This window comes from Mastacembelus armatus, chromosome 3 (assembly GCF_900324485.2).
Source record: "Mastacembelus armatus chromosome 3, fMasArm1.2, whole genome shotgun sequence".
NCBI classification, from domain to species: domain Eukaryota; kingdom Metazoa; phylum Chordata; class Actinopteri; order Synbranchiformes; family Mastacembelidae; genus Mastacembelus; species Mastacembelus armatus.
In genome coordinates this window covers 5,431,296-5,492,243 of record NC_046635.1, presented here as the reverse complement: position 1 = coordinate 5,492,243, position 60,948 = coordinate 5,431,296, and the positions used below count along the sequence as shown (strand labels likewise).

At 39.3% G+C, this 60,948-nt stretch overlaps 2 protein-coding genes across 8 annotated transcripts in view; one reads left to right on the top strand and one right to left on the bottom strand.

Moving 5' to 3' along the window:
- Positions 1-228: 228 nt before the first annotated feature.
- nhsb (Nance-Horan syndrome b (congenital cataracts and dental anomalies)) lies at positions 229-45,332 on the top strand. Its single transcript, XM_026320197.1, has 13 exons — positions 229-508; positions 37,780-37,932; positions 38,023-38,159; positions 38,511-38,558; positions 38,714-38,758; positions 38,900-38,944; positions 39,243-39,305; positions 39,562-39,754; positions 39,933-40,064; positions 40,400-40,552; positions 40,909-44,073; positions 44,330-44,453; positions 44,645-45,332. Exons 1-13 carry the CDS (start codon positions 229-231, stop codon positions 45,276-45,278), a joined length of 5,172 nt encoding a protein of 1,723 aa, XP_026175982.1. The 3' UTR covers positions 45,279-45,332.
- Positions 45,333-52,424: 7,092 nt separating this feature from the next.
- The window catches only part of scml2 (Scm polycomb group protein like 2), a 22,270-nt gene continuing 13,746 nt past the window's right edge, over positions 52,425-60,948 (bottom strand). For 3 of the 7 annotated variants that reach the window (XM_026320071.2, XM_026320070.1, XM_026320072.1), the window contains exons 8-14: positions 57,266-57,582; positions 56,831-56,978; positions 56,434-56,640; positions 55,038-55,211; positions 54,525-54,740; positions 53,710-53,864; positions 52,425-53,480 (exon numbers count right to left, since the gene is read on the bottom strand). In XM_026320071.2, the coding sequence (XP_026175856.1) occupies positions 53,355-53,480; positions 53,710-53,864; positions 54,525-54,740; positions 55,038-55,211; positions 56,434-56,640; positions 56,831-56,978; positions 57,266-57,582 (1,343 nt within the window). In that variant the 3' untranslated portion in view covers positions 52,425-53,354. The remainder of the gene's footprint in view (positions 53,481-53,709; positions 53,865-54,524; positions 54,741-55,037; positions 55,212-56,433; positions 56,641-56,830; positions 56,979-57,265; positions 57,583-60,948) is intronic. The other 4 variants (XM_026320073.1, XM_026320078.1, XM_026320074.1 and 1 more) reach the window with 4 other exon arrangements.

The following is a 60,948-nucleotide window of genomic DNA, read 5'->3' as shown; positions in this document are numbered from 1 at the left end:
GAGCGGGAGTGTGAGTGATCCCCAGAAACCAGCAGCAGGATGGAGGATCTCAAGGAGAATCTGGGAACTTTGGATTGACGCCCGGGGATAACGCGCGGTCGGCCTGAACCTTATCGGGTTTCTCGTGGATTTATATATTTGGATGTTTGTTTCCCCGTTTATCCTTTTTCTTCTAGGCAGTGGGAATTTACACTTGGCTTACAACTCCTATTATTTCTGGCGTACAAAATGCCATTCGCTAAAAGGATTGTGGAGCCGCAGCTTCTGTGCAGGCACCAGATCCCCAACGATGAAGGTCTGCTTTTCGAGGACCTGTGTGCCATCAGTAACGTGGTTCTGTCCCGGACCTTGCGACAGCTGTCCGACCTGGCCCGGCACGCCTGCTCCTTATTTCAGGAGCTGGAAAACGACATCCTTAGCACCAACCAGCGGGTCTGGGTTCTCCAGAACAAAATAGGCCAGATACAGCAGACTGCCAGTGCCCTAGACCCTAAAAAAGAGGCAGTGCGTAAGTAGACCAGAACATGTGCATATAGCCCCTCTCAAAAGAGAAATCACCGTCTGATTTACACCTGTGTATTTATTCATTCATATTCTACATGTGTGCCATCATGCTTCGAAGGGCGCCCACCTCAAAATTATTTTTACCCAGCTGCACGCACGCACGCCCGCCGTAGACGCGGTCGCGCTCTCATCCCCCATTGAAATGTGTCACACGGTTGCATTTGCGCATTCGGCCAGTGACTAACACAGAGATGCATTTTCAGAACACAGGATGTGTTTACTGCTCATTTGTTTGGCGGTCTGGACTCGGGTGTTTGTGTACATAAGTGTGTGTGTCCGGCAGTCCGGAGGTGGGAGGTGTGGGGGGGGGACGCGCGTGTGTGTGTGTGTGTGTGTGCGCTCACTGGCAGGCAGCGCGGAGCGGAGCGGAGGGGCGTGTGTTGCCGCTGCATTGGCTCAGCATCGCAGTGTCGTTACTGCGGGTAGCGCACACCTGAAGCATGTTCAGGCGGTGTTTTTGGTGGCATGACTCCTTGCTCATTTGAATATATGAAGTTCAGTTTGGAGAAAACCTTACAAGGGTTTTGGGATGTGTGTCTGTGTATGTTTGTGTTGGGGTTTTCACAGACGACTCCCCGTGCGCCAAACCCACCCTTTCCACATGCAGCGGTACCAACCCAGCATCAGTAATGAATCCAGATGTCCATGTAGCCTATCAGGGCAAACATGAATTGATCATGACTAGACACTCGGGTGTCTTTGTAATTGCAGTTCATGCTGCTGTGGACGGATCCCATCAAAAATAAACCTGGCTGGCATCAATGAGAGACTGCGATTCAATGTAACAGCGCCTTCTGTACAGCGGCAACATATTATTTATATCCTCTGCAGTCCCTTCAGTATGATGCTTTTGATGTGAGACGATCTGTTAAGTGATTTTAGCACAATTTTGTTCAGTGGCAGTCATCACCACTGTAGGTTATCATAATCTGGGACAATCAAAGAGCATTTTGTGGCCTTAAGCTACTGTAGGCTCATGAATTTCATCTTTAGATTTACCCTCCAACCACACACACACACACACACACACACACACACACACACACACACACACACACACATCACAGCATATGTGTCAGAGAGGCAGGCTGTGTCTTTATTGGATAGAAAAAAATCCTACTATATTGCTCTTTTATTCTGAAGGCTACACATAACAATTGTGTGACAAAGACTTTGAATTTTCTCTAACTGAAAGAAACAGACCTCTGGTATTCTATGATGAAGCTCTTGCACAGTATTGCTCTTTACACTGTGACATAAACATACAACTCTCACATCTCATTATTAAAACCTTAACCCTGCTGGCAACACAAAACCAAGAAACCTGTCTGATACACCTGCTGTGCTCAGAAAACCATGAAATACTGATTTACTTCAATGGAATGTGCATATATATCCCAGTAGCCAGTCTTATCACTTAGCACATGCTCTTCCAAAGATGCAGCACTGTCAGAGGTTTGTGAATCTCAAATCCAACAATGCTTGTGTGAGCATGCAATCAATTAAGACTAGTTATATGCACCTTATATGCATGATTTTGGACAGAAATCTGACACCTTTCAATCTAAATGGGCTGGCCAGTTTAGAATTAATTTTAACTCATAAAGTGGCTGCTGTATGGCCCTACAAACACAGCACTCAACATCATGGGGGGCCAACTGATGGTCTAGCATGATGCTACTGATAAAAAAATAACCATGAACACTCTTTCAAAAATGGGAATTTTATGTTGCTCTGTTTTCCTTTGCTGCACCTGGATCCACTTTCACCTAAGAGTTTTTGATGCAGCATTATATGGCAAAAGCCTGGCAAAGCAGATGGATGACTCAACGATGTCTCTGCTTACAAATGTAACAGCACGCTTTTCCAATCACACAATCTGACATGAGTCTTTGCACTTCACATTTGTTCTTGTCAGTTACCAGCATAATCATTTGGCAAGTCAACATTTTGGATCATTATCCAGCCTTTCTTTCTATTTTGGATTGTTGGGCCTTGGATTGTTGACATTTCAGGATAAATTTATTCAACATGACTCCGACTGAAAAAATAGTTTTTGATTGTGTGCTTAGTTGTAGGGTGAGTCTGAGTCCTCTGTAGGCCGGTGCTCATATTTGGATGTTCACCAAAGTTTTGCTGTTTTTATTCAGCTTTAGAAAAGGCTATTATCTTCCTATTTTTCTCAAGTGGCAGCAATAACCCAGAGGAGCTGAATAGCTGTTTATACACAAACAGATATTCACTGTTAGTGATAACAGAGTTTCCTCATGTGACTGTGGGCTGTATCAAGATTCAAGATAATCAATATGGTTCTAAGCTGGATTGATCGTGAACATAGCAGGGTTCAGACAGTTTGTGTCTGTCACATTCACGGAAAACAATATATTATGTGAGGCATTTATCAGAACTGCTGAAACAGTCAGATAGTAACTATCCATTAAAACAACATTTTAACTGTCCAAAAGTCAACTATAGTAACAGTGTCAGTGTGTTTGATGATCTAATGTCTGTATTGAATGATAGAAATGCTGAAGTAGCCTAAGTCCCAAACTGAATTGCAGACATAATGAAGATAAATCAAAATTGTATTGTTAAAGAAAATTTTATATCCTGCAACAGGTCTTAATGTATTTACTAAATTTTTGACCTGATGCCTGAGTCGTACAGGAAGCATTTCACTCATGCTCTTCAGTCATCTGTTTCTAGTGTCTGAGCCAACATCACTGAATCAACCTACACAGACTGTGTTATTACTTGTACTATATGTGTATAAAAACAAACCAAAACATATTTTACTCTTTATGTGAGTGACCTACTCTCAGTACTGAACCTCAATGCCTCCGGTGTTAATACAGATGAAGGAGTGAAGCTGCTACTCTACTAACATACTGGCCATGTTACAACTCTTGTGTAGACAGTCAAATAAAATGTAATGATACCTTGATTTGAACCTGTATAAGTTTCATTAGGGCTGCAACTGATGATTATTCTCATTGTCGATGGATTGTTAACAATCCATATACGGATGATCCATATACTACAGAGCAGTGAGGAATGCCTAGAATGCCATCTTCAAGCGCTAGTCCAGCCAAAGATACTTATTATTTTTGAACCATCGAGAACTTTGGGGATTTTTGCTTAAGTGAAAGTGAAAGTGACTAGCCAAGTATGGTGACCCATACTCGGAATTTGTGTTCTGCATTTAACCCATCCCAAAGTGCACACACACACAGCAGTGAACACAGACTGTGAACACACACCCGGAGCAGTGGGCAGCCATCGCTGCGGTGCCCGGGAAGCAACTGGGGGTCCGGTGCCTTGCTCAAGGGTCTCACCTCAATCGTGGTATTGAAGGTGGACAGAGCGCTGGCTATTCACTCGGCCCCACTGACAATTCCTGCCGGTCCTGAGACTCAAGTCCGAGTGCCTATCCATTAGGCCACGACTGCCCCATGCTTTTAAAGATGACTATAACAATTTAATTAATGATCAAAATAGTTGCAGAGTTGTGTCCTGAAAAGTGACCTAATTGACAACTTAATGTTTCAGCTCCATTTTTTTGGTTGATGTATATTGTTGCTGGGCAACTGTGTTACTATATTGATACTTAATTTTATTTTACTTTGTTGCTAATGCTATGTGCAGGGCCGTGACACTGATAGTGCTATACTGTAAGTTGTTAAAATGCTGACATACATGCCACTACACAACACAATCAAACACCAAGAAATCAATTGATACTGTAGCTCGCTGGCTACTTTCCATTACTAAGACACTCCCATTTTGATAGAATAGGTTTAAGAATAAAAGGTTAGATCCTGATGTGACTGCCACACTGAGGATTCAGATACCAGGTAGCATTAAAAAAACTGACCGCTGTTGCACTTCACAACACTGAAGAGAGTACCGTACAGCAGACAGCCGTCTGACCACTGGGACACACATACATTGAATTATCAACTAGCACTGCAGCGCTTTACAGCTTTTTAGCCCCTTTTAGATCTTTGTTTTTATTTTGCTCTCTGAAAACTCACTCCATGGTAAGTTTTACAGGTCTCATTAACCATATTTCCAGCAGCAACAGCAGCAAAATTCTCTGACAGACCCCCTCACCTGCCCAGCTCCAAACTGCAAAGAGAAACTCGTCCTAGAAACTGGGATGGTAAAAGTACTCAGATTCTTTACTCAAGTAAAAGTAGCAACGTCACGATGTAAAAATCTTCTGTTACAAGTAAAAGTCCTACATTCAAAATGTTTTTTTCAAAAGTATTAACACTAAAATATACTTGAAACAACAAAAGTATAAGTACTCATTAAGAATGGCACATTTAACAATAATGTATACATTACTGGATTATAATTACTTATGCATTGTTGTATGCATCACATTTAATGTTGCAGCTAAGTTTAACTAACAAGATGCCCACCAGTATTGTTAATTTCCTAAGGATCAATAAAGTGTTTTTGTATACTTGTTTTTATTATATATTCTGAAAAGTAGCTAATGACTAAAGTTAATAAATGTGGTGGTGTAGAAGGTACAGTAATGCCTCTTAAATGTAGTGAAGCAGAAGTAAAAGCAGCAAAAAGTGAAAATACTCAAAATTGTACTTAAAGGTGCAATGTGTAAAATGTGAAAGATTTAGGGCATCTAGTGGTGAGATCACAGAATCCAACCTTATGAGCACCACTCACACACCACCCCCTTGTTACTAGGTGCGAGGGAGGGTACGTTGGCCATCACGGTTAAAACAAACTTGATTCCCTGTCTACAGCCAGTGGTTGGTTTGTCCTTCTGACCATGGTGGCTCAAGATAATCACTGGTGTTATTTTCTAGTGATTACACACTAATGAAATCATATAGATGAATATATTACATTTCTGCTAATAAATGACTCTTGTAATGTTATCATATATACTGAACCTTTAAGTAAAGAGCTTAGTAAATGTACTTAGTTATTTTCCACCACCTGCTACAATTGCTAATAATAGTATTCAGTTATATCACAGTTTGTTGTGTATATTATGCTTCAATTAATTACTTGGGTGTAAAACTGTGCTAAAACTATGTAACTATGGGGTGACAGGTTTGAGGTTCAGGAGCAGTTACAATCCACACACTTGTGCACACACTCACACACAAGGTGGAAGGTTTTTTAATCTGAAAATATTCATCTATAGCAAATATATTGTACTGCTCTGGCAACACTGGTTTCTTCCTGGTATGGTGTTAAAGCAAATTTGACTTTGAATTTAAATTTGAGAGAGCATGGCCTGTGGCAGCGGGGGACTGGTCTATCTCACTAGTCTGCATAGTAACAAGAGAGAGAGGGAGGTCTGATTTAACCTTTCAGCTGAGTCAATCTCTTTCTCTCTCTCTAGATTTTTACTCACTATTTGCTATTTGTACTACAAATAGCATTATTTCTGGAGCACAAGTCACATTGTTGAAACAGTTTGTTATGGACAAAATGAGAAGAGAAAAACAGTACACAGTACAGTGTGTCATTCTCAGTGGTCTGGAAGGAAATGCGGGGGTTTCTTCTGGTTCTCACTTGCAAATACACACAAAACTCTTAAAGTCAAAAGAGAAATAGAGACATATTTACCAATTTCATATGGTGCTACTGGCCAACAGGCATAATGTGTTCAGTGTGTTTGGTTCAGGGATCTGATTTCAACCACACAAGGGAGATTAAGATACACTCTGTTCAGGCGCATCTTGTATGTCTCACACTTAACCACAGAAACTCACACACACTGCACACAAAGAGCATCAATTCAGATGTTTTCAGAATCTAATATCTGCTCTTGTTCCTCCCTCACAGCTTCTTCAGTGTCTCTGTCACCATCTGTCCCTTCCTTCATTTCGCATATCTGTGTCCATTCTCCTCCTCCTCGTCTCAACCATACCTCTTCCCTCACTGCCCTACTTTCCCCATCATCATCAGCATAGAGAGACTTCTGCCTCTTGACAGCATATTTAATGTTTAATGCACTTTGATTTCCACCCAGACACTTACAAGCCTGAGAGGAGAGAAGAACATTTCATAACGTAGTGAAAGGGAGAGAGAGAGAGAAGGATAAGGGAAGGCCACAGGGCAGGGCTTCTCATGTCGAATAGCATGCACACATGTATTAATGTTTACAATAAACAACTGACAGATGTAAACTCACGTTTTTTGCAGATAAATATGAAACTTGTGTGGAAAAACATAGTACACCATTAGTATTAGTAGTAGTATGATTTATATAGAGAATATTTGAATCTGCAACAAGTTCTAATGTTGGCCATTCACTCAAAACTAAAAAGAATTAACACCTTCAGGCTAATTCACACTGAATTTGTGATCATGTTATTAATAATGTGTCATGTCTAAGATATTGTAGATATACTGAAGATGTCCCCCCCCCCCGTCTCTCCTCAAAACCAGCAGCTAAAAAATAGTGCGCCTGTGGCTCTATGGATAACAGCCTCACAGTCACTACTGGATGGAGGGTGTTTTTGATACAGTCTATTTCTTAGTTGGACTATATAAAACAAACAAATATTTGTGTTAATTTCTGTACTACTCACTTTGTATAGCCTATTAGCAGCTCCTCTAAACTTTTAGCTGAAGTGAAGGCCTGTTTATCCTTCAAACTGCCCATATTTTTCATACTTTAACCAAAAGAGAATAATGCCTTCATATGCACTTGAACAGAAACAGTTTAAAAAGTCACAATGGTATTTCCACTTCACTATGCAGCCCCTAGAGCACCCCCACTTCCCATGCTAATGGTGAAAGAACAGGATAAAGACGGCGATACGAACTACGGACAAGAATACTAAAAAGCTACTTAACACTACATTTTAGTGTGAACATGCCCACTTCACATACAGCTAAAGAAAAGAAAAAGAAATTTAATTATTTATGGTTTATTCATTTGGGAAAAATAGGTTTTCACAATTAGAATGACAATATATCAAATACTTTTAAAAGAGCCCACTTATTCATGTGGGCAATGAGCCAGTCAGTGCCACTGAATGAGACTGATCTGTGTGTCCAGGGTGAGCAGCTTTGACTGAAATCAACAGGCATCTCATTTAATGTCTAATACATGTCTAATACATGCATGTGAAGTGAAAAAGGCTCACCCCGGCTGAGAACCAATGTGCTGATTTAAAGTGATTAAATGACTGCATGATAATATTGTTTAGAAAGAGAAATCTTAAAACTAAAATACCACACTGACATTTCCATCATCAGCATGAAGATAGAAAGTCAAAATAAAGATAAAGGCAGTAGTGGTAAGGCTCAAGAACAGGAGCACTTGGATATTTTTCTACCTTCATTGTGTTTTGATCTCCTGCGTCTTACACAACTAAATCAAAGCATATGGTCAGCATATGTTTGTTACCATAGAAACATGTATGGGGGGTCACAAGAGCTTGATGTTGCATTTATTATTATCATGTGCACAAGACGACAGAGCGTGCACGCACACGCACACACACACACACACACTCATCAGACATCAGACCATATGTATCAGTGAGAGGGGCAGTGTGGGGATTATAAAAACAAAAAACACAGCTTATTTTATTCAACTCCTCTGAATCTTGGATAGTAAAAATCATGGCCCAATTACCTCTATATTAATTTTGATGAATTATTCTGTTGCCTGATGTACAATAGCGTGCACACACACACACACACACACACACACACACACACTCATCAAATGCAGACAGAACCTGCTGAACTCTATGTGCCTCTTCTTTAAAAGTGCCCCTGTCTCTGTTGCAGCCTGTAATAAAACATGCATACAGAACCTCTTTGTCTGTACTATACATCACAGTACTCAGCCGGCTGGATGGCTGGCACGCTGACTTTCTAGAGATAATTCTTCATCTGTGCAAACTGGCCTCTGGCTTTTTAATGTTGCTGTAGTTCTTCTATAGATAGGCACTTATGGACCTGAAACAGACTCTTTGGCTCATAGCATCAAGGAGAGAACCCTGGCTTTATAAAGCACAGATTAAATAAATAGCATTTCACAGCTTAATAGTGTGTGCTTTCATCAATACAATAAGTTGTGTGTATACAAGACAAGATACACAAGTAAACTTAACACTGACACATTTTAGTTTTAGATCATCTAGAGAGATCGAACTACTAATATAGAAACATATGGGCCAAGGTACAATCAAAATTTCAGAAGATGAATATCAAATATGAATATCATCATACTGCTAATTGAGATTGTTATTACTTGTTGTTTCTTTGAAGAAAGTGCTTTCAGGAAAGTAAATCCAGCTCATGATCTTGGGTTAGTGATGACAAATGTTTCTTAAAGTTAAAGAAACAGGTGCAGACTACAGTTTAGCTTTGTTTAAATAAGACCCGGAGAGAGAAAAATTAACAGTGACAGCCTTGTTGCATTGCACTTCTGTTTTCTAGTAAAACTTGACACTGTGTGACCGTGCCCATGTCTGTGTCTGTCCATGCATAAATGTCTCCCGATGTGAGTGTGCGTGTGTTTATGCACATTTGTGTGTGAGCTTCCTGTGACATGCTAAACTGAATTGTCCTCAACTGCTGTCATCTCTGTCTAGAGACCCCATCATCATCATCAACATTCCTCCAAAATCTTTGACAGATGGCTGGGCACAAAAAAAAAAAAAAAAAAAAAAAAGCACAAACTCAGCGATCTCTCTGGGTCAGTTTGTGTGTCTCTGTGTGTGTTAACCTCTGTAATCCATTGACTTCAGCATATACAGTAGCATGGTGCACAGTTCTGTAACCCCATGGGCAACAGTAACTTTTTCTTTTGTGCAGAATTACATAAGATTCATTACACTCTGAAGTCACAGCACCAATAATGATGCAGATGTGGTTGGTTCTAGTCACTGATTGTTCAGCATGGGACAACTATAAATGAAAACATACAGTATCTAGTGTAGACAGTATAAATGGCTGTAAACTTTCTTCTGTGTTAGCATTTGAGTTAACCTGCTTGTGATAATAACTTCTAAATTAAACATTTCTGGAATGTACTATTTTCTGTGAACATTTCATGGCATGTTGCTGACTTTTTTTTTCATGTGTCCTGTTGCAGTGGCGTGATGAGTTAATCATAGACCAAACTGACATCTGTCCAGTGTGTTGTCCTTTTTTCCCTACCAGCTTCATTCTATGAGCAATGGGGTCTTACAAGAACACTAGTATGTTAAAGTAACCTTTTTGGTTATGTCACATGAGACGTTATTTTTGTTGTGTGTGTTTGAAGTGGAGCGATCTCAGGCAAAAACACTTATAAACTGTTTGTGACAAATTTACACTCTCCCTACTTGGGACATCCTTGTTTGACTAAAACTGCTCTAAACCACTGTCTTGATTGTCACTGAAGGTGGAGGCACAATGAGGGAATGAAGTTACTATTACTGATTTAAATTTTTACACGTAATAAAGGTTTGAATGAATGAAATACGAGGTGCTATCAGTCAGTAGAGACATTAAAATTACTGTGACACATATGTACCAGTGGTTCTATGAAGTCTAGGTGTTATATCTAGCTATAAAAGTGGCTGTAATTCTTTTATTTAGGCAGGTAGAGAGAGAGAGAGAGAAATACTGGAGAAATGATTTCACTGAGCTGTGAGTGGTGGGGACCATCAGTAAGGGTGTAAGGCTGGTGTATTTAAGGGGAGGAGGGTGGTTTAGGATGCAGGGCACATGTTGCTTTTAAAATCTTAAATAACACCTAAGGATGTTTTTTCCATACTTAATTAGTCATGGACATTACATATTTCACAAAACTAGTTAGGGTTTCTAACAAAGTTTTTAGGGGCTTTAAAATTAAGATGAAATCCAGTGATGGCAGTGATCCACTGTTGTGTGACTGTTGCAGATGCAACTGCATGTGCACACAGTTTTGCCTTTTCACAGCTGACTTCAACTCAGAGATTACACTTCAGAATTACAGTTTTTGAATTATCTTGAAATGGATAGCCTATCTTTTGGATAAAAATTTTATCATGCTTTAACTGAGATTTATTTACAGTATTTTAGAGGGACAGTTGTAAAAGATACAGTAGATGGCTAGATGTACACACTTTCTCTTTTATTTTTAGCCCTTACTCACTCAGTGATTTCCTCTCAGCATCACAAGAAAGTCCCACGCAGAGGCTCTCACAGACGGATGTTTATACTTCACAGGGTTGCTGCTGGCAAAGAGCAGTCATCTTACAACAGACGGAGTTAAAAAAAGAAATGCAGAAGAGACCGGAGTAAATGATGTTAGTAAATATTGAGTTAAAGATGATAGAGTACAAAAAAAGTGCCATTTTCGGTTCATCTGAACACAAGACACAGTAATTTTACAAAGATACTGTGATGAGAATTTTTAACCAACTTTTTCTTTCAACTTAACTTAAGCCTGATTATCTGATTATAATCAGGCTTATGATTATAATTCATGTATACTGGAACTTGCAGTTTTAGAGACATAGTTGTTTCTCCCCTGGCTCAGCAGAGCTTTTAATTCTACCCTATAGCTGGATGGGCAAAGCTGTCAGTTGTAGTAGCTTGGTATTAGCAGATGACAAAAATAGGATGGGAAGCCAATTATATCAATAAAGTTGTGACCATGTGCTTGAGCAGGGTTCAGAATATGAACAGTAAAGATTAGAACTATCAACTGGGGATTTAAGGGCAAAGCATGGATGGGTGAGATGATTTTCAGCGGAAGAGCTTCAGGATGGACTTGGTAAACTATCAGCATAAGATGAAACAGATGGAGTTAGAAAAGGCTTAGGAGAGGTTGTCTGGTGCTTGTTTTAAGGACTGAGCTGCTCTTCAGGAGTTCCTTAGAAGCAGATTGTGATTTTAAGAACCTTAGCATGGCGTAAAGAAGATCCAACCTAATTGGACTACAAACCCCTACCTTAAATAAGTCAACATGTTCACTGTAGATTTGTGTGTGTGTGGTAGAGAGACACTGAGGTTCAGTTTTTACAACATTCAATTCTGTAAACATGCATCATAGATTAAAATATAAGCTTCTTTCCAAAAATGAATGTGTTCATCTGTGCTCATTAAAAAACTTGCTATTGGTTGAGTTCCACAGCTGATACACTGTATTAAGAAGAGGTAAATTAATCCAATTTCACAGCAGGCTGGTGAGAGGTGAGGACAGCCCAGCCAAGAATGCATTAATTAGCTATATATCTGTCACTGTCGATTGTATCAAAGAGCCTACCAAAGCCTACCACTTACTCCAGCATCACACACAAACACATGCTTAGATAGTATGCACAAGCACACACACACGCCTCACAAGTACAAAATGTTTTATTCACCAAAGAGCCACTGATTTTTTTAAAGGAACCTTTGATATCAGGAAGTACAGAATTTACTGTAGTTCCATACCTGAGTCACATAAATGTTTCAGTGAGCTTTGATACTATAAATCAGCATAATAGAGAGAGTACTGTATGTCCTATATAAGGCTTTGCATGTGTCCTGCTTGATCAGGTCAGAGATGTGTTAGCTAAACGCTGCAGGCAACCCCAGCTGTTACAGATGATACTAAACAGGTATAGCATGAGCACCATCTCACTTTAGTGTGTTAGCATTTGTTAAACAGCAAGTAGAGCTGAGGCAATTCCGTTTGTTTGCATCTAGGAATCACTTATTACAATTCACTTTCAGGGAAACAATGTTTTAACAAAATCTTATGACAATCAATATAATAATAAACATTTCATAAAAAACCTTATTGTCAAATCTATATTTAATTATGACGTAAATATCTCCTGACTATGATTTAGAGGAAAACTAAACATATGCTTAAATATCAATATCAATTATCTGCTTTTTAATATTAGTTTATATTTATATTACATTAAATTTAAAAAGTCCATACTTGTGAACAGAACAGGAAGTCTGAAGGTGCCATAAAGTTAATGATGTGTGGGCTACAACGTTTTTTTTTTTTTTTACACTTTGATGAATTACGTGTGTAAAATCATTTATGCTATATATTTTTGCCAACTGATAGATGACAATCAAGGGATTACTTTTAGACTAAAGTAAACAAGTGTTTAATTTTACACGATTTCTAATGTGTATAAGTGTTTATTTGCAATGTGCATCTAATATGGTGATATGAAAGCTGATATGAAAGTGTCACACAGAATCAAAAAATATCAGATTTGACAGTAAAATTACTTTCCTGTTGTTCTTAGAATACCAGTATGCACCTGTCCATCTCAAATGGTATACCTTGCCCTCACACCTCTCCCATATTTTATGACGAGATATTTCTGTCAGACCCAGAGAGGTGGACAAACCATAACCATGACTGCTGCCGTGGTTAAGAAGTGGTAGAAATGCATCCGAGGTAATTAGAGAAGAGTTGTTTATCCAATATTATACAGTACTAATACCACAGATACAACATGTGTAAAATAATTACAGTATCCTGACTGATTCTGCTCCCATTCTATGATAGTAATTATCACCACACAGTCGAATAATTACAGTAGCAAGAAATTACAATTAAACGACTGTGACTTACTGGGGACTCCCCATTACCATTGTGTGTGTGTGTGTGCGTGTGTGAGTTTTACCCAGCAGATTACTCCACTGAGACCGAGTCCCTACAGATGACATGAGATAGTAGATTAATAGCCTAATATATTAAAGTCACAATCCCTATTATTCTCCCTGTATCAGTGCTTAATCAGTTTATATCTAACCAGTGAGGACTTCTTCACACATCAGAGCTCCTCTGTGTCACCTTCAGCATAAGCTGAAATTAATGGTACACCTCATATGTGGTCTATTCAGTTACTGTATTTTGCAGTTAAGATGTTAATTCTTTCCAAATATCAAATACACACAAACCACTTGTCAGTTATTTTACTTTATTTTTTATTTTCTATTTGCTCAAATCAGAGAAAACGTTAATTTAGACCATGTTTAGGTAATGCGGCAGGTTTCTGTCCAAGAAAAAGACATTGTGTAACGATGCAGGACTTTTGCTGAGGGGGTGGAGCCCGGGCTCAAACCCAGAACCTGATTGCTGTGTGGCTCTTTCTGCAGCATAATTTTTGTCTAAAATACAGCACAACACACTTAACATAACATCAAACAATCATAACATTTGCAATAAAACAAGGATATTTATAATAAAATACTGCACTGCATACGTATCTGTGTCCAGTCGAACTAATGTGTGTTAAAGTGAAGCGGTGCCAAATGGTTTGGACTGGATCAGAAGTAGTGATCCTGAGAATGATACGGCCCCAGCTGAACCTTTGTGCAGCGCATTTACACCATCTGATGTTTATCATTGCAGCAAGATCACAGCCCTGATAGCACTGATCTGACACAATCACTTCACTCATTATCACATATGGTAAATGGCTTATTTGGCAGTTCTGTGCCTGTGTCATGCAGACAACTGAGACGCTAAGATAAATTCAAGAACATTTAAGTGTCCAGAAAATAATTATATCTAGACAAGTGATGTCCTGCTTATTTACGGGATTTATCTGTTTTTATGGCCATTTTGCCTTTTTCTGTTTTCTGGAGTCTCCTGTTAGTCAAGGTGAGATTTCGCACAAGGGGCAAAAGGCTTTTTTCTCAGGACACAGGTGATTTCACACATACAAAAAAAAAAAACAGATGTATAAATCCATGACCAACACTTGGATGTCCCACAGAAACCTGCACTCTCCACATCCTTTGGATTCATGTGGGGATAATGCATAATAGATTTCTTCCCCCTTTAACAGCTCATTATTGTACAGTTAGAGCCTCTGCCTAAAAACAGGTCACTTCTAATGAGATGAAGCTTGCTACATGACCCCATCATTTCTATTCAAGTGTAACTTCTGGGTCCATTGTTTTCTGCTTGTCCCATCTCACATTGGTTCCAGTAATGTTCAGTCTCAATGATCAAATGTTTTATTGCAGTTTAAACTTTTTCCCCCTGCATTTGGCCTCTGTAATTGGAGATGAATATTTATTACTGCAGTGAACAGTGTGCTCATTATTTACACCACGTCACAGTGGATCAAATGTAATGATGAAGCAAATCCAGGTAAAAGCTATTAATTCCCACTGATTCATTACAGTAACAATATTATCACAATGCAGATAATGATGAATTAGTAAACGATTGTTAAACTTTGACTATTAAAATGTAGGTTATGTTAAAAAGGGTACTGTACAAACATAATATTTGGTTTCCCAGTATATCTTGTCCTCCAAAGGTTTTGACAGTACTCAATACTGAGTCAGCTTTGAGTTCAAACCTTTCCGTTGGTGTGATAATAAATTCATTTAGTGTGCAATTTTTTTTTAAAATAACCCCTATCATACCATGTACCTACAGCAAGTATACATGCAAGTTCAATGTACTTTATCATCTTGTGAAGTCAAGGGGGCAGCCATTCGTGGCTGTTAGGGTGGAAACCTGGAGTGCAGAGTGAAATTATCAGTCCATTGAAATCTGGACTGCGTTTGTCCCAGTTGTTAAGCAGAACCTGCATCTGAGTTCTCCTTTGGTTGGTTTTTAAAAGTTATGTCTTTACTTCATAGTTCAAGTTACAATACGTCTCAGTATGTTGTAAGTCTACTGAGAACATGTTCTTAAAGCCACATTGATATGTAATTTGCACTGTGGTTTCAAAGCCTTTCAACAGATTTCGACAGTTCTTTCCTCCACAGTAAACAGATACTGTAGATCAGACAGGCCTGACACTGATCTTGTTATGTTATGTCCTTTTGTAGGAGAAGCAGATTGAGAGCTGGACTGCGATTAGAGGTAGTATAATCACATCAAAGCTTTTTGGGAGTCGTCGTAGATATTTATTTATTTATTACTTTTGATTCATAGTAGACAGAATCAGAATCAGTCTTAGTTTCAAGTAAATTTTGACAAACGAATTTTTTTGTGATGAAGTGGAAAGAGTAGGAAGCATTGCAAGGTAGTATTCGATCTTATATACTGACATTTTATTGAAGTTAGTGGTTATTTCCTTTTTAGTTCTTTCAATAAGAGAAGCTATAGTCCAGTTTATACTTAGCAAATAAGTACTTTTTCAGAAATATAAAAGAAAGAAATGTTCATCCTCCAGGACTATTTGATTTTTTGTTTGAGTAATCTTAAACTTTTAGTTATCTGTGTGTGTGTGTGTGTGTGTGTGTGTGTGTGGTCTTGTATGTTGTATGTGCATGAGTTTGTCTATCCTATCATTAGTGCTTAAATAGTTTTCCACCACAACAGTAGCTAACTAACTAATGGTTAAGCAGCTTTGGCTCTGTGTAATTTGGTAAAACGTGTGTGTACTTTATGCATTGACCTAATTTCTACAAAGAGCAAATTATTTGAAATAACTGCTTTGAATCTTGTTAACTTAATCAAACCATCTGTCCTAAACATTATACAGTATGACATGTAAATGACTTGCTTAAATTTTATTCTTAGCCCCCAGAAACAGTCGTTCACAGCAGTCTCTCCACAAAGTGCATTTACCTGTTCTTTAGCTTTCAGTTGTATAACACAATGTACCTCAGCAGATGGAGTTTGCTAATTGTCATGAATTTGAAGATGTTCAAATTTTGTCTTTGTCCAGCACCTTAAGGACTTCTCAGCCAGGTTAAAAGTTGTGTGTGTGGCTTTTAGACACAGACACTCAAATTTGACTCTGCTAAAGACTAGGTGAGCTGCATTAGGATCAGATGTAAGTGAAATTCTCATGGGCGGGTTTAAAATCTGTCTGTGTCTCTAACACCTTAAAGGTTATTTGAACCATTCAGTGGTCTCAGCCTCCTCTTTCTGGAGTCAGACTGCTCATTTTGTTTTCATCTGAAATCAGAGGGGTTGTGTAGTCATTTTAAGAAAAAACAATCCTTTCAAAGCTTTATTCAATAAGACTGACATGGAGGAGACATTAATGGCACACTTACAAAGCATTCAGTTTTATATTATTCTCCTTTTCAGAGATTTTTGTTCAGTGCACCAGATACTTTATTACAGTTCCACATCCTTCTGCTGCTGCACGTTTGGACATCTGACTTTAAATCGACCAGCTAAATTTACAAAGATAGTTAGCTCTGCAGCTTGGAATAGCGTTGCGAAAGACGTGCTAATCCTAACTCTATGTTTCTGTAACCCACTTAAGTGGGCCTTAATCCTGATTGACAAATTTACATATAAGGTATAATCACATTGGCTGCTTGGAGAATAGCTAAATCAAATCTATACTTTAATATAGTAATCTGTTCCTACTCGGAAGATTTGCAGTAAATTTAAAAAGGTGTAGACTATTCTTGATTTGTTTTATGTTAAAACATAGGTGTTTGTAGATTTCCCAACATTTGTTTTGCGTAGTTGTCACCAAGACAACATGACATGTAGTCGTTTTGTTTGACTGATATTGAAAATTTGAACAGTACTTGAATGACACTAGTATGACATTTATCTTCTGTCTCTCTGTTTCTTTTTAATTGTCATTTATCATCTGTTATAGACGCCGATACCAATTCATCTGCAAATAGCTCGTATCAGCCAATTATCGATCAGGCTCTAAAGTAAATGTCTCAGAATGTCTCTGGTGTGCATTCACTTACATGAAGCAGGGAGAAGTATAAATCCGGCTTAAGAGAGAAAGAAAAGGAGAGAGACGCATTAAACACTTATCTGTGGGAGGGAATGATATGGTATGTGAGGGTGAGCAGACAAAGGATTATGAGACTGAGGTGGGAGGATTCAACTTCCAACTTTCTATACCAGTGCTGAGATTCCAAAGATTTTGTTCCCCCAAAAAGATATGCAGTAGAACATAAGAGAACTTCCTTAAGGTTCTGATCGACCAAACACACCTGAACATGGGTTGCCCACATATGGTTTTGAGGATAAGGATTCACTCTTGACCTTGGAAACACTGTGATAAAATACTCTAACCATCAATTATTTGTATTATTGATTAATCTGCCAATTATTATTACTATTATTTTTGTTTAGTTTAAAAAAAAAACTTAAATTGATGAAACAAGCTAGTTCCATTTACTTGACTTGGAAAACTCCAGAAAAGCTACTGGTGTTTAGAGAGTATTATGGTTATTATCAACATCTGTTTCACTCTGGTTAAAACTATCTCTGTGATGTTTTGAATTTGGCTTATAGCTTATAGCCATTAGTATCTGGTCAGCTGAGGAGGTGGACTGGACATTGTCAGCATTACATTTGCTGTGGATAACGCACAGAAAGAAGGAAAAAGGGGGAAGGAATAATGAAGGAGTAGTGAAGGGAGCAAGATATAAAAGGAAGACAGGGAAAATGATGACAGAAGAATATAGAAGAGAACTCTAACTATTGTGCAGTGTTGTGCATGTGTTTGTGTGTGTGTATGTACATCTTTCTATGGTTGTGTGGACACGTTTTACTCTGATACCCTTCTTGTGCAGACATTTTGGCCTTGTGAGGAGATTTTGCCTGGTCCTCAAAACTTCAGAAGTTTTTTTTTAAGCGTTAAGACTTTTTTTGGGGTTGGGGAGATAAGTAAGGTTAGGTTAGGGTTAGGGTAAGGCATTTAGTTGTGATTGTTAGGGTTAGGGTTATGGTCTAGGGAATGCATTATGCTTATGAGTGTCCTCACAACTATAGTGAGACACGTGTATGTGTGTGTGTGCCAGAGAGAGACAGAGTATGTTATATGTGTGCCAGGGCAGTTTGTAAGAAGACAGCAGAAAGGCTGGGGTTCATGAAGGAGACTCACTCACACTGTCACATCAATCAGACTCCAGCATCACAGAGACACACATACCCAACACCCGTGCTCTTTCTGTGTGCTCATTAATGCTGTTGTGGAAAACATAGTATGAAGGAGTGAGTAATTTAATAGATTGTTTTTGCCATGACTTAATTGAATAGTTTGACATTTTGCAAAATCTTCCTAGAGAGTTAGATGAGAAATTTGATGCTACTGTCATGTAAATATGAAACTACAGCTAGCAGACGGTTAGACAAGGATAAAGAGCAGCACCAGTCACCACCACCAAAGACTATAGAATTATTTTCCCTCCTTTCTTGGTGGCTGCAAGTAAAATATTAACCATGTCAAAAGCAGACAACATATCACACTAGTTTTCAGTTGGTTTTTGATGTAGTGTGGTATTAAACGCTACATCAAGATTCAGTAAGAGAAGCACAGAGGTGGAATCTGAACCTAGGGTGCAAAAGATTATTTCTAATTAGGCGGGCTAAAAGCTGCTGAGACACAGTTAGTTCTAATAGTTTTGGGAAGGTTAGAGACTGGTGGATAATTATTGAAGGTTTGGTAAAAGTTTAATCACAGCAGTCTAACAGATAGTAATGTCTGTGTCAGTTGCCGGTGATAAATTAACAATATTGAGCATTGTAGGTCCCAAAACTGGTCAGAGATCATTAAATCATGAGAATAAAGAGATATAGTCACAGAAATCACTAAGACAGAGACTATCTGGAATTCAACATACTACTCAACAGGGTCAGCAGAAGAAGCTAGAGATGATACTATCTAATCTTATCTATTTTACTGCAGAGAAAGTCTATAACATCAAGAGCCATAAAGGGCATTTGAGTAAGTGCTTTTGCTTTGAGTAAGTTTGGTTACACTTATCAGTGTTTGGATCAGTCGAGTGGTGAATAGCTACATTTGAATCAATGCTACAAGTGCAAGCTAGTGTCACTTCAAATTTAATAAGTCAGATAAGAAAGCACTAACCCATGCAATAAAATTAGGTCAAGGGTGTTACCGTTGCACTGAGTAAGGTCATGCACACACTGGGTGAAACCAAAAAGCATCAGTAAGTGCTGGGAAATCAAATACTTAAAGGGCCACAGACCTTGTTCAGGTAATTATTAAAGAGACCTAGAATTAGAATATCAACAGAATAAGTGGCAAGATGTAAGAAATTCTTTTAATAAAATATGTAGATAAGGTCCAGGTGGTCGACTACCACAAGGTGAAGTCTGTGGCCATGGACAAAGCAATTTATAGCTGGTGGAGATGTTTTTAATACAACAGCCTCAAGGGACTTAAAAATATCAGGTTTGGGGATTAAATTGAAAATAGACTTGTAAATTAAGACAACACCACAGCCTCATTTAGTAGGCCAAGCAACAAAGACACCACTGCACTCAGATAAGGAAGCTTAATTTAATGCTTAATTTTATTATTTTATTTAGAGGGTTTTAATGAGGTTTTTTTGGTATACTTCACCACAGTAGTATATCAGTACATTAAAAAAAAACCCTTCCTGTGCCAATATGTATTGGTCTATTAGTAGTAGTTTTAAGGCTCTGCTCCCAGTGAAGAAAAAGTCTGGCACATAACCCCATTAAACATAAATACACTTTTTATTTTATGGGTCAAATAAACAAGACAGTAGTCATATGGTGAAATAGTAAATATTTTTATTATAGTAAAATAGTAAGCTTTTAAATGGTTCTAATAGTTGGATCTTGTTTGTTTAGATTGAGCCAGGCCAGCTATTTCCAGTCTTCATAACGATAGTAATGATAATCCCCTCATGCTGTAGCCTTATAATGGAGAGATATGATACTAATCAACATTCCTCTAACTTTAAGCAAGAGAGGAAATAAGTTAGAACTAAATGTTCCCAAAATGTTAAACTGTTCCAATAAGACACTGGTGGAGCTATTGAAGGGGGGGCACAAGACATGCAAGAGCCCTGACAGCATAACATGGACAAGTTTGTGAGTCCCAGCTAAACATAATGCTACAACAAAGCATGATATTCGTATCTAAAAAGTGTGGTGACCCTGCAGGAAAAGTTGGAGAACCCCTGCTTTAACACTAGATAAACTGGCCAAACCTGTTTCTTTTCCCACTAGAGCTCTTAAAGCCTGAGTACTCTACTGCAACCTGCTACTCATAAACCAAACTTACAAATAACAGCATCCAATTTCAAGATTCACATAGGTTTACAGGTTTATGAAAAAAAAACTACAGAAGTGTGAGTGTTATTTATATTGCAATGGCAACATAGGTAGAGCATACATTATAGTTGTCTTTGTTCTACATTAGCTCATGGGAAGGGGGCAGGGTAGGTCTAAAATAAATGAGACAGGAATTTTTAGTTGAAATAAAACTTCTTTTTGTTCAAACATGTGCAGAGACTATAGAAATGATCACATATTAACTTAATAGGTGCCAGCACATACACAAAGGGCTACAGGGTGTGCCCAGCATCAGTGAGAGTATTCTCTGTGCCTGTTGTCTTACTCCTGGTGCCCCCATTGGTTCCTGTCCAATCCAGCTATCCAATCACAGCAGACATTGCGAGTCTGTGCACAGACTTGCAAATAATCTGTGGTTTTACAATAACACCACCATTATCTTTGTTTCTTTCTATGTTAATGTCTCATTCTGTTATCCCCCAAAAAGTGATGAATGTCATGTGGCGAAGATAATTTATGGACATGCTAACTTACACCTCTTCCAGCTACAAGTTACTTATATACTTGTACCCCTCTTTTTGTATACAATAAATATCCTTACGCCACATAATGTACATCCTTTATTATACAGTATGTTCACATTATTCTTTGTATGTGGCTTTTTAAACTACATCTAAAAAAAAATGATTGTTGTTTTCCTGAATCTGTCTTTAGTAGAGCAGAGGCTTATAAAGCTGTAGTGAATTATTAAACAGGGTGAATTGTGGGGCTGGAACGAGTGTTCGAGAGAGAGAGAGACAAATAGAGAGAGGAGGGGAGAGAGAGAGGTCTGGACAAAAATAGGTCAACCTAGCAGTGGCAACCCAGGGAAGTAAAAATGATTCTCGCTCTGAGGAAGAGCTTTGTGTGTGTATGTGTGAGATTCTATGGTTGTGTGTACTAACACCATCATGTGGATATTTCAGCACTGTGAGGATATTTTGGCCAGTCCACATCACTTCAAAAGGGCTGTTTATTCTAACCAGGTTAGGAAAGGTTAGCAGTGGTTTACATTAGATTTATGTTAAAAAGTTAATTCATCAATACGATGAAGCAATTTAAGAGGCAATGTTTTATTTATATTCTCAACCTTTTTGGCTATAGTGACCTCTTATAAAAAGCAGCGTCTGGTTGGGAGCGTTGCCGTATTTCAGATCCATGTGGTGTAAGCACTTTTACCAGAGACTTTCCTTTTAAACTTCTCAGATCAATTAATTTTGATAAATGCCTGAAGAGGAAAATTAGGTATAAAGTGCCAAGTCCAAAAAATGAGAACAGATATATAGGTGCATATAATAGTGTTAGCTTCTCACAGTTTGAACAAGTTACAGTAAGTTGGCCAATATGTGATTTACAGTATTTTATGCTGCTTTAGATCGGTACAGTACCATAGTACATGTTTTATCTTAAGTGCTAGCTTTTGATTGCATTTTCTATATAATGACAGCTTACAGGCTCACATAGAGCCTTGTGACATTGAATGCATCACGATTAAGTAGATTCTGGGTCGACACTTTTTTCTGTTTTACCTCCAACAACCTCTTTTTTTTATTTACTCCTGTCACTAATACTACAGTCTTTATACACCTTTTACCTGTCACAATATATCTTATTATGGCAAAAAGATGAATGGCAAAAAGTATGTGAAGACCTGAACATTTCACATATTGTTTTTGCAAAATCATGGCAATTCTGTTACAGATTTTAGCATCAATAATTTGCTCCAATTTGGTCACGAGAACATTCCTGAGGTCTGCTATCGTCAGTATTTTAGTAATGAGGCCTGACTTGTTTTCAGAAATCAAATTCATTCAAAAGGTGCTGGAGCAGACAAATTCTGACACCAAGCTGGTAAATTTCTTTGTGGATCTTGTTCTGTGAACAGACTGTATAGAGCACGCCCAAAAACTGTAGCACAGGCTTCTATTATTGTGTGCCATACAGTAGTATTAATATTTTCCTTAACTGAAACTGAGGGCCCTAGGCCTAACTATGAAAAACAGCAAGACACCAAAAGAACACTTTCAGCTGTACAGTGTACTATGAATTTACAGTCAGAAAAAATATGCCTAGAACTAATGGTGCTTTGTGAGCTCCAAATGAGAAATTTAATTTATCTTAGCAGGGATGTACACAAAGGTCAGTACTATATCTGGAAATTTCAGGCTTTGATTATAACATGTACATTTTATTTGAGTTTTTTAACTGAACTTGACAGCAGATCATAATATAGGAAGAAAAAATGTACAAAAGTTACTGGAACTGAACAGTTCAATGAATATATAAAAGTGAGCATTTCAATTTTTTAAATGCTCAGCAAATATTATAGTTTGGGTGTTAGAAAGTCAAAAACATGGTAGATGAGTGGGGTTTTACTGGAGACATATCCATCCATTCATCCATTTTCTATATCCCCTTATTCCTTAACCAGGGTCACAGGGACCTGCTGGAACCTATCCCAGCTCTCTTTGGGTGAAAGGCAGGGGTCCACCCTGGACAGGTCACCAGTCCATCACAGGGCCACATAGAGACAAACAACCTCACACACTCACTCCTATGGGCAATTTAGAGTCACCAATCAACCTGACATACATGTTTTTGGACTGTGGGAGGAAACCAGAGTACCTGGAGAAAACCCACACAAGCACAGGGAGAACATGCAAACCCAGGACCTTCTTGCTGTGAGGCAACAGTACTAACCACTCACCCAATGCTGCCTACTGGAGACATATGAACATTTGAAATAAACTCATTAGTTCATTAGTGTAGGAAGGAACTTCATAAAATGAAAGTATTATTAATTCGATGCATTACACTTCCACTACTAAAAACTAGTGAGACTGCTCAATTCAAGTCTCTAATTTACTGTTTCTGTGTAATCCGCGGGCTCCTATGGCCGCAATTCACATCATAATCCTGTGCAATACTGCAATACAGACAGGAGTTCAACCAGAGTTCAGGAGAAGCCAAGACTGGTGTTTGTTTCAGAGTGTGATTTTCTCTGTACTCTAATCAATTTTTTATCATCAGTGCAAATATTGTCTGCAGAGGAAGAATCCCAGTTTCTCATAAACTGGCCATCCTTTGGGGAACAGAACCACCAGTTGTTACCAAACAGCCAAGAGTGTTTCCACCGAGCAGAGTGTCACACCACCCTGTGTGAGACAGTGTGTGACTGTGGAGTGATGAAGTCTCTGTTTGTATCACCTTTGTGTGTCTGTGTATGTGCCTATGTCAGGAAAATGTTTGTGCGTGTGAGTAAGAGAGAAAGAGAGCGGGAGAGAGGAGAAGCATGACCTACATTTGGCAAAGCTCATCGTATGAGCATGAAACTGCCTAACATCACCCCAAAGCTCCTCAGCACAGAGCCACACGATTGGCTGCTTTCAGCTCCAGCCTGACAACAGCACTGGCATCACCCAGGGGGAGGGGGAGGGGAGCAATAGGGAGGGAAAGAGAGAGGAGGACATGGGGAGGAAGTACATACATTAAATCCTAAAGAGGAATAGACACAAATAGATGATGGGATAAAAACAGAAAAGAGGCAGCAACTGAGAGTGTGGAAAAGCGGAAAAGCCTCTAATTATAGAAGGCAACAGCTATGAAGATATTCTTATGTGCGAATGTAATACTCAGATTTTAGGATTAAACATATGTTATACATGGTCACAATAAAGAGTTGCCACCCGTTTGGGGACAAAGAGAGAAACTCCTCAACATGTACTATTCCATTTTATTGTTAAGACTTTTTCCCCATGCTAGTGAGGGGCTGTCGGGATGGCATTGGCAGTCTTACAGCCCCCCGGTCCAGACTGAAGAATATCTCAACAACTACTTGATGCACTGACATCAAATACTGTATAGACATTAATGGCTTCCTGGGACTTACACTTTGATGATCCCCTGTAGTTTTCAGTAAAATGTCTCAAAAACTGCTGTATGGTTTACCATCAAATTTGGTACACACCTTCATATTTCTCTCAGAATAACGACAGTTACCTCAGCAAACCATTCACTGTTCTTCTAGCACCATCATCAGGTCAAACTTTCGATTTGTACTTCAGTCCAATACTTCAGTTTGTAATCAACACTTAATGTGCAAATAAAATACTTAGCACTGTGACAAAAAAACGGTATTCCCATCAGCTGTGGCTGTACTTTGAACTAAGCGGTCAGAAAATCATCAGTACATGTTAACATATTAAATTAATACACTGTGAATGTGGTAAACTGTCCCTGCTTAACATCAGGTCATTGTTAGCATGTTGGTGTGCATTTAGCTCAAAGTAAAGCTGTGCCTAAGTGCAGCCTCACAGAGTAGCTATAAGGCTGTAAATGCTTGGTCTTGCTTGGATAAGCTGAGGGTTAGGTTTCAGTACATGTTAGACTAAAGCTTGAAGACAGGCATGTTGTGGATATGGTTAAGATTTTAGGGTATTAATGTAAGTCAAATGCAGCGTCCTCCGATGTGACAGACAAGTCTGTATGTGTGTGTGTGTTTGTGTGTGTGCACATATTATATTTGTATGTTTGTGCGCAGACGCTGAGCATGGTGTTTTTGTTCATATGAGCTGTCACAGTAGAGTAGGGATTTGCAACACTGCACCTTTAGAGCCGACAAACACACAAGCTGCACATGCACATACACTGCCTCTCTTGCCTTAGTGTCCCACTCTGTCTCTTTTTTCTCTCTCGCTTTCCCTGAGATCCCCAGGCACAAGGCATTATGGGAATCACTCTGGCAGAGCTCTTGCTCTTCACAGCTTTAATCTTTAAGTTGTTTCCATAGAAACGACTATGTTCACTCAGTTGATAACTCCTGGATGTCTTCTGAAGCTATGGAAGAATGTCCTCACTCGACATTAAACCTCCCCCACAACCCAACAACAGAAGAACGTCTTAGTCAGTGAAAACTCATTGATACATTGATTTGAAATAATGAAGAGTCAGTATTGATGATGCCAGACATGCAGAGCCAAATAACTGCATCCAGTTGACACAATATAAGTAATACTCACTCAATAGAGCTATAGGTTGGTGAAGTTGGTATGCACTGTATTTTAAGGAAAGTTGGCAAAAGCAGATCAAAAGTTTGGACATTTGGTAGGTCATGTGTGTATTCCCACAGCCCAGCGTTATTTCAGGCTGAGGTACAGCAGTCGACCCCCTCCTGTCATCAGGTACAGCATTTTGGTGTTTCCTCGGTTGTCACATAAACCCTTTTGCCTTTCTTCCCTTCTTCCTGTATTTATCCGTCTCTCTCTCTCAGGCTCGCAGATATGACATGGGCACACAGAAAGCCCAGGAACCGTAATATACTAAAAATATGTGCTTTTAATTTGAAAGGCTGGATTAGCAACCAAGGGAGACACGTAAACAACGAATAAGCCCACATATACATGCACACACATAGATGTGCATGTACCTGTACTCACATACACACCCATTCACACTATGTACTCACATACACACCCATTCACACTATGACCAGGGGTAGGAGACTTACAGTACTCAACACATGCACAGCAGGAGATCACCCCCTTCCTGCATATGTGCTGGTTTCCATGGAGACACGCAGTTAAAAATAACATGGGCGATGGCTTGTCTTGTGCCATTCTACCACCATGGCTGACGCGTTCATAAACACACACTCAGACACACACTGGCATTATAATAGGTCTGACAAGCACACACAGAGCAGAATATGAAAACACATATGGGCACACGTGCAATCTTGTCAACCATTATTACTGGCATGATAGTGACATCTATTCCCACCCTCCTGCCGCTTGTCAATACATGGATGCAATCAGATGTTATTTTTAAAGGGGAAATGACAATAAAACACCCATCGTACAGTACACTAAACTACCGTTAGTGGACTATAAAGTTGTACTAATAGAATTTATTAACATTACAAAATGTATTTAATATGATGAATTTGTTACTTACTTTACTCATCTAGTAGACCCAACATTAGAATTCATTTGAAGTCATGTTTCTGACAATCTGAAGAATGTGAGTTCACTACTCACTACTTTAACTCCTTTGACTCTGATTTTGACTCGCTCCTGTCTGGCTTCTTTGCTGTTAAATACTGCACTATATGAAGCTCTCACACACCAACCTTCCTGGCCACTATCTACCGCCCACCTAAACCTAACCCAACCTTCCTGGACGAACTGTCTGACCTCTTAGTTAACCTCATCTCTCTGTCAGCCAACATAATTCTTCTTGGTGATTTTAACATCCACTTTGACAATCCCAACAACACCACAACAAAAGACTTCATTTCCTGTCTGGACAGCTTTGGGCTCCAACAATACATCACCTCCCCAACACATTCTCTAGGCCACACCCTCGACTTAGTCTGCTGCTCTGGCATGACAGCTCAGTCATATTCTACCCTCGACACCTTCTTCTCCGACCACAAACTAGTCTGCTTTAACTCCAAACTACCTCTCTTCAAAACCCACCTCTCCAGCACCATCACCTTCCGTAACTTAAAGAACATCGACCTCCCCTCCTTCACTGCTGCTCTCAATAACCTTTCATGCACTAATTATACACCGTCCCGCTCCAACATGTTATCCAATTTCAACCGTGAGCTACGAAATCTACTCGACACCTTCGCCCCACTCAAAACTAGATCTGTATCCTTTACGCACTCTGCTCCATGGTACACACCCGAACTCCACCTCCTCAAAACTCAAGCCCGTTGCCCTGAACGTCTCTTCAAAAAAACCGGTTCATCCACCCACAAGGACTTATACCTAAACCACATACTGAAGTACAAGCAAACCATTACTCAAACAAAATCTGACTTCTATGCCTCTCTTATTGCATCCGCCTCTGGCTCCACACGTTCCCTCTTCTCCACTGTCAAAAATTTATTGGGCCCTCCCAATACTCCTCTCTTCCCCTCACTCTACACCACCTTGTGCAATAACTTCCTGGATTTCTTCTCATCAAAAATCGAAAATATACACCAGCAATTTCCCCCCATCTGTGATACTGCGAACTGTCTCCACTGTACCCTACCCTATCTATCAGTATCCTCCCTGCTTTCGAGTTTTATCATTCCACCCACCACGGTTATCTCTTCTCTGATCCTCAAATCCAAACCCTCAACCTGCAAACTTGACCCCCTACCAACCAACCTCGTCAAGCTCTGTCTCCCCTCTCTCCTTCCTCATCTTACCCACATTATTCACACTTCCCTCAATTCTGGCATCGTACCCCCATCACCCAAGACAGCTATCATCACACCAATTCTAAAAAAACCTGGTCTCAATCCTGCCGACCTTAACAACTTCCGCCCTATCTCCAATCTCCCGTTCCTCTCCAAAATTCTCGAGAAAGTTGTTCACCACCAGGTCCATACCCACCTTTCTGCCAATAGCCTATACAAACACTTTCAATCTGGTTTCCGCCAACTTCACAGCACTGAAACTGCCCTGGTCAAAATCACCAATGACCTCCTATTAGCCGCAGACTCTGGCCTTGTCTCCATCCTCATCCTCCTTGACCTAACTGCAGCTTTTGACACCATCTCGCACAATATTCTCCTCCATTGCCTTGCTTCCATCGGCACAGCTGGCTCGGTCCTCTCATGGTTCACCTCCTACCTCTCTGACCGCACCCAGTCCGTACATCTCCAGAACTTCCACTCCCAGCCCTCTACTGTCAGTTGTGACGTGCCTCAGGGCTCTGTCCTGGGGCCCCTCCTCTTTATTATTTATCTCCTTCCTCTCGGTAATATCTTTAGGCAACATAACATCACTTTCCACTGTTATGCAGATGACAACCAGCTCTACCTCTCTGCTGCTCCATCTTCTACCTTCGCCCCTCTCTCCCTCCTTACCTGCTTACATAGTATCAAATCCTGGTTCACCCATAACTTTTTGAAACTCAACCCCAATAAAACTGAAATTCTCCTCGTGGGCACCAGATCCATCCTTTCTAAAACCTTCTCCATTCAAACTGACAACAATACTGTCCTCCCCTCCCCCCAAGTTAAAAGCCTGGGTGTCATCCTAGACGATACTCTCTCCTTCACTCAGCATATCAATACCACTACCCGGTCGGCCTACTCCCATCTTCGTAACATAAACCGCATCCGTTCTTCACTCACCACCGATGGCACGGCCATACTCATTAATGCCTTTGTCACCTCTCGTTTGGATTACTGTAACTCACTCCTCACTGGTCTACCTCTCAAATCACTTCGCAAACTCCAACTTGTCCAGAACTCTGCTGCCCGAATCATCACCAGAACTCCATCCTCACATTATATCACCCCTGTCCTTAAACAACTTCACTGGCTCCCTGTGTCCTTCCGTATAAACTATAAAATCCTCCTTCTCACCTACAAAGCCCTCCACTCTATTACAGCGCGCCTGGCCACCATGGGCGCTAGATCCTTCAGCCACACTGCGCCCCGCCTTTGGAACATTCTCCCTCATTGCATCCGGACTTATCAACTTTTAAATCATCACTCAAAACGTATCTGTTCCGTATAGTGTTTTCCACCTAACTCTCTCAACTTCTCAAAGCAGCCCATGATGTTCTACCACCCTCCGCCTATTTCATATTGTTTCATATTGTTTCATATTTGTTGTTCTGTCATCTGGGTTTCTGTGTTTCAATTTACTTTTACTGTACATCGCCCACTACCTAGATACTCTACACTTTTGCCTTTACATTTTGGCCCTCTGTTTATGTATTGTTGTTATCATTGTTTTAATGCACTCTATGTATTTCATGCTGTATGCTTCCTTTTCTCTCTGTAAGGTGACCTTGAGACCCTGAAAGGCGCCATGAAATAAAATGTATTATTATTATTATTATTATTATTATTATATGTAGCAGCAGCTATAGTTGCTGTGCCTGCCTGCCATTTGGTGCTGGGCAGGTAATTTACTTATTAAATTTATCAGAGCTACCTGCTGCCAAGAGATAATGTGTGGAACAGGAAAACAAAATATATTATACCATGTCTGTGGAGATTCGTCCAGGTGAAGTTATCTAGAGGTTGAGTCATAACAACTGGACTTCTAGTTTTTAGGTCAAAACGTTTCACTACTCATTCGAGTAGCTTCATCAGTCTAGGGGAAAGCTGGACTGGAACCTCCAAATTATCTTTAAGGTTGGTTTCACTCCACCCCTAGCCCCATAGGCTCATTAGGTGAGCTATGTAAATCAGATTATTGAGGTTGAATTGCTATTGACCAAATGGAACAGGATAGAAACATTTTTCTTCATCATATCAATCACTATATTATTCTCTCCATGTTTCCTTCCCTGATTACTGACTCTTTAGGAACAATGCTGCAATATTGAAGAGAACTGGGAAAACACAGAAGCCTCAAAAAGGCTGAGTGAGGGGTGGAGGCCCTACAACAACATGAAATGATAAAACATTGATCTCCTGCTGCCGCTTTTCTCAGAAACTGTCTTCTGACACTGAAACATACTGTGGGATTTTGACTGAAAACAGGGGAAACAGCTACCCTGGTTCTATCCATTGGAAACAAACTCCACACAAGCAACTTTAAAGTTAACTGCTTAAAAAGTAATATCTTGTTTGTTTAACCTGTACAAAAAAAATGAAGCAGATTTTTTTACTGATTGACAAAACCAGGCTAGCTGTTTCTCTTTGCTTGCGGTTTTTGTGCTAAGTTAAGTGGCTTTTGTCTGTAGCTTCATATTCAACAGACTGAAATGAAAGTGGCATTGATTTTATTATCTGTGTTCTTTCAAATAGTTAAACTTGAATATCAGGTGGAGCTAATGGCTAAACAGGGTTTGTTCAAAGTTTAAAAAAAATCTGCTGAAACAGATACTTGATCCACAAGCCAATTAACAGCATAATGCCAAAAGCTTTTACATTACTATTGTGTAATACTATGTGTACAGATCAGCGCACTTTAGAGATGTGGGCACATACCTTGGCAGACATAACAGTAGTATAATTTAACTTTGAAAAAGAATATTTCCCAAAACTATTCCGTTAAAGCAAAATTAAATGCAATCTGGAAAATGTTTTATTTTTCACCACAGAGCTTTACTGCTGTTCAGGGATCACACTTTGACTGATTTGTTTTTCAGCTGGATCATCGCTTTGGTAACTCTTTTAATCTTAACACATAGAAACTACATTATAAGCATATGGCAGCTCTTGCAAAGCCACCCAGAATTTCACCAGTGTGTTTTTTAATCCAAGCATACATGCATTGTCTCTGACTCTGTAGTGTTCATGCTTCACCACTAAGGGGCAGTGCTGGAGCACTTTCTGCAGAGACTTAATGTTAGGGAAACTGTGTGCAAAGCCAGGAAATAATCCCTTGAACATTTAACCTGCTGTTATGTTGCTGACATTTTGTTTGGCTTGTCAGGCTTACTCTGACATGGTGGGTGCTATACATAAGGCTTTGGGCTCTATTGTTGGACACTGTGACTCACCTCTTGCTAGCCATTACAGACAGGTCTCAAACTCTTATAGAAATGTTACCACAGTCACACACAATAGACTTGTTGTAACACAAATGTTGTGCAGGTCAGAGGGACAGAAAAGAGGGATAGAGGAGGAGGGAAGCTGAACAATGGTGCAGGTGTGCTGCTGGGGAAAGAGGGATAGGAAGAGGGGATGGGGTGAGATGATTTATTCATTTTGTGAAGAAGAATAGAGACATACAGGGCAACAAATACAGAGAGATACTGATGTTCACATAAAGAGAGGTACATTTATTTATTAACACTGCTTCTTCGACAGATCAAACTCAAACATAACAGGTCAAATAGTCGTTGATTTCTACATTAAAGGTCTATAAAAGTGTGTTTTAAGTGACTTATAAGATAATACTGATTAAATGACTCAACCTAAGATCCTCAGGCAGGACAAGCCATTAGGGATCATCCAAGAAGATCAGGTTAAGATACACTTCATATATGGTTGAAAGGTCTGTGAACCTTGCCTGATATTTCAAAGATAACTCAATACCACAACAAACAACCCCAGGGACTACAAGCTGTTAAAGGGCTCCCAGCAGTCCTCTGTAGGAAATCTGCTGTAAATAACTTGGCACGCCACAAGAAACATCCATGCATTTAATATTCAAGGCCATGTTTCTCTGTGTTTATGCTGATGACCACTGCTGTGAAGTGTGTGCAGACAACATGGTGAGTTCACATGTGTGGTCAGATATTTTCAGTGTCATACTCGGACAGGGCAGGAGGCTGAAAGCTATTCAAGCAGACTCCCAGCTCCACCAGCTCTGGTCTAAAGTCAGTGAACTGCCTGAGCTCCAGATTACTGCAGATTAAGTGCTGATGTACTCTCTCTGTTTCTTTATCATGCTGTTTGTTTTTTAACCTCATGGGGATGTTGACTCCTCCTAGTAAGTCTCAAAGACTTGAGCAGGGCACTGAATGATATTTAAGATATATTTGCTTTATAGTGTTTTCAAATTATGGCCAACAATTTAAGAATTCTGTCTCGTTGTAATGTTTAACAACAATTACAGTAAAAGATAATGCTTTTACACCAGCACATTGTTAAATGTTGTCTCACCTTTATTTTCACTTTGATTGTCACTAGAAGGACTGAGCATTTGATATATATTGCTAGCATGTAGCACATTAATACATTATACTTTGTAGTTGAAACCCCCTCCCTCCACATATTACTGCATCAGAAAGAGATTACGATCAAGGACAGGCCATGCCCAGATGGGATCCTACCATCTGACACTGGTGGATGTGGGTGAGGCACAGAGACCTCAGGCACAAGATAGAAGTGTTTGTGATTACGATGAAGTGAAGGTGCCTTACAATTCAATTAAATTCAATTAAATTCAATTCAGTTTCATGTGTATAGCATCAAATCACAATACAATCATCTCAAGGCACTTTACAAAAAAAAAACCCTCAGGAAAGCCAAACTCAAAACATATACATAGCTTATGGACAAAGAAATACCATGTTTCTTTTCAGCAACAGTGTTAGGTCAACTGAAAGGAGGAAAGAAAAGGACAGCAGGTAGTTGGGTGTAGAGTGGAGCTTGTACAGGAATGTTTTAAATGGTCTGCAGGAGTAAACAATGATATGTTATTTAGAGGCAGATGGCAAGAAGTGTGCAGGAGAAAGGGGTTAGAACTAGACAAAGAGAAAAAAAGAGGAAATAAAGAGAGACGAGACAGCTGCTGACCATGGCTTGGGCTTGTCAGCAGCCTAGGCCTAGGCTACAGCCCTGTGCAGTCCAAAGGTACTGTCACTGCGGTTCCTCCTATCATTTGTAGCAATAAATTGCTTTAATGAAAGGTACAATGTGTAATATTTATACTTATTTATTAGCATAAATGTAAGACAGTATTCATAAATATGTTGTCGTTAGTGTGTAATCACCAGAAAATACCAACATTTTCTTAATCTGAGAATGAGCCTTTTAAATCTACATAGGGAGCGGGTCTCATTTCATGCAGGCAGCCATGTTGTGTCATCATGTTTCTATAGTAGCCCAGAATGGACAAACCAAACACTGAATCTCGTTTTGTTTTTACGACCACACGACGGTCTGGGAACCCTCCCTCATGCCTCGAGATTGCATTCTGCAATCTCACCATTAAATCTTTCAAATTTTATGGACTGTAGTTTTAGCACAACTATGACTGTCATGTTGATGTATGATATTACATGGCTACAGTGACAGGATCAACTGATATATGTGATACACACATTATCAAGAAAATTATTTGATAGAATCTATAAAAAACTCCTTGATATTGAGTAAATCACAGCAGAAACATCTACAGCTAAAATGTTTTGTCAACTAACCAAATTTTAATATCCAATTAAATCTATTTTTAAGTAAAATTTGAAAAAAATTGTTTCAAATTTTATGAGATTATTTTACAGTTGTCTCAGTTTTTCCAACTGAAAACTGAATCAAGAACTTTTGGTCGACCAAGAAACATTTAAAAATGTCAAAATGCATTCTGGGAAGTTGTTGAGCTGTGAGTGCCATGAGGTTTTTTGTTTGTTTTTTTTTCCCTTAACACTATTTTGTGCCAATTTATTGACCAAACAAATTATACATTTATCTAGAAAATTTGTTAATTAAATCAATCATGAAAATTACTGTATACCTATAGAATTCATATAGCTTAAATGAAAAGTTACAAATTTGATGTACATGACACACAAAGTGTAGAATAATGTCACTGGAACAATGTTAATGCTAGTTGGGGTCTGTATGTTAAATGTGCCAATGTACAAATGGATATCTAACTTAAGAGAAAAGATAACTTGAAAAATCCTGACAAGCTTTAATTAGGAAGTTAATGTAAAACTTATAAACTGTGACAAACTGCTGATGACTATATAAAGAATGAAAATTACTACAGCTGATGAGATGAGGTGGTGCATGGTGTGACTGCTCTGCCATTGCAGACTCACTAACAATGCATGGTTTTTCCTCAGCAGAACTGGGCAGCTAGTGTTTCTTATGTAACAGCTGTCTACTATGACAAGACTCTGCAGCTACTGCCATAGGGAGTGTGCTGCCTGACCCAGATACAACCTAATATATTCTCTATTAATGACTTACATTCACTCACATCTGGACCAGACAGAGAGAGCAAGAGGGGTAGAATCAGAATCATATAGCTATACCACAAAAAAACAGCAATATTAAAGCAACTGCATACAGAGAGGCTCTGTTTTACACTATAGTGTGTCCACTATGTTTAACAAAAGACCTGAATCTATTAGGTTGTCTGCTACTGACCCTCATACCATAATCTGTGATTGTAGTGTTCATGGTATAAGAAAAATATTGGAACATTTTATTTACTGTTAGGGTTTATTATGGTTTCTGACCTCTGCCTACTTATGTTTCCTCATCTTGCTTTAGGTTTGCTGCTCTCAGAAAACATAAAACCTATTTCAGCCAAGTCTTCAAGGTGTGTTTAAAAAACATCCCCTATGCAGATGACACAAATTGGACCCATTAGCCAGATAAGGATGAAGGTGTCGTAAACACACCTATACTTTCTACATTTAGTCAATAAGTCATCAACTGTGCATTGCACATTTAAAACCTGCACTGACATTGACAGTTGTTAGCTGAGATGGTTCTAGAGTAGAAACATCCATGTAACTCCTGTTAAATTGCTCCTTGCTCCTGTCTTACACCATGGTCAAAATTTATATAACGTGCATTTGCTGCAAATAAGATTTGGAAATATGTCTTCCTATGCAATGATACTGGCGAAGTTTTTTTTACATTTGTGTATCTATGGTCAGGTTGATCCTGCCTTTAAACCTCAATGCTGATTATCAGAGACCACAAAAATATGTAACAAAATTATTTCTTTACTTAATCATCCATCCCCCTGTCCTTTCTCATTTCAGTCATGTCACTGAGCTATTCTGCTGATGTCACTTCTTTTTGAAGTACTTACTACAACATTTTGTTCAGCCTTCTTAAACATCTTTTTGTTTTATTAAAGACAGAGACAGAAGTTTCTTAGTCTAGCAAACTATTATTAAAGAGAATCTGAAAACATATGTTCATTAGTGCTAACCCTTTTATTCAAATAGCCTCACTAACACTTAGCTTTCCTATGGCCACATCACTGTTTTGAGTTCTTGGAAATGACCTAATGATCACTTTCTCTATTAAACATAGCTGTGATTTCTACAATGCACTTTCACCACATGACCATGGTCATTTGCAATTATTTTCTGACCACATCTCCTGCAAAGTTAAGAAATGAAAATCTGCTCACAACATTATTTAAGGTTCAGTGAATTGTTACCAGCTGAAAACATATCAGTCTCTGCAGTAATCTCTCTTAAGTATTTTCTCACTTAAATCCACACTCAGCACTTCTTTTTAAAGCAGGCATTGTACAATGACATATAAAATACAGTAGCAGGGAAACCTCTGCTGAGTAATGCAGTCCTAACAAAACCACAATTTTAAGATTTTGATGACAGAAGGTCTTCACAGCAGCAGCAAGAGAGCAGGAAGAACGGAGAACAAAATAGGAAGTAACATAAGGGACGACAACTGTAAAGATAAGGGAAAACAAGTGGTCTGGCAGGTGGTAAACCCACAATAGCAAATCCAGTAATTTAACTGTCACAACCACATAGGCAATATTAGTGTTCCCATATTTTACTTCTCTATCCTATTTTCATTGTCAACAGTAAATACTACTCATATTCAGAAAACTCAACATGTTTTTTTTTTTCATGTTTTGTTGTCAGTTTAATGCCCAAATGCCCAAAATAACGCCCAAAGTGATCCATGTCATTATGTCTTAATTCATGTCAAATTTCATTCAACTTGACTCAAAATCTTTGATCCTGTTTTTCTACTACTATTTTTACTATAAACCACTTCATCTGCCTAGTGAGTTTGTACAGCTGCAGTGTTCAGACTGTATGCTAAAATCATTATCTTCACTATCTAACTGTTTATTTAGTGTAAATAGGCTAGCCCTCTATATTTCTTTAACCTTTCAGTTTTTTTTTTTTTTTAGCCAAATGCTGCTGATGTGAGCTCGCTGATTTAATTGCAGGGAATTACAAGCCTTGATGAGCAATGAAAGGTTGCCTGGCTACTGATGCAGTGTGGCTTTCAAGAACACAACTGCATTTTGAATTCCAAGTTAAAAGAGGAGAAATAGGATTCATAACAAAAGCTAAAGGGCCCCTGAGAACAAGTAAGAGAGGTGATCACAGTTCTTCTCTTTTTTTCCGTCTCCTTGTCCTAAAATCAATTGTTTTAAGTTTTTGAAATGAAAGTTGGATGTTTTCACTTGGACATCATTAGTGGAAGGAGGGGCTTTGTGTTTTTGCAAAACTTAGTAAAAATTGTGGCAATAATGGAAATAGACATAGAGGACAGACACGTTTACAGTTGTCTGCTGGCATATGAGAGTTGCTGTGGAGAGGTGGGTTTAGCTGCCATCTGCTGGTATACCATAACCTTGTCTCGTTCTATTACACAACACAGAAACACAGAGGATTGTGAAATCCTTGTCATCAAAGTTTTCCCTATTTGTGTATGTAAACTATGTAAATGTTTGATATGATATTCACAAATATCCTAACTCAAGCACCTAATCTTGGGGTTGAGGTTAAAGATACACCAGGCTATGTTATGTTCCCTTCATTGGTTAAAAATCTCACACATATTTTTGAGTTTGGAACAAAATCAGCTTACACACTGACAAAAAGTCCAATGGGGATATTCAAATGCATGTATTAAATGTCCACTTGTACCAACTTTTCCCAGCACCATAGGTCCAGAAAATCCATTTTATCTTCTTGCTTTCCACGTAGCAAGCCCTTCAGCACTTCACTTAAACACTCTTTCATAATGTCTTCATCTGAAAAGTTTTTTTATGTTTGCCAAGTATCCCTGCTACTCTAAGTGAAGCCTCCTTTTCACATTTTCACTCTGTCCTTGTTTTTACAATTACTCTCCAGGAAACTTGATATACCATCTTCAACTAGTTCAGTTTTGTCATTCTTACTTCTGTCCTCTAAAAGTTTTTCCCAACATTCTTAGTGACTTAGTGGCATTTTACATTACCACTCTTTGTTATGGCCTTTGTTTTACTGCAAATCAGACACATTGGTCTTGTGCAAAATATATGCATATTTCTCAGTCCATTCATCTTTGAACTCAAGGTTTTCTCTGTTGACCTTTTGTTTCTTTGCATTGGCAAGTTTTAAACATGCCCTTTTTATTAAAATCTCAGCTCGAACATCTATCTGACAACTGCAGTGACAAACGGGCTACTGAATGATAACAGACGATGAGACTGCTGATATTGATGTGAAATTAAAATGCAGTCCTGGTCCGGATGGGGTAGAAGTTTGTTCCAGGTCCAGACTATACTGTAATTCAGTCTGGATACAGACTGGAGTCCCACTATTGAGTATGTCTGATCTATTGTTTCAAATTGTGATCAGCAAGGGTTGGCTCAAACACGCAACTATCAACTAGGCATACTATCAATAGGTTTAAAACAGATCCATAGTGGTAGACTCTGTGTTCTGGTCAAAATACAGCATACGAAATATGAAAAATAATACAGAAACACCATAATTTGCACACTATCTTTGATGTTTTGTATTTCATCTGTCATTATAGAGAAAATATTTTAAATGTTTTTTTCTCTCCTATCTTGTTTTAGCTGTGTCAAACCTGGATATAGAGAGCAAGCTGTCAGTTCACTATCAGGCTCCATGGCACCAGCAATACAACTTGTTTCATCCATGTACCCGGCCGCCATGTCTGGAGGAGCTGCACAGAAATGCTCAGCTCAGTCTCAGAGCCCTGCACCGAGGTAAGTGGAGCTGATCCAGTTGGCACAACTGCATTATGTTTATGCATAACACATGGAATAAGAGTTTTCAAATGTTTTTGGGTTTCACAGACGAACAACAGCACCAGCGGTCTACAAGTCGGGAGAGAAACAGAGTGACCATCTCTATCTCAGTGGCGCCTCCTATGCCCACCTTCCCCTCACCACACACCATCCGCCGACAACAGAGGTGTCGCCTGGCACGAGCGGTAAGGTCAACAAACTGTGCACGAGTTATAATATGATACCTCTCACAATCAAGCAATCAGCAGGTAGGTATCCATGAATAGTTTGCTGACATTAATTGGCAGTAAAAAATTAACGCCAGTGATTTTTCTTTTTGGTTATTCTCCACAAATCCCTTATACAGACTAAAACCAACAATGAATTGTGGGTAATCACTGTAATGTCTGTGAAACTAGAATCTGGACACTGTCATTTGCATGACGTGTGAGACAGTGGGGAACACATAAAAGTTGTACTTACTGACACCTTTGACTCTTATTAAATATACCCTACAAGACACTAACATCATATCTCATTCTGATATTGCCATGTAGCAAGAGAGAGCAGAGAGGGAGCGTGAGTTAGACTATCAACCCAGGAAGGTAAAACTGAACTTTCAGTGTCTTACATCTCATCTGCTTTATTTTGTGGCTGTATCGTTACCTGCTGTATATACTGTATCGGTGTGCAGTATATGCATCTTTTTAATCACACTAAATGTGCCTTTGTTTTTTTTGCTGTTCTGATTCTCCTGAAGGAGAGGACTGTGAGAGAAACCGAGATCCAGACCATACACAGAAAAGTAAGAAAATTCACATGGTGATTGCATATGCAGAAAATAATCTATAATTTGACTAGTGAAGCACTTTTTACTAGAACTGTACCTGTGTTTGCACATTCACCAGTATTTTTTGTATATATGCATATGATCCTACTGCCACAGGAGAAGCCAGGGAGAGAAGCAGATGTTCAGACGATCCAAAGAAAGGTAAGAAACACGCTTGAAAAATAAAGTATTAACTAATACTTAATACTAGACATATACTGACAAATATTTGAACTCAGTTTCTCCTTAATGTTGTTGTTATAAGGAAAAATAAGTTATGGTAAGATTCTTAATAGGTTTCCACAAAAAAAGTTTTAGTTTTTAGTTTTGGTCTATAAGTCTGTTTCATTCATTCCTCACCTTTTGATTTTCCTTTTTCTTTATTTGAAAACTGTTTAACCTTTTGAATTAGTCACATCATGTCATTTTGTTTTTCTTTTGTTGTATTTTATGTTCATAGTTTGAGTGCTTTTACTCACTTCACCCTGTTGAAGGTTGTATCTTCATTCCATGGAACAGAAAGGTATCAAGCATGTGTATCACATTAGTTGTTCAGATCTTATTTATTCATTAATACTCTGCACTGCCTTTGGTTTTTACTATTACATATCCACTGATGCTAGAGAAGTGGCAAAATTCTGACAATTTCATGTTACACATCACCTTTTAAAATGATTATTTTTAGTCTGTCTAAAGCAATGTTTTGAAATTACAGTAACGTATCAGCACCTACCATACAGTAATGTATAATGTCACTGTCGACTGTCTGTTTCTTCCAGGCTACCTCGACAGGAGAAGGTGAAGGTGGTGAGGTCCCGGGAGGTCACAGAGCCAAGGCCTCAGCCCCCAGTGCCTCCTCGACCCAAGATAAACAGATGAACTGGTCCAAGGAAAACCACCCACCATCAGATCAGAAGATAAATGCTGATTCTCATGCCATCTCCTCCTGCATCATCCCTATTAACGTCACAGGTAAATAAAGAATAGAAATATTAGGAAAGAACGTGAAAAAACAGCAACTGTTTCCAAATCAGGAATCAAACCAAGATTGCACGAAAACATGGAATGGACCTTATAAGAATGAGCAACAGAATGTTAACATTATTAAAGCCTACTATAATAATTGCCTGTGGTTTCTACATTATTACAGGAGTTGGGTTTGACAGGGAAGCAAGCGCTCGATGCTCTCTAGTCCATTCCCAGTCAGTTCTTCAGAGGAGAAGGAAGCTGAGAAGAAGGAAAACTATCACAGGAATACCCAAGAGAGTACAACAGGACATGGGTATGTTATAGGACACATGCTCATTGATGGAAATTCTAGAAATACTTTATTGTTTAGGCCTAAATTTTAGTAATCATTGCTATGAATATTTGACCTATATATAATTGCCATGGGGACAAGCTAAATGAGCTGCAAATACCACATTGGATTGTTTTCTGCAACAAAGTCATACATGTATGACTGTATGTATGTATGTGTTTTCTGAACATCAGAAAGGGTCGAACTGACTCACTCCAGTTAAGCCAGTGTGTAAAATGGTACAATAGCATGAGGAAATAGCCAAAACTACAAAAAGGTTTCCAGTCAATCAACATGCTTTCTCTCTTTGCATTTAGACTCTGATGAATCACCTGTAGCAAGAGAGCGCACAGTGATCGTCCATGCCAACCCACACCAACTCTCTCTCTGTCAGGAAGATCTCTCAATCAGTGGTCGCCTACATCACACTCGTGACTCTGGCTGCCAGACAGATGATTTCCTTATAGCATGTATGTTTCTGAGAATAGACCAGTATGGGTCTTTATTGCAGTTTCTTTATTGTTTCAGGCTCCCATATTTGTATTAAGCGCGATGGATAGAAGTTTTCTTAAGTCATCCTTTCTATCATTGAAATGACTGTTGGGCATTTGTAGTTACTGACATAAATTTCTGTAGGATTTTCAGAAAGCTGCCAGTAAGAAATTTGAACTCAACTATCATTCGAAGACTAATATTGTCATCAAAATTCTATACTTTCATCGTTAAATAAGACCCAGAACTATTTGTTTATTTATGGTAATTGTGTAGTTATGAATTTAAAATGTCTTCTTCTGTTGCACACTGTCTTCTGTCTTTCCCTCTTCAGGTACAGCTGCTCCTTCCAGAAGGCGTATCAGAGCTCAGCGTGGCCATCAAGGAATCCCTGCCTCTTTGTCCCATTCAACAGGCAACATTTCTTCTCTGGGTGACCAGTCAGACTCCACATACACCAGTGCTGCAGCCCATGGTGGACGCTTGCGCTCTCGTAGCCTTCCTCGAGAGGGTGGACGTCTGATGGACAGTGATGAGGATGATGATGACAATTATGATGATGATGATGAAGATGAGGAGTTGTCACCCTATGAAGCAGAGGACTTCATTCCACCTGGTCCTAGTCCAAGAATGAAGATGATGATGATGAAGGATGAAGAAGAGAGCACAGATGACCAGGCAGTTCCTGAGCCACTTCAACTTGGAAGCTTAAAAAGGTTGCAGCGATCTGGGGAAAGGGACAGAGGGGGTGGAGGAGGAGGGAGCCCAGAGCATAGCTGGATGGAGAGAGGGCGTTCTCGTTTGCCCCGCAAGGCTGATATGGGCAGCTGTGAGATCTCATCAAGTTCAGATACTTTCAGCAGCCCTATTCACTCAGTGTCTACAACAGGAGTCCTAAGCAGCCATGTGGACCACAAGGAGGACCACCAATCATCAAGTGGGAACTGGAGTGGTTCCAGCTCTACCTGCCCCTCTCAGACATCTGAAACCATCCCCCCACCCTCCTCTCCACCACTGACAGGCTCATCTCATTGTGACTCAGAGCTCTCACTCAACACTGTGCCCAATGCCATTGATGAGGGATTCTCCCTGGATCCCTCATACCACTCTGACCTAAGACCCCAGGGCCAGGGCCACAGGTCAAGCTCGTTCACATCCTCAGCCACAGACCAGCTAGATGATGCAGGGGTCAGTACAGCCAGTGAGGGAGAGTGGGCATATCCTCCAGACCAAGACCAGACTGATCCAGACCAAGACCCTGACCAGACCCAAAATGCAGGCCAGAGCCATGGTCTAGCCCAGGATTACAGCTCCACACAAGGTCTAGAAGCCCAAACCTGTTTCAGTGACAACAAGACCAGCATCACTGATAGAGATTCTGGCTCTCATTATCAGTCTGATACAGAGCGTTTCTACTCCTCTTCTGTGCATTGTGGGGAATGTAATCTGAGTTACAGAGGATACATGTATAACTATGCAGACCCAGGATCTGACTGTAGTCAATCCAACACTGTGGCACCACCACTATCCCATGGGGTTTATCCTCAGCCCTTAGCTGAATTCAGAGGAGGTACTATGACCCTGGGGAGGACCTGTCGTCCACTGAGGAAACTGAAAGTCAAACCTCCACCACCCAAACGGACCTCCTCACTGAAGGAGTCCAGTAGTAGTGTTGACGTTGGAACAGACACACAGGCAGATCAGGATCAACCAAAGACAGTTAGTGAACAAGATCATACCTTGTCTTCCACAGATATGAAGCTGGAACTAGAGCTAGAGCTTGAAAGTGCTCCAGAACCATTACAGACATCTTGTCTAGTGTCAGAGCCTTTGGGAACTTGGGGAATGGGACTGAGCGAGACAGTGGACATAGTAGAACCTGTGTCGTTCAGCTCAGCAGATACACACTCATTTAAGGATGAAGGTGCTGTACAATCTGACTATGCAGACCTGTGGCTTCACAATACTGAGTTGAAGTCCAACAATGGTGAATACACATCTATGTCCAACTCAAGCACAGCCACAGGTACTACTGTCATGGAGTGTATCAAGTCACCAGACAGCTCTTCCTCTTCTAATGAAACACAAACTCAAGCCAATGCCCAGACTTCAGACACCAGGCCAACCAGTCCACCTCTCCCACCTGGAGAATTTAAACTTGGGTCACCTGAGAAACTGGCTGGCCTGGCCTCACCATCAAGTGGCTATTCCAGCCAATCAGAGACTCCAACATCAACTTTGCCCACATCTTCGGCAGCGTTCTTCCCTGCACCTCTGTCCCCCTCAAGTGGCAAGAGAAAGCCAAAAGTCCCTGAGAGGAAGTCTTCCCTCTCTTCCTTGCAGCACTTCCCCAGAGATGGAGCTTCCATTTCCACTACCTATAAGAGAGATCCAGACTTCCCACCTCCACCTTCTCAACTTGATCTCAATGTCCTTCATGGTGGCTATGTAAGACACACGCTATCCCACCGGACACACTACATGCACACACTCCACCATAGTAAACACAGAGTTGCAAATGTATTATCCACTGGAACAAAGTTGCTAGCCTCTGAGGCATCAAATACTAACCCGCCACCAAATTCAAACTCTGCTTCAACAATTCCAACTCCATCTGGTCTTCGTTCAGTACAACTCCATTCTGTTAGCCAATCTACAGATAATGCTGCCACGACAGACCAGGAAACAGCAACTGGACCAGAGACCGTTACAAGACCCAAATGTCCTCCATGTGGTTCTGTTCTTCCTCCACCACCTATTAACACCAGGCCGCTCCCTCCTCGCAGACCACCTCCAAGACCCCCAGCTCAAGACCATAACTTCTCCCCAGAACACTTGCAACCACCTGCCCCTGGGCGCCACCCTGATGGGCCTCCATCCTACGAAAGTCTGTTACTAAGACAGGACCGTTATGGACCTGGAACCTTCTGGGCTATGACAGCCTTCCGAACCCGGATGGACCCATCATCGGAACTCTCTGAGGACAGCTCACCTGTGCATCGGCCTGTGCCACGGGCTCCACATCCTTCGCCTGTGGATCTACACACTCATATCCATTCACACACAGAGTTCAGAGGACTTACACACTCAACTCATGCACACCCTGAGTTTAGAGTTTTGGGGGAGCGCTCATTCTCCCAGGACGATGATGAAGATGATGAGGAGGATGAAGAAGAAGAAGAGCAGGAGAAAGAGTTGCCAAGGACTGCATGTTCTAGAGGAGGCGGGCGATCTGACCACCCCCCACCCCCAGCATATGAGTTTGCTGGAGGATCCCACTCAGACTCAGGGCCCTGGGCTAGTCCACTCAAAGTGCCTGGTACCACAACAGAGACATTGCATCCTTACCTAATCAGCGATTTAAGGAAAGGAGGGCAGGAAGAGCAGGAAGAAGAAGACGAAATGACATCAGGTGCTACCAGAAGTGCCCATCAACAGCAGACACAGGAGAGCAAAGATGACTCCACCACTCCTGACACAGAAGATTACTTCAGTAAAGGTAAGCTTTTAAACTAAATTCAATTGGCAGAAACAGACTACCATAATGTTATACACTGTTATGTAAAGATTATAGAAAACGATACAGTAACATCCTGCTATTTATTTACATAAAATGGGTTAAGGCACTGCTTCATTGGATCAGTAATCTTTAACTATAAACTGAAAGCATGGTTTAAAGGATGGTTATTTCATCGATCGTATACTAAATGATCAGACAACCAGATGACATGTGATAGGGGCATTATGTGCTGCAGATTCAACGCCCAGTGATAATTCACTCTCCCCTCTGACGGATGACTCAAAAGTGGATGATGACATTATAATCACATCGCCCAACAAGACACGTACAACTGAGGACCTGTTTGCCATGATACACAGGTGCTGTAAATTTGGCAATTTGGTCTATTTTCTCCTTACAATATCTATGTATTAGATACCTATACTGTATTTTAGTGATGATCCAGTTATTTCAATCTCTTTTTTATCTTTTTATGTTATTTTGTCTAACTCTATGAATCCACTGTGTAAATTATGACTAACTGGGACCATTATATGATTGCCTCATTCAGATCCAAAAGAAAAGTCCTGGGCCGTAAAGATTCAGGAGACTTAAATGTGAAGTCTCGTCTCGGCCCCACAGCACCAGTGGCCCCTGGCAATGTCTCTACCGTCATTATCCCACCAGCCCCTCCTCTCAATATCCAAGCCACCTTAGCCACTGTTGCTGGGGCACAACGAGCTCCTGTGCCAATCTACCGCAGCGCCAAGAAATCCACCACATCCAACGAAGAGTTTAAACTCTTGCTGCTGAAGAAAGGTAGCAGGTCTGATTCCAGCTACCGCATGTCAGCTACAGAGATTCTGAAGAGCCCAATCACCCCTAAAGTCCCAGGGGAGTCCCTTCAAGATGGACCCATCAGACAGGCTGAGGAGCCAATCTCTACACTTCAAGAGCCCCCCATTTCTGGCCTGGATCCAATCCAAATACCAGGTCTTTTCCCCAGGGCCAACTCTGAGAGTTTCACACCGAAAACCCTGCCTATGTCAGCTGCCTCTCGTCAGGGACGCTCTCGTATCCCCCCTGTAGCCAACAGCAGTCGCTACAGTACACGTAGCCGCCTCTACACCGCCCCAATGCAAGCCATTTCTGAAGGGGAGACAGAGAATTCAGATGGGAGCCCCCATGATGACAGATCATCCTAAAACCACCTGACGAGGAATGTCCTCTATTCTTAGCACTGTCCTTCAAATAAAATCGGTCCCTTCTACTTTTCTAATCTTGGTCAGGTGTGTCATCAAGATGGTGTAATTCTTGTGATACACAAAATCTGACTGTGGCTAAAATTTCCCCAGTTTTAATAGTGTTGAGAGATACTGAATCAATAATAATAATTATTAAAACTTTGAGGATATTACTAAATACTGTATTATCAAAAGAATAGTTCCCTCATGGTTAAAAACAACAAGACTTAAGACTTATTTTGATCAAATTGTCTTTTTTAAAAAAAATAAAATAAAACAAACAAACAAAAAAAGTTCCAAATGTTCAGTAAATCATGAAAGGGCAGTGGATTTTGGACAATGTGTGTGTGCATCATGAAAAAACACATGCAACATCCACTGATATTTCTACTTTTTGTGCTTTGAATAGTGTGGGAGTATGTGCCACTGAGGAACTGCTTTCTTATTAAAATTTAAAATTCTTATGATCTTTAATATTTGAACTTTAAAATTTTGGTGCCCAAATTATCAACCAGAATTCCCACAGTCCATGCTTAATATTCCTGCCACCAAGCAGGGGTTGTCCCATTGTAGAATTTACTAACAACGTCAACACTCCACCAAGTTATCTATTATATTTCCATCGGCAGACCTGACATAGAGAGTATATCATACAGAGCCAATCATATATTTCACATAAATTATATCCAAAAAGATAACATGATGCATGTATTTTTGTAAACTTGCACCTCAGAACATGATGATAAAGTTTCACCATGTTGCATGACCCTATATGGAAACATCCCCTGGATCTTGGTTTCTGTCAACATTTTTGTGGTTCTTTTGTATTATAAGAATAATAATTAATCTTTCACTGTGAATGGTTTTAGTGACATTTGTACCACACTGCCAGTGGTGTAATTGGTCTGACTTGGATGTAAGTGTCTAATAAGAAGGAGAAAAGCGCTTGTGCCTAGATGGAACCCATTTTTCAAAGATACTGGCTAATTTTGGACAATCGCACAGTGGCCTTTCTCTACTAGAGGTGGTGGCAAGCAGAGCATTTGTAAGTCTCTGGACATATATTACATGGACCTGTGCCATGTTCCACCAGAATTTCATCGCATACTTATGTAAATCCAACCTTGAAATCTAGTATGTTTAACTTTTCCGGCTGCTGGCCAGTCTTGCTGTGCTGACTTGAAGTGGAAAAGGTGCATTTCAAAGCAGTTTTAAAGGTACCACTGAGTGCAGACGGTGAAAATGCTTTAGAAGCTTCTCAATCGGTTAGACTAGAGGTTAATTTGGAAAGATTTCCAAGAACCAACCTCGGTTTCGCACTTCATGATTCTTCAAGTATAATCCTTGAAAAGAAAATATATCTTATAATGAAATTGAATATGTATATTTGTACTGAATATAAAAAGTCATATCTATATAAAACAACAACCAGAAGATTTATAGGGAATCAACCTGAGTGTAGCAAAGAAGAACAGGTCTCACTGTCAACATTACACATAAGTCTTAACAATGCACACTGTTCTCTTCTTGTTGCCTCTCCTTCATTTGCACTGACCCAGTAGCATTAGACAGGTGAAAGCTCAACCTAGTGGCATATTGTCACCATTTTGTCTTAGGCCTCAAACTTCATATCTCAAAATCTGAAAGAGAAGAGACAAGAGGAGAAAGGGACTACATACCAACAATATTTACAAGGCAAAGCAAACTATCTATTGCATTGCTGCAGCCTATCCAATCCATAACCGGGGTTAGAGAATGCAGTAATGTTTCTCATCCATCCAATAAATGATATGCATGTACACAGCGTGACTGGGGACCTGTCCAGGGTGTACCCCTGCCTTTCACCCAAAGAGAGCTGGGATAGGCTCCAGCAGATCCCTGTGGCCCTAGTTAGGAATAAGCGGGTATAGATAATGGATGGATGGATGGTAACCAGCGTGCTACAAAAGAAAGCTATTATCAATGGAAAGTTTGGATTGTCACCTGCCTACCACAGAAAACACATCTATGCTTATATTCTTACATTCAGAGACCGACTTCAATCTAAACCATTCACTGTATTCTGTGAATACCTCAACAAGCATATTACTATTTTACTGTAAATGCGATAGATATAGATAGATAGATAGATAGATAGATAGATAGATAGATAGATAGATAGATAGATAGATAGATAGATAGATAGATAGATAGATAGATAGATAGATAGATAGATAGATAGAAAAAACAACTGTTTAAAACTCAGCGAATCTAAATTGCAGAACTGACACTGTGTAAGATGGAGAGAGTACAAAGCTGTGAACTGATTATTAGAATTTTACATTTATCATACCCATGTTGCTGAAGCGCACCATTCCCATTCATTGTTTTATTTGTTGTGTTTTCTATCGCATGCAATAAGAAAAAAAAAGAAAAGGATACCACCATCATCATTATTTTTATCTGAGGGATGTCTCCATACCACAAGAAAAGATTTTGTATTTTCCATTGAAATGTCAAGTTCAATAGTGTGTTCTATAGATGTACAAATTGTCTGGCTATTTCTGTTCTGTATAGTCGTGATCACAAACAGGGGTTTATCTTGTACTGTATATCTATTCACTGGACAATCATACATATAAGAGACTGTAAAGAAAATGATATAGAATCTGTTGGAAGGAGAATCACTACACTTTTGGTGCTGGGTCCTATTCTTGCTGGAGCTGTGGAAGTTTGGATGTGAGAGAAATATTTTTCCAGGAAAAACTGCTGATACAGTTTAAAGTGCATATCTGGAAAATCACTTTGGAAAATGTACAGATGAAAAATATATATATATCCAGTCATAGAAAAATCTAGTTTGATCTGACCACAAAGTCATTGTCTTTACTTTTGACTCATAACAGATTTTTTGGATTCCCACAAAACAGTGTTACTGATTAATTAAAGGAATCTGTGCGATTATTATATGAAAAATGCAACGTGATTCTGTAAAAAAACCATTAAAGTTTAAACAAAAAAATACTGAAAGTATTTAACAATTTGTTTAGTGTAATTTTCCATACTGTATTGGGAATTGATACTACAAAGGTATTTTAAGGTATTTCCTTTATTTGTAAACGGTGAATAGATGACACAATTTGATTTGAAAGACAAACTTTGAGTTTGCCATGCAGACCTAAGCTGAGTACTCATCTAACCCTCTTAAACCTCAGTCCTCAACAGCTTGGGAAGACAACTTGTTTTCCAAAGTCTTCACACAGATTTCCTCAAAGGGAAGTGTGGCAACAACACTGGATTGCTTTTGTTTTTCAAAGGTGTACAGTATGGAACAACACTAAACAGACTTTAACACACGTGAAAGAGAACAGAGAAAACACAGATGCTGAAGACAAACTATTTCAAAGAAGCTCCATGTTTAAAACTAGCTAGGACTTAACAGATTTGAATCACTTTTGTATTTTTGTATAAAACTGTAAATACGTTTTTAAAGAAAAAATCTTGCAAATTCTTTCTTTTATAAAATAAACCAATAAAAGATCAAAAATAAACTTTTTTTTTCCAAAGTTTACATGATTATTTCCAAGCCTTTGTATATTTTGGAGCTGTGCAACACCTTCAGTCTTGTATTTATTTATTTTTTTTGGGTGGGGGGGGGGTTACAACATTGTGAAAATTCCATTATTCTATATCTAATTCATTTTAACAGCTCATCAGGCTGCTTAGTAACTGTGCATAGAAAAGAAACTCAATAAATGTGATTGCATTCAAACTGAAGGTCTTTTTTGTGTGACACCTCATTTCCTCCCCATCAGAACCAAATGCACTTAGAGGATCTCTCCACTAGGTGGCAGTGGTTTAACGTTGTCTACCTTCAGTATCAACTACTGATTTTTTTTTTCTTCCGAAGAAATTTATGGTAAAATTCTGTCCACAAATCCGAATCCAGCATTTAACTAATCCAACTGTGATTAAAATGGGCTGAAATTAAAAATACAGTTAACAGAATAACACAATTTTCACAAAAAATGTTGTTTATATGGGATTTCTAACCAAAGCATGACTATTATTGTTATTAGTATAGTTTAGTGTTACAAAATATTACAAAACAAAGGCATGCTCAGATCTGAACTGAAAGATCTGAAAGTGTTTGAGACCACTGGAGTTCTGTCAACCTTGGGGACATTTTAAGTCTAAATAAGATTGTGAGCAATAGGAGTAGGATACTTACTTTTATCTTCCAATGAAGTCCAAAATTTGACTTTGGTCAGGTAAATATGATAAATTAGGCAAATATTTCAGATAACCCTGAGTATTGGTTGTTTGGTTGGCTTTTGCCCATGTTCAAGGAATTGTTGTGCGTAATTTTACGCAAAACGGAGCTGCTATAAAACCTTTTTAGACCACCTGACTGTTCTTTTACTTTTTGTTTTATTTGGCTGGTGGTAACCGGCGTTACTGGGGCATTATCGCCACCTATGGTCGAGTGTGAGTTATCCACTCCCAGGAAAAAGGTGGTATAAAATGCATCAAAGTAACAGAACAAGCTGCTTTTACTGCTGCTGAGGACACTTCAGGTTTTCATGTGACATTATGACAGTCTATCGAGAACTTCATGTAAGTCTAGTTGGCAGTAGGAGGTCAAACAGAAGGAGTACAGAAAACATAATGAAAACAAGACACAATGAAATAAAAGACCTAATAAATACACTGACAGGCTGTGGAATCAGTGGAATATTTTGTTTGTGTCAAAATTATTATTTTGAAAGGGCAGCTAAAGGAGCAGCTCAGGAAACACTTGATCTGGAACTTAGGATATCATACCATCAAAATTACATGATATCAGCAGGAAAATACATTTATTGATGTAAGCTACTGTACTTAAAAACAACGTTGAGATAGATATATAGCCTACTTGACTAGTTCTGTTTTCTGCTATTGTATAAGCTTCTTCTATTACACTGCATTTATATAAGGAGTTAAAATGATGTGAACATTATACCTCAATAATTAGAATCATTTTGAAATAGAGTATTCTGTACTTTTCTTGTACTTTATGTGTATTTGATGCTTATTCTTTTGGACTTTTACATAAGTAACATTTTTAACTCCCTTTTTTATTTATATTTGTAGGCTACTTATTTCTATCATCTATGTGTAGGCTACTCATAATGTTACTTGTGTAAAAGATCTGAGCAGATATTCTACAACTGGATACCAGTTATATTAATGTTTTCTCTGATTATGCATCAATGGTCTATCTTTAGTGAATGCTATGTTTCATGTTTAAGGTTAGACACATTTAGACACAACCAATCCATTAAAAAAGTAAAACTTCCTTAAAGCTACACATATTGTGTTTTTACCCTTTTTATCACATGAATACTTTATGTGTTAGCATGTGTTGGGCTAAGAAGGCTTTCCACAGGGAGAAGTATGCTGTGATTGTAGCTTACTTCACAATCAGGAAACACAAGCCATTCATCAAATCTGTAAGAGGAGTCCTAAGGAGCCTGTTTATCGTGACTGCTGCTGGTGAGCTATTTGATCCGGCTGATCTTTTGAACAATGATTCCTTTTGAGCTGTCACTTTTCCTAAATAAGTCAACCATGATCTTTTGACCCGTTACCACCCCCTGTCCCACAAGACACATGCACGTGCACACACATACACACATTAACACACACAATGTAGTTGAGTGATTTTTTTTTTTTCATTTGCATTTATGTATTAATTCCCATCTTATCTTATCTTTTCTCATGTGCCCCAAATATTTTTTCCACATTATGAATAAATTTTGACTCACTCACTCCCACGTTCAAGGTTCACAAGCTGGGGGCTGGGACCAAGCAAAAATTGAGGGGTCACAAGGTGATTAACAAGACCAGAGAGACTGCTCTACTTTTTTTCTCATGAGTTACTGGAGGACGTTTCCTTTTTGGGCCTCGAAGAAAAAACAAATATAAAAAACATTTTGGTCAATTTGCTCATAACTCATAAACATTTTTTTTGTTTTAAGGAGTCACAAGGCACAAAAGGTGGAAATTATAAAAAATGGTGGTTTGTGCTAGTAGCTACTATTTTGGCCTTGTGCTGGAGTCTCAAACACTTGGATGATGTAAACAAATGTTTAATTGTATGAATGCATATCAAACATATTTAACAAACATCTTTTGTTAAACTTACAGTAAAAAGTCATATATATATATATACACATGAAATGCTGTGGAGCAATAAATGACAAGGCATAAAACATATACATAGTTGGTTATTGTGCAGTCCTTCTATCTTGTAGTCATGAACACAAAATCCCAATGATTCTAAAAAACAACCCTACTAAAACCTGAGTATCACATTAAAGCAAGATGGCTTCAAGTATCAACTTGTTACCACTACAAGAGAGCAACAGTGTGAAATGCAGCTACAACAGACATGATTTGGTTTGACAATGGTTCTGAAATGTTCAGAAAATGAGTATTTCTGCCATCAAAAACAGATAAATACTTTCAGATGCAAATAACACAACATCATCCTGTAGGTAGTTATTTGATGGTGCACACAAAAACTACTTTGGGCAGAAAAAACTGTGATTACACTTACGCTTGATACAGGTTGATACACTTTGTTACAGTACAAAATGATATCAAAAAACAACCTTTTGGCTTAACTTTATACAAAACAGTTTCTCCAACACGTACTCTCAGTAGCACTTCATTTTTCTGTACAGCACTCAAACCTGACAGTTAATGAGCTGTCCTTTATTTCTTGCCTTCAAAACACTAATAGTATTCCAGTCATTGTATGTGTACAGTATGTCTCGTACGCACGTGTGTGTGTTTAATAGTGTGAATGTCAAAGTATAATAAAATCATTTAGCCACATCAGTGCTCAAGCTGACACCGTAGCTTGAATGTCTTCCAACACACTAAAACAGACACAAATAAAAGAGGAATAACTCTTGATAACTGATTTTCTACATCTATGGCCTATACTGCAGAATTACAACTGGTGAAAGGCTTTCCTCCAATGTAGAAGAAGATGTCTATATCTAAGTAAAGTGGTGTTCACACTGCTAAAAAGAATATATGATCTCTGTCAATAACAGCTGAAGCATTTGAGGACATGAATCGTTTATGCAATGATTTACTTCAGGAAACAAGACTTCTCTAACATTTTAAAATGAAATCCTTCAACATTTCTCATTCACATAACCCAGCACTTCTGCTGTTCAATACCTGTTAGTAAAAATTCTCCTACCTTCATACATTCACTGCCTTGCATAAACTAAACTTGACAGTCTGTAACAGACAGTCATTCAGAAACTTTTATTGCATTGATAGATATTATGCAGTGAGACGTTCACTGTCAGTACCTGAACTTTTCCCAGTCTTGAGTGCAGAGCGTCCGTCCTGAACTTCTGTCCATGGCAAAAAATACTTTAACAGCCGCACATCTGGAGATATAAAGCTACAAAAACCTACGGCATGTCTGTGTGTGTGTGAAATTGGCAACAGAACAGTAAATTTAAAAAAATGATAAATTATGGCCTCCAGTTGTTTGTAATACAAAAAATAAGACAAAAAAATATACCCATGCTCATACTGTGTGTCTTTTAATGTGAAAGTGACTGTGGTCTGTAAATTAAAAATCAATGTGTTCTGATTAGGGCTGTAGACAGGATTTTAGAAATACTGAGGCCATGACTCCCTGAATGCACACCCCACCAAAATTTGACCTGACAATTTTTTTAATTATTTAAATTTTTAATACTTTATTTTTTTAAAACTTGACTGTTTAATTTTACTTTATGTACATTTTATTTCGCACCATGAGTGAAGGTGTAAATGCTTCCCCACACTACCCGCAATAAAATTCTGAAGAACATGCTGACATTTTTGTTAATTTAATTGTTAAAGTTCATGTTTAACTCCTAAACTCACAAAATGTACAGAGGACATGACCTCAGTGGCAGCTACAAGTGTGGTTTACCCTGCACTACATCCCTGTAGAGCAACATGTGTTTGGTTGCCAGAGAGAAAAGATTAAACCTTTGTCCTCTATTGTTTGATCTGTTTCAGTTTTTCAATGTGATGACAGAGTTTGAGTGCTGGGCCCAGTTTAAGTCCCATATACTTCATAATTACATCACTGCGCAGCAGCATCAGAGCCTTGCCATCAATCTCCTGTAGAGAGAGGAGCACGTGGTCATTGGGGGGCACATAATAAACACTGCCTATCACAGCATATTGATCAAAATAATGACAACTTGATTAAGATGCAGAATGGTGGAAATTCTAGGTTGAGTTTTCGTGTGAATGGAGACTATCAGCTCAGGTAGAGTTTATTTAATCAGATGAAAACATAATCATTAAACACCACAAAGAAAAACGTTAAAATAAATTAAATACTCACATGCTTCCTGAACAGTTCAACATGGGGTCCAAGAGTTTGGGGATCGGCCTCTTGGACAAACCGTATAACATCGTCAACTGACCAAGAAGAAGCGTCATTTCCTGAGCCCTCCTTGTCCTGTTTCATATGGTCTGGGCCTGTTGTTGAGCTAGCTGCTATGAATTATCAAGGAAACAGAGAGGAAAGTCAAATCAAACTAATACTCAGTATCTTTATTAAATATTCTACTATCCACTCAGGACTTTAATGATCAGTGTTAGAGTCTGATATTAGTCTGATATAAGCCATTTGCTAATCCCCTCACAAGAGCAGTGAATATCCAATCATAAGTATGCACATTAGTACAATTACCTAGTTTTACACTACAATATGGAACTGGTATTTTTTTTGTTATATCCATGGTCTCCTACACTGAACACCAACCGCAGAAGTGCAGTTGCCTGCCTTTTTGAGATGCAGCTTTAGCCTTCCGAACAAAAGCCTGTGTTATCTTCTGCATGTAGGTACACGCATTAATTCAAAAATGTCTTTTGCTGATTTTCTTAAAGTTACTCTTGAATTGGTGATAGCTTGTTAAAGAGAAAACATTTTAAAAATCCCAAAAAGTTTTGAGCAGAAAGAAAAATGTGTCATGTGCCATGACTACAAATAATACAACTTTAAAGGAAATTTGAATCAAAGATTAATACTTAATAATAAAATAAATCCTTAATAAAATTTAATCTTAAAGGAAATTTTGTCAAAGTACGATCATTTCTGTCTGTTGACAGACAGTCAACAGACTGTGTGTGTGAGGGTGTGTGTATTAACCCTACCCTCCACTCGTCTGTGTGCACACACTGGGCCAAGTTCAGTCGGATTGGAGCTGACACGTCGTAGGGGCGGTGGTGTGTGTGTGTGTCCAGTGTAATATGGCCGCTCCTTCTTTGTTGCCCTGTAGTCTGAAGCGGTGTTAAGGGAGCGGGTGCTGGGAGCAGGATCTTTTGTTGGATTGTCATTGGACAGGCCATTCTCAGTGTGGGACAGTGGTTCTGTTTCCAGAAAGGGTGAGAAAGAAATAAAGACTCAAAATGCGAATAAAAAAGCTGCTGTACAATATTGACTAGACATAAAGTGAATATGTTATTATGAAAGAGGTTAGTGGGGAACACCTAAGCCCTCTATTGGACGATGTGAGAAAACAACAAAAAAAGCATAGGCAGCAGGCCCAAAGCGTTTTATCATAAACAAAACTAGCTGTACTGTGCTGTGTAATAATACAAGGAGTTTGCAGTAAACTAAAAACTGTAACCTCCTCTCACAGTTACTCTGTCCACACATTTGCCCACCTGACTTGGTCCTGTTGTAGAAGCGTGTGTTGTTGCTGTAGGAGCTGAAGGGCTGCGAGCTGAAAAGACTGTCACTCTCTAGATGTTGGCACATGTTCTCCAGAAACCGCAGCACAGAGGAGGCACTGGAGGCAGAGGGCAGCTTCACATAGCGTATACCATGATCTGAACGCACTGGGGGGCAGAACATAAATAGCTATTAATCTTTGTGCTGTACACACACACACACACACACACACACACACACACACACGCACACACACACACACACACATATACACATAAAGAAAAACAGCAGATGGTTTAGGGTTAGTACCCTCCCTTTATAAGCACAAACCCACATTTTTCACCACCTGCATTACACCCTCCCACCCAAGCCAAGCCTGCACAAATCTACAGATTAAACACCCCCATCAATACGCAACCTCATCCATAGCCTTCCAAATCTGGCCCCCCAAGGGAGACCCAATCCCAGAATCCCAAACCAGGTTAGACGCACGTCACTTTTGATTACAGAAACAGTGCTCACATCAGCTGGTGCCATGGGCACAGTCTTTTATTCCTCCTCTCTCTTCACACACACACACACACACACACATGCAACATTCATGACCCATCAGTGTGAGCTTAAACCAATTTCACCTGCCTGATTGACTATCCAAACTATATAGTGTTAGGAATACATTAGAATATATCCAGCACTACATTTTAAAAAGTTACTTTTAAAGGGATAGTTTAACATTTTTTGGAAATAGCCTGGTTTGGTTGCTTGCTAAGAGGCAGATGAGAAGGCTGGCTTTGATGTCTGTATGGGAAATATGAAGCTACAACCAGCAATAGTTCAACATATCTTAGTATAATGGCAGAGCCAGGAAAAACTATGGTGGCCCAGACTTAAAACAAAAAAACAAACACTCGCAAATAGACAGACGACAAGGGAATTAGGAAAATAACTTCACAATACAGGTTCAGCATTTAGAAAAAAATGCTGCAAAAAGAGAAAACACAAACAAGTGGTATATACAGTACAACCCAAGTGTAAGTCTTTCCATCAGAAAAACTGCAAAGAGGTGCCAGTGAGTCCAGTTTCCTACACCATCAAAAAGCTCTTGGAAACTGGAGGAAACTGACAGGAAGCCGTCTGGCAGACCCAAAGCCACAACAGCACAGTCTCCAGACTTAAACCCCACGGAGTTGGTTTTAAACTGTCACTTTATAACTTAGATTGCTGTAAGGATTAAATAAGTGAAATATAACATACTAATTAAGTTAGCTTCATAGGTGACAGTAGGCACAGACCTAGGCTATGTGTCAAGTGGCTGCTCATTATATGTTGATGTTAATTATTCAGTGGTTCCTTTCAGAGAGAATTTCCTGAGGTGTTCACTGCATTTACCTCTGATGACCTCTCCTCCAGTGTGGGACTGGCTCTGTAGAAATGACAGCAGCACAGAAGGCTGGTATGTGCAGTCTACGCAGGCCTGAACAGCCTGCTGAAGCACTGCGTTGACTGGAGCTGGACCAAAGTGATCTGGGAGCTGCTGCACTAGTTTTCGGTCAATATGCGGGCCATAGTCCCCATGCTTGTTCACATAGACACACACTAGGATGTCACAAACATAAGGAAACATCAGCAAAGATCAACAAAAATGTGTCTCTTCATCCTTTTCACAAAAAATTAAATAACATATATAATAACATAGTTAATTGTTGAATCAAACTAGAATTCACCACCACAGAGTTGCTAAAAGCCATTGCATATACACAGGTACAATTTCAGGCATCAAATTTACCTGTGCAAACTACATTTGAGCTGTTGCTATTGTTGCTGTCCGCTGAGACATGGCTGGAGCTCAGTCTGTTCTCTAGAGGCAAAGCTGTAACTGATGATGCCCCCAGGGACTGAACCAACCGAGGCTTCTTCTGAAACAAAAAACAAACCTGTATCTCATTAACTCTCTGTAACCTACAAAGGTTATTAGTTAATAATTAATCAAATGTTTGCTTCAACTCACAACGCCACCATTTTTACTACACATTAACTGCACTGCTGTTCATGCAGCGTGTTCAAAAGCAAAGCTGTTATCCTCAGTACACTTTATCATGCATCCATAAAACTTCTTCCTCAAACAGTCCACCTCTGATCAGTCTCCTCTTTCATTCAGGCCATAATACATAAAACAATATGGCATGGTCACAGGTCCAAAATTCAACTCACTACATCTTACCTTGCTCTTAGGCTTGGGCCCTCTCTTCTTGTGTGGTCTGGGGCCCAGTTCAGCCTCAGAGCTTGTTCTGACGGGGCTTTGTGATGCTCCATTTACTGCTGCTGCTGCTGCAGCCTCAGCCGCTGCCTTCAACAATGCAATAGTCTGGGATTTTGGACGACGACCTCGGACACCCTTGCGAACAGGGAGGGGTGGCAAGGGGTTGGGCAGTCGATATGAGGTCTGCATGGAGGAGGAGGAGTTGTAAGAAGAGCGCCTTGTAGTAAAGGAGGATGAGGTGGAAGAAGCAGAGGCAAGGAGTGCACCAGGAAGAGTGACTGGAAAAAATAAGATTGGGAAGGAGAAGGGAATGAAGAGATAAAATACATATTGCTATTCTCCTGGTAATCCACATGTAAAATTTCCCTGCTATATAAAAGAGGATGATAATATAACTTAATCTGCACATTAAATGCGAGATATATCTTTTCATTGAAATAAATTCTACATCTGCAGCACAAAATACCTTCTAGTAAGCACACATACAACAGTCTAATTAGATTTGCCCTCCATTCATACAAAAACATGCAAACAATCAACAGGCATGGTTCAGAAAGGCATTATAAGAATTCTCACATTTAAATAGACCCTAAAGATAGTATGTGTGCCCCAATTTTTTCAAAAAAATTTAGAAGTGAGTAGTCCTGTACAGAAGATCTGTTTTGATTTTCTGGAGTCCCCTGAAATTGGCAGGTCCATTGTTCTGAGCCCGTCCCACCACTGAAATCAGAGTCAAAAGTCACGAGCCCCCAGAGACCTGCCTGGTCGACAATTCATTAAACCTTCTGCTTCCAGCGATACCAGTAAAAAAGTGATTATGGTGATAGGATTTTAACTCTTCTACATAATGAATACATCTACATGTTGCATTATTGCAGCCAATGTTTAAAACAGTTTGATAACACTACATGACCAAATATTAGGTTTTTAAGACTGCAAGTCTCAACAGATGCATCTCTTTGAAAAATATCTTTTCAAAACATAACTTTGACATTGTACTGCCGTCATCATCAGCTGAGCTTCACAAAATACAACCAAAGAGCTACAGTAGAGTCTGTTAAAATGAACATCATGTTGGACTCTCATCTTGTAATCATAATGTCCCTGGTTCAAGTCTAGCCAGAGACCTTCAATGCATGCCATCTCTCCTCTTGGTTCCCTATTTAACTACTTCTGTCCTGTATCCAAAAAAAAAAAAAAAGCCCAAGAAAATCTAGAAAATAAATTTAGCAACCTGCTTAAAAGCATATCATATTCAAAATGCTCAGGAAAGAAATTACAAAATGCCAGTTAGTTTAAGAGTTAGAATATAAAGACAGGGACAATGAAGTCAACCATTGTAAGGAAGAAAAAACCATAAAGGAGAGGCACCACCATTCCCTTCTATCTTCATTAGCCTGGGTGAGACTGTGATATGATCATGTAATTATCATAGTGGATATGTGAAAGAGAGAACAAAAATGAGAGAGAAGGAAAGGGATGAAAAGCCAAAGACAACATCTCCTATTTCAACGTATTGCTTGGTGAGAGGGGCCTTAGAGTGCCTGTGGAAGCTCTCAAGGGGCCAAGGCTTTTATTAAAGCCCCCTTGACTGACGCGAAACGGAGCGACTATGGAAGTTTTACAGTATTCTCCAAGGGGGCAGCCAAGGCACTCTGAAAGCTGTTTAATTGGGAAATGGCTGGAAATCGGCATAGAGGGCAGTGTTTTGTTTCAAAGGGCGAGGGTTTATTCACTCACCAGGAGCGGTCACACAAAGCATGCTCACAGAGGAACAACGATACCAACCCGCACACACAGCGACGTGCTTATTCACACTGAGCCAGAACCCATAAGCCCTACAAAGATAGATCAAAATTTGTTTGCAGGGTACCAATCAGTATCAGCGGGTTTTAATTCACTGTAGGAAATCTGAGCGGGGGGCCTGCTCTGATCTTTCCCTGAAGAGACGAAACTCTCATCCATTCATATTATGTGACAGCCACCATTTCCACACCCACGATTAATGTCATATTCTACTGTATATTCGTTTATCATCCCACTTATTTAAATGCAGACACCTCTGCCATTTAAATTTCAAAGAAAATCAGCTCTTAAAGTAATTTAATTCCAAACTGTCAGACATATTCTGTATCAGCTTGTTGAAGCTTTTCACTGACGAAATACAACCTTCACAATATTCAAGCCCAGAATTGCTTTTAAAGCCGCTCCACATCATTAAACTGAAATATTCCAAATGTGTTCTGCATCATTTTATACTCAGTATCTCCAAAATACAGCCGGACATATTTGGAAACTTTCTCCAAAGAAACAGTGTTTGACTGTGCAGACGTAGAGACTGAGCCACTGTTGGGAAGCTGACTGTAAAAGAGATAAAAGGATCAAACAGCTACTATGAGTGGCACAGTCTTTAAATAAACTCTGTGCATTTTTATTGCCTGTTTTCAAATGCATATTTTTATCAACTAATAATATCATCATGAATTAATCTGCCTGTTACTTTCTCAATGAACAGTTTCCCCAATAAAAAGTCACATCACAGTCACATCCAAAAATATTACATTCAAAACGATCTAAAACTGAAAATCAGCAGATATTCTAATTTAAACACACAAACAATGAATTAATTACCTACATTAGTCAAATTAATTGTGAATTGACTAATTAACTAAGCAATCAGTAGTGTCAGCTCTATATGCCACAGTTTTAGACTTGTTTTCCTGTTCCTGGTAACCAGTGTTTCATCCATTAATCCATCCATCAATTCATTTCTGTACTGTATGAAAATCAATAGTGACCAATGGCTGCCTAGAACTGTAGGAAAAAATACTTTCACGTCAAAACCACAGCAGCATGGCTCGCACAATGTCATGTGAAATGTGATTTGTGAAAATTAGCTAAAATATTCAAAAACGCCAACGTAAACGTGTATAATATTGTGCACATATTGTGCAGATACACTGCTGACAAAAAACTAAAACTGAGGGCATATCAAAAAAAAACGCAGCATGCATATGGAGCAACAAAACAGACACATATGGTACTGATCATGACTATATAATTTGAACTCGACCCGCTGACCTGTGTAAGCCACAGCCTGAGGAAATGTGCGTATCTGTGAGAGCGCGTTTGTGTGTGTGCACGCATGAGAATCAGGTCGCTGAGGAGTGTGTCTGCTGTCTAGGGCGTGGGGGATGGGGTCCACAGAGTTGCCTCTCATCTAATTACACTCCCCCCCAACACACACACACACACACACACACACTGCATGCTGAGCACCCTCACTGCAAACAAACCATTCAACCACACATTCACAAACACAAATAAATACACTGCTCTTATGAGTGAATATAAATGAACTGCAGTATGTGTGTGTGACTGTGAGTAGGTAGAGGAAGTAACTTCAGTAGTTTTCAGGTCATAAAGTATAAACAGAACAAGGTTTTCTTGTAGAAAAACACACATCCCAAACAGTTTGTTAAATTAGTTGTCCTGTGGCTTGTGTGGATGTTCAACTCTACACTAAAATATCATGATGCAACAAAAAGATTTTGTAAAATAAGTCAACTTCGTTACACACTAATTCCTGAAACTCTATGCAGAGAAAACCATGATCAAAAACACATGGGAAGCCAACCTTAATT

Excerpts from the sequence above, each read along its gene's own strand:
- nhsb (XM_026320197.1), top strand. The coding sequence starts at position 229 with ATGCCATTCGCTAAAAGGATTGTGGAGCCGCAGCTTCTGTGCAGGCAC. Across the intron at positions 37,933-38,022 it reads TCTCAGAGCCCTGCACCGAG|ACGAACAACAGCACCAGCGG; the intron begins GTAAGTGGAGCT and ends TGGGTTTCACAG. Across the intron at positions 44,454-44,644 it reads CTGTTTGCCATGATACACAG|ATCCAAAAGAAAAGTCCTGG; the intron begins GTGCTGTAAATT and ends TGCCTCATTCAG.